General features: G+C 40.4%; 1 protein-coding gene, 1 long non-coding RNA gene and 2 pseudogenes across 2 annotated transcripts in view; all 4 read right to left on the reverse strand.

Annotated features, from left to right (window-relative positions):
• Positions 1-5,231, reverse strand: part of LOC108705623 — a 20,582-nt pseudogene extending 15,351 nt beyond the window's left edge.
• Positions 5,232-12,935: 7,704 nt separating this feature from the next.
• On the reverse strand, positions 12,936-45,695 carry LOC121395461 (ankyrin repeat domain-containing protein 11-like). Its single transcript, XM_041569025.1, has 33 exons — positions 45,521-45,695; positions 45,151-45,255; positions 44,956-45,036; positions 44,740-44,811; positions 44,550-44,615; positions 44,336-44,407; positions 43,841-43,912; positions 43,193-43,243; positions 42,388-42,435; positions 41,879-41,938; positions 41,611-41,667; positions 41,427-41,504; positions 41,243-41,320; positions 41,089-41,136; positions 40,330-40,470; positions 39,753-39,809; positions 39,365-39,410; positions 20,843-20,894; positions 19,877-19,943; positions 19,663-19,734; positions 19,168-19,239; positions 18,521-18,571; positions 17,718-17,765; positions 17,209-17,268; positions 16,941-16,997; positions 16,757-16,834; positions 16,573-16,650; positions 16,419-16,466; positions 15,659-15,799; positions 15,082-15,138; positions 14,682-14,738; positions 14,102-14,149; positions 12,936-13,820 (listed from the first exon to the last, which is right to left on the reverse strand). Exons 1-33 carry the CDS (start codon positions 45,564-45,566, stop codon positions 13,753-13,755), a joined length of 2,232 nt encoding a protein of 743 aa, XP_041424959.1. The 5' UTR covers positions 45,567-45,695; the 3' UTR covers positions 12,936-13,752.
• A 21,360-nt stretch (positions 45,696-67,055) lies between these two features.
• LOC121395383 overlaps positions 67,056-72,089 on the reverse strand; it is a 21,058-nt pseudogene continuing 16,024 nt past the window's right edge.
• Positions 70,566-72,089, reverse strand: part of LOC121395385 — a 1,560-nt gene continuing 36 nt past the window's right edge. Inside the window, exons 1-2 of the long non-coding RNA XR_005962448.1 lie at positions 71,772-72,089; positions 70,566-70,615 (exon numbers count right to left, since the gene is read on the reverse strand). The exon at positions 71,772-72,089 is cut by the window's right edge and continues 36 nt beyond it. This is a non-coding gene — a long non-coding RNA (uncharacterized LOC121395385). The remainder of the gene's footprint in view (positions 70,616-71,771) is intronic.

The following is a 72,089-nucleotide window of genomic DNA, read 5'->3' on the forward strand; positions in this document are numbered from 1 at the left end:
TTTTTTTTAAATAAATATTTAGAAACCTCACTACTTCCTGCACTGAGTTAAATGTCAAAATATAACAAGACTGTTGCCTTTCTGGTAAATCAAGCCACGAGGTTACCAGGATGTTCACTTCTCAAGACAAACAAAACAATGATATTGTTTCATTTCTTTTCAGGGTAATGTCACCTCCCAGTGAACGCAAGGAACACATCCCACTGCACAAATACCCATGTGTATCAGCTTTACACTTGAAAATTAGCCCACCCAGAGCAAGCAAGAAATTTAAGAACTTATATTTACGTTTATTATGTTTACAGGCAGACACCACTGCACAACAAAAATATACAACCACTCCCATATGAACACAAGATGCCCAGAGGAACCAGGTGCAGGTCTGTATTATGGGCAGGTCTAGTTCAGCAACATGAAGCATGCCAACAACAGTCATCTCTGAATAGAATTAAAGCACTTAGGCCAGAGAGGTATAATTATGGTAAAAGAGTTTACTGAAAACAAATTGGGACATTGTGAGACAATTTGCAATTGGTTTTCATTTTTTATTATTTATTGCTTTTTGAGTTATTTAGCTTTTTACTCATCAGATCTCCAGTTTACAATTTCAGTAATCTGGTTACTAGGTTCTGATTTACCTTAGCAACCATGCATTGATTTGAATAACAGACTGGAATATGAATAGGAGAGGGTCTGAATAGAAAGATGAGTAATATAAAGTAGCAATAACAATACATTTGTAGCCTTACAGAGCATTTGATTTTAGATGGGGTCAGTAACCACTATTTGAAAACTGTAAAGAGTCAGAAGAAAGGCAAATAATTAAAAACTTGTAAAAAAGAAAAAAGGTGGCCAATTGAAAAATTGCTTAGATTTAACCATTCAATAACATATAAAAGTAAACATAAAGGTGAACCACCCCTTTAACATGCTCACCTGTTTTCTACCAGTAGGTTAAAAGCAACCTGTAGCAAAAACATTGGGTGTCCTAATTTGTGGCCTGTACCTGTAGAACTGAAGCATGCACCCTGTAATGGCCATTCCGCCGGGGAATTGGAAAGACATTCTTCCAATCAGATTCATTTTGTCCCCGGTGTCCGGATGAAAAGCAGAATCATAAAGCTTCTTGGCATAATGCAGTTGTTCCTGGTGGCACAGAACCTGCTCTGAGAAAAAGAGATGTATGATTATCCCCAGCATACTACACACAGAGACTGCACCTAATTAGCACCTATGATAAATTACAGGATGCTACGAAAAGCGCAAGGTTGGTCATGCGGGGTCAGTATGTACTGCTCTTAATATGTTATTCAAATATAATTTGGACTTTTTAATTGATTATGAGTCAATGGACATATATCTTAGATAAATGGCTATTACATACAGAGACTGGATCTCAAAGGGGGAAAAAAAGTGTAAATCACTGAGGGGGGGGCTAGGCAAATGGCCATACATTATAAGATATTTCCCCAATATGCCCACCAAAGGCAGGGCGATATCAGGCTAATACGACTGCTCGGCCTTAGGGCCAAATAATCAGATTACAATGAAGGGAATAGGTGCCGAGAGGACAAGGTCCGCATCAACTAGCCGTCTAAAGGACCTGAATCAGCAGCTTAAATCTGCCTGGTTACAGCCACCTTTTACAAGCACCACAATTACGGGGGGTTGTCAAACATTTGTGCCCCCCATTGATTTACACTTTCTCCTTTAAAGGGGTTGTTTACCATCCATCACTTTTTTCAGTTCAGTTGGTTTCAGATAATTTCCAGAAATAAAGACTTTTTCCAATTACTTAATTTTCTATGTGTGACTGTCTTTCTAATATTGAAGTGTAAAGTTTCATTTTTCACCTTCCAAAGCAGCTATGGGGGGGGGGTCGCCGACCCTGTAAACTGTTCTCAGTTGATACATTTTTTACCACTTACCTGCAGGAATCCACAAGCTGTTTTGCTCTATCCAATTCCTGTCCTGGGATCTGTAATGTTAAAGAAGTGCTTCAACCTCCCCACAAATGTACTTTGGTCCCATCGGGGAGCATCGATGTTGAATTTAGCGATCTCCGTTGCCATAGTGGTCCTTTCCTTTACCTGAAATACAAACATTCTGCAATCTTATCCAATTCTAAAACAATATTAATGAAGTGTTTGTTTCCGGCTGAAAAAGTAACTGTAGAAGAAGCAGACCCTGCTTAGTGTAGAGTCCTGCGCGGAACCAATTTCTAAAACCCGGACCCAACACCACAACCCAAACCCGGATATTTACCCACTTTGATCCACTACCCGACCCACAACTGCCTTATCCGGAACCCTCGACCACCATCAAACAGGAAGTGATGCTGCTGCAAACCGGAAGTGACGTCATCGAAAGTGGGCGGGACAGAAACAAGTTTTGTAAAACTTTCAAAGGAGTAAAATATAGACAATATTACATAAAAAAATTAAGATAAGAAATTTAGATGAGACCTGCAACTCCGCAGACCCGCGGGTATCCCCGCACCTGAAAATCCTCCCCTCATACACAACACAGTGCATGCTCACAGGGAAAGTCACCAATGTGATAACATACTGTTCCCAAATGCCTAAACAATGATGAAAGAATTGAAAAGAATTGTGTAAAACTGGCAAAGGCACATTGATGACTGATTGTCTGCCAATGCTGTGAGCAGCTAAACACATTCCCATTTAGTATTGCTGCCCACACACAGGAAAATTGGTGTGTATAGGGATGGATGACTAATTGGATTAGCCTGATTTGTGCCAAAACAGATCTATGTGTATATGGCCAGCTTCAGATCAACATCCAATCACACACAACTGACCTAGCCAGGCTTCTGCCCATGTTGCAATAGATGACCTTCACCCAAAAATATGCGGAGGGGAGCTCTACCTGTTCCGATATGGGGCTTCCTACTGAATAACCATTGAATCCAAGGGGGAGCAATTCAGCTTTATTCAGTACATTAATTAGTAGTATTTGCAGACACTGAGCCTCATTATCCAGCGCAGGATTCTCCATTATCAGGGCAGTTAATTGGAAACAGCAGAATAATGCATTGGGGCAAAATATTCTATGGCTAGATACTTATGAGCAAGCTCACGTCACAGGTCATTATAAGTGAAGAGCTGCAGTGCTATTATACAATGGATTCTTTTTGTTCCAACTTGCAGACCCAGTAAACCACACAAAGACCAATGGTCTCTAAAAACAATATACAGACACACGCAGATCCAAACATGCTGTCCTTGCACGATGACATGTAGATCTGAACACACATTCACTCTTAAACATATACAGACACCTGCAGGCCTCACCAGCTACGAGGAAGGAAAAAATATACTGGACTGAGAAAAAGGGGACCTAAAGGCTTTCAAATAATTTGTATTTTTTTCAGTACATCATTTTGATTAATTTTATTTAAAGCAGGCATGTCCAAAGTGCAGGCCGTTTTCAAATTTACACCGACCCTCAGCCTCCATCATGAAATTAATAATAATGAGGCCCCCCAGCACAGTGAGATCAGGAATCCCATAGCAGTAATATTAAGGCACATTAGTGAAATGATCTGCCACTTGTCTATACTGCTGCCTGTGTGCTGAAGGTGTTAGCAATAGACACACACTGGCACGCGCTGTTTCCGCATACTTCTTTAGAGCTGAAGGTGTCAATAGACGTACTGACGTGCTTTTTTAAAAACGCCGCAAAAACGCCACGTCTGGCCTTGCCCTACAAATGCTAAAGAGAAAAAGCATTATGAAAAATAAAATTTCTTAAAAAAGGAAAATAACCCTCAGGGCACAGATGCCAATCGCTTGTTTTGCCCTTCTTGAATAACAAGTTATACATGTTAAGATTGTAACTTACAGAAAGTGCTTAATAGAAAGAGTTAAAGGGAGGCACATTGTAAAACAAGTGGAAAGCATCCGGCTGAACAATAATGATCAGCACAGCAATAAAACGCAAATATATATTTGTATTTCAATAATAATACATACTTAGAAGTCAGTCAGCTAGCAAGTAACCAGCACCATTGTATTTGCTCAAGTCACATGGCCACACAAAGGTAAGTGCCCCCTTGCCCTCTATACTGGTAACTATCACTTCATGTCAACTTTAATAAAAAACAGAAAAAAAGGCAAAAGGAAAACAGGATGAAGTGACTGCAGAGTAGGACAGACTTGTCTTTGGAAAAACTACAACTTCCTACATCCACTATTGGGAAAGGGCACTCAGAGTTGCAGCTGTAGCACAACAAGGTTCACAAGGGGTTGCCCACTGCTACTGTACAGGAATGTGACAGCCACCTGCCCACCATATCTCACTCTTATTGTTTCCTTTACTCACCGGGGACTCTACGCTGCCAGAGGCGCTGCTGGGAACGACCTGTGACAGCAAAAGAGTCATCTTGCCGCTGTGTTCCCTTCCTCCTCTCAGCACCCAGTCCCTTCCCTTGTGCCTCTCCGACAGGAACACGGCTCCTGTACCAGGCACACAGGCAAGCTCCAACAAGCCCACCTATCTTGAAGGGAGAACGACCAGGCCACGCCTACCGGGAGCAGTCATTGGCCTTTTCTTTTAAAAGTTCACAAAGAGCCTATAGCTGATAGGCTGCTGCCGGCATTGGAAGTCGCCGATGATTGGTTATAAGTGCGTCGGAATCTGACAGCCATGTTGAGAGAGGCTGCGTAAACTGTGGCCTCTTTTCATAAACAAGTTGGGTTTCGACAGCGCGGGGTTGGTTTCTGATTACAATTCGCTTGCGACAGGGGACACCAAGTGAGACAAGGCCTTTTTATTATAAACAGAAGCTTTCTCTTGTTCTTCTCCAGTCAAGGAGACAATGGACTGTAATAAAACAATGTCCCCAGTAGTATGAGGCCTTTGCACGGATACAGCAGGGTTGCCAGGTTTATATTTCAAAACCAGCCAAAGACTATAAAAAACTAGCCAAAAAGTAGCCAAAAGCCACTTTAAAAGTAGCCCAATTCATACACTGCCAATTCCATTTCCCGTACCTTATACAGGTAACACATTCACAGAGACTGGCAGTTGAAACCACAGCAGGGCTTCTGGGAGGTAGTTGTGTTAGTGGGGTTTCTTAGTCAAGCAAATTTCTCCAGCAGCAATAATTAATCCAGCACTGACAAATGGGAGCCGGCATCACTCGAACTGTGATGTCACCTTAATTTGCATTAAAAAATTGGCCGGTTTTAAAAGTCCAAACCCGCAGCAAATTCCAAAACTGCCCAAATCCGTACCTTGGCGGGTATGGACTTTTCAAACCTGCCAATTAGCTTTAAAAAATAGCCCAATTCGGCCATGAACCCGCTAATCTGGCAACCCTGATGATGGCAAAGAGCAGTCAATTTGATATATTATAACAGAGGTGGAAAGTTTAAAGCATAACATACATTTAATATCTATCAGGGAAACAACAATGGATGGAGTCGGTCCTGAATTTGCTAGGAGGGGAGAGAGAAATGATAAAATGCATTTCAATGTCTGCCAGGAGTTACAGAGGTCCTTAAAGTTATAGTTATTACGCCTAGTTATTCCACTTCATGAAAGCCAATACAAATGTGAACTTAACGGTTACATTTCACTGCGCTGGCTGGTAAGAATAATGTGACAGAATAAAGAGAAGGCTGCTATATTTCCCCCTATCCCATTAACAGAATTTCTGTGCTTTTTTACTAATACCACAACCTAAACCTTTCCAGCTGTGCCATGAAGAGCAGCCTAGCACAATGCAGAGAGCTGCTTCCCAAGCACGTACTAAAGAGACGTGAGGCAGTGCAACACAAGAGGCGGCAGGAGCAGTTAGTGTAGCCAGAGAAAGGTGCTAGTATTACTTACAGACTCCACTAGCCTACACTGAGCGGAATTTCAGGCATCTATGTAATGCGACCTCCTGTTCTGTTCCACACAGTCCAGCCAGGTATGCCTCGGGGAGGGGGCGTGCTGTAAAGCTGGCCATAGACGCAAAGATCCGATCGTACGAATTGTGGATTCGTACGATTTTCGGACCATGTGTGGAGAGTCCCGACATTTTTCGTCCGTCGGAGATCGGTCGTTTGGTCGATCGGACAGGTTAGATATCGGCTGCCGATAATATCTCTGCGTGTATTGCCGATCGTACGATTTTCAGTGGGAGACTGTCACTAGTGTTGTCAGACATAAGTATCGTACAATTACATTGGGTGATCTGTTCTTATTTGATCGGAATGGTAAAGACTTTGATCTGAATGCTTAGTGGAGGGTCGGGAGATGGGAAAGTCCGATCGTACATTGATTCGTACGATCGGATATTTGCGTCTATGGCCAGCTTAAGGCAGCAGAGCAGCAGTCTCTCTCATTTCTGTAGTCTAGTCTCTGCAAAATTGGGCAGGTTTTGAAAGTCCAAACCCGCAGCACCTATCAAAACTAGCCCAAAACTAGCCATTGGCGGGTTTGGACTTTTAAAACCTTTTAAAACCAGCCACTACATTTTAAAAATAGCCCAATTTGGCGGTAAACCTGCCAACCCGGCAACCCTGCAGCACTAGAGACTTGCGTCCCGCCCCTTTTACTTTGCATCTCATTGGCCCGCAGCAGCCGGAGGAGGAGCTTGTCACTGGGCTGCATTAATAAGTAATAAAGAGATGACTGTCCGTACAGTGCAGGGGTGTCCAAACTTTTTGCAACGAGGGCCACATTTGGTGAGGTGAAAATGTGTGGGGGCCGACCATTCTAATTGTTCCATTATCTGGGGGCACAAAAGAATGGGAGGCCCCAAAATGGACAGGGCAACTCTAATGTACAATAGTTTCATCTTATACTTGAGGGGATAATAATTATTTACCACACAAATCAGCCCTGACAAGCTTCCTGCATGTGCACCAGAACGAGTACATAACACTGTCCCTAACCATAATGCTCAGATGCCAATGCCCCTAACGCAAAGCAGATGGTAGATGCTTTACCACTCCCAGCAGTGTGTGTGTATATGTATGTCCAGGCTACTTGCCTGGGACTGGCAACCTTCCCCCCTTTCTCCTCCACTCCTCTGTAGCTCACTCTAACAGCCAGAGAGAGAAGACAGAACTTGTGGAGGAGTGTGCTGTGTGAGCGCAGAAGAAGTCTCCTGCACAGACTGACTCTCACTGACGTTTACCTCGTAGTCATGGTGGGGCAGCAAACTGCAGCAGGCAGTCTCTCTCTCAGAGTCTCCTGAGACGTCCACACGCTGTCTCCCCAGCCCCAGTCTCCACAGAGGGCAGGCACAGTCTGACTCCAGCCAGCCAGAGTAAAGCCGAGGGGAAAGGGGCGTGCTGGGCAGCACAGCTCTAGTGACGTCCACACTCTCACACACCCAGTCTCCACACAGGCCAGCCAATCGAAGCGGGGGGCGGGGCGTGCCGGCACAGCAGCAGCAGTCTCTTCCTCTCCAGGGAGCTGCACTGCAATCAATTTTTAGGAATTTGATGCGGGCCAATTTAAAATGACACCCCTGCTGGTACAGTGAGTGTGTGAATGAGCTGCACTTAATAAGGGTTTGGGCACAGCCAGACTCGCATCTCCCTGGTAACCCCTCTCTGTCGGTACCGACATGGCCACCCCCCTCTCAGACTCCGAAGCAGATCAGAGTGAGGGGCATAGCCTACCTCACCTTAGTGATAGACCGGAACGTGTCCACCCCGAGGGACTATTATTTCGCCCTAGCGCACACGGTCTGTGATCACTACGAGAAGGACCCATAAATCAGGGGTCAGGCACCATTTAACTTACTCGCAGTATCCACAATACCTGCCCTCCATCCCTGGCATCTAAATCGTATATGTCGGAGGCGTGGCGCGGCTAGCATGACGTGACGTCACGCCCTCCTCTCAAGTTCCAGCCCTCTGCTCTGAATCTGATTCCCAACCCAAGTCTCCTCCTCTCCGCCCCTTTTAAGAACGTGTATGTGTATCCTATTCCTGCGGCTGCTGGCTGGCTGGCGGCGTCACGTGCAGCAGTGCGTGCTACTATTTGGGGCCGGGCATTGGGCGGTTTTTCCAAGTCCAAACCCGCGGCACCTATTAAAACTAGCCCAAAACTAGCCATTGGCGGGTTTGGACTTGGAAAAACCGCCACCACGCTTAAAAAAACGCCCAATTTGGCGGGAAACCACGCAGGTTAAAGTTTCTGTCCTACAGCTGCAGCCAATGCAATGACTGTCAGTCAGCGTGAGTGAGGCCAAAACAGCAGGTTAGGCTGCACCAGGTCCCTGGGCGTAGACGGCTTGTTTTCTTGTAGAAATCAGCTGACTTGGTTTAAAGGGACAGGATGTGGGAAGTCTTGTGCTCTCAGGAGTTTGTGTTGCTTTATGTAAGATTTCTCTTGATAAACTCTGTTGTCTCCGCTTCCAGCTTTGGTTTCAAGACTTGGAGAATATAGAGAGAATATATAGATTATAATAAAATATTTTATTAGATACTATCTTCATGCCATACATCATGGATGTTCAATCAGGTGCCCTCCAGCTCTTGTTTACCTGACACTCAAGGATCAAGCATTCTGGGAGTTGAGGTTATTTAATGATCAGCAGGTTTCATGTTCAATATCCCTGAATTATTTAACCCCCCCCCCAACCCTTAGCTATGACTCTCTCTCTGCTCTTTCTGATTTTTCCATCGGTCTCCCTCCCCCGATTTTTTCATCTGTGTCTCTCTCTGCTTTCTCCGATTTTTTTCATCTGTCTGTCTCTCCCTCCCCCAATTTCTCCATCTGCGTCTCTTTCTGCTTTCTCCGGTTTTTCCATCTGTCTCTCTCTCTGCTTGCTCTGATTTTTCCATCTCCATCTCTCTCTCTCTCTCTCTCCCTCCCCCAATTTCTCCATCTGTGTCTCTCTGCTTTCTCCGATTTTTTTCATCTGTCTCTCCCTCCCCCAATTTTCCATCTGTGTCTCTCTCTGCTTTCTCTGATTTTTCCATCTCCATCTTGATTTCTCTCTCCCTCCCCAATTTTTAAATCAGTCTCTCTGTCTCCCTCCCCCGATTTTTTTCATCAGTGTCTCTCTCTGCTTTCTCCGATTTTTTCCATCTGTGTTTCTCTCTGCTTTCTCCAACTTTTTACATCTCCATCTGTCTCTGTCTCCCTTCCCCGATTTTTCCTATCTGATCCCTATTGTAAGCAGCAGTCCTGTCCTGCTTTATGGCAGCTGAGATTCTAGCTATCTGTATAACAGAACATTCTGTCCCAGTGGCTGCACAGATCCTATCTGATCCCTATTGTAAGCAGCAGTCCTGTCCTGCTTTATGGCAGCTGAGATTATGGCAGATGCTCACCTTGCCTCATGGCCATGGGCGTAACTACAGAGGAAGCAGACCCTGTGGCTGCAGGGGGGCCCAGAGGTATAGGGGGCCCCATGAGGTCAATCTCAACATATACTGGTAAAACAGGGCAACCTTTGGATATGTTGGGGGCCCTAAAATTAATTTGCTGTGGGGCCCAGTAATAACTAGTTATGCCATTGCTCATGGCAGGAACGGCCCTGCCTTTATATAGAGTTGCCCTGTGGTTTTCCTCCTAAAGCTGCCACCCTAGACCCTCAATCCTGCCTTGTCACATAACATAAGACTATTGGAGAGATCCTCAGATGTAGAATTTGGTGTGTAGAATGCTTTGGCCTTGTATCTGGCAGGGTTTCTAAGACATTGGGCATAAAGCAACGGCCTTACTTGCCTTCAGGCCTGGATTTGTGGTGCGGCCACAAAGACATGGGCCTACGGCAGCAAGATTTAAGGGGCAGCATGCAGCCCAGTTGGAATCTAAGAAGCACTAGGGATGCACAGGGTCAGACTGGGGGGCCCGGGGCCCACCAGGACTGCTGTCCAGGGGCCCCCCTAGTGTGACGCACAGGCTCGCTCAAATCTAATTATATAGAGAGGGGTTCTGGCCCTGACGGGGGCCCATGAGGGTCGGGACCCCCCTGGTTCCGACACTGGGGATGCATATTCCTGTACACATAATCCCCAGTACTCCGGCGCATCTGCACAGTCACATGCAATTTATTGAAAAATATTTTGACATGCATCAAGTTTGACGTGCGTCAAATTTTTTTTGTCGCAGCAGATTTTTCACTGGCAAATTTTTGCCGCAGTTTCACAAATTAGTTTGCGGTTGGTGAAACTTGGAAATTTGCCTTGAATCCATGCCTGACATATTTATTCACCCATCACTAGTCAGCAGTAGTCAGTCTCCAAACAATCCTTCCTTCTTTTGGCCGTACCTTAATCACCTTAAATGTGTATTCCTGGGATGAGTTAATAGGGCAAAGTAAAAAATAGTTGCACCACTGGCATGTAAACAACTAAGCAATGCTCATTGTTACTGCTTAAATATAAAATATACAGATATCCTAAACTCAAATCCCAGTAATGACTTCATTTTGCCCCAGTAATTCATCCCAGGAATAACACAACAGTTAATAGTGCTGCTCCAGCAGAATTCTGCACTGGAATCCCTTTTTCAAAAGAGCAAATGGATTTTTTTATATTTAATTTTGAAATCTTACATAGGGCTAGACATGTCTCCCAGGTGTCCCCAGTCATGTGACTTGTGCTCTGATAAACTTCAGTCACTCTTTACTGCTGTACTGCAAGTTGGAGTGATATCCCCCCCCCAGCAGCCATTCAACAGAACAATGGGAAGGTAACGAGATAGCAGCTCCATAAGATAACAGCTGCCCGGTAGATATAAGAACAGCAGTGGGGGATGTGTACTGTAGTTTACCATGTGCTAAATTGGGAAAGTGCCTCACAAGGAAACTTCGGGCGACTTCGGAAAATGAAGCAATCCGAATGCCTTCCCCCAGGCGTTTTTCATTCTAGCAGGTGGAAGGCAGCAGAAGGCAGTTCAGGGAGATTAGTCACCACCAAAGAAGAGGAGATTTGTCGCCGGACGACTAACCCCCCCAAATCTGCCTGTGTGTCCTGACCCTAAATCCATTTGCCTCTTCTCTCTGCGGTACTGTGGTATGAAGAGGTGAACAATGTAGAGTCTGAGTCTCAGTGTGATCAAAGCTGTGATTTACAGGTGTGAACAAAACAGGGATTTATAGCCTGAATCTGAGGTGGAACAATTCAGGGGCCAGTTAATCTCAGTACCAGCACAATGTAAATTCTACACAACGTACAGACACAGCAGCCAGACTTTAATGGGGGCCATACCAGGGGTCAGTTGGATAGCATTGTTCTAAGTGCATCTGACCTTGGTTGCCAAAGACAGCTCATTTGCATTTGAAACAACAAGGGTTTAATGGCAGAGACACACTCTCAGAATCGGGGGGAGATTTAGTCACACAGCACTTGGATCGCTTCGTTTTTCGAAGTCGCCAAAAGTTTCCACGGAAAACAAAGTGCTCCGAGTGCTATCCCACTGGCAATTTACAAAGCCGACGGGAAGGCAGGGGAAAGCAGTTCGGGGAGATTAGTTGACCAAAGAAGAGGAGATTTGACGCTGGGCGATTAATCTCCCCAAATCTGAGCGTGTGTCTCTGCCCTAATAATGTAAAAAGGTTCACACCTAGGACATTTGTTGTAGGAAAGGGTAGAGAATAGTGATGGGCGAATCTGTCTTGATTCGCTTTGCCGCAAAATTCACAAAACGGCGTAAAAAATGCAAAACAGTGAAAAATTTGCCAAAAGCATTTGATGTAAATGGGCGTCAAAATAATTTTGATGCAGAACAATTTTGACCCGAGCTACAATTTTTATACGCATGACTATGTTGTCCAAATGCATTAAAGGGGTTGTTCACCTTTGAGATAACAGTTAGTATGATGTAGAGAGTGATATTCTGAGACAATTTGCAATTGGTTTTCATTTTTTATTATTTGCAGTTTTAGAGTTATTTAGCTTTTTATTCAGAAGCTCTCCAGTTTGCAGTTTCAGCAATCTGGTTGCTAGGGTCCTTATTCCCCTAGCAACCATGCACTGATTTGAGTATGAGACTATTGTATAAATAGGAGAGACCTGAATAGAAAGACGAGTTAAAAAGTAGCAACAACAATACACTTGTAGCCTTACAGAACATTTGTTTTTAGATGGAGTCAATGATCCCTATTTGAAAGCTGGAAAGAGTCAGACTAAGAAAGCAAATAATTAAAAAAATATAAACAAAATAATGAAGACCAATTGAAAAGTTGTCCATTGGCCATTCTATAACATTCTTATGGTTATGGAGTGCTAATTCCTGTGTTCTTTACAAATGGGATCTGTAGCCTAATGGGTTAGGTATTGGTTTTTGAAACAGGGTCATGACTTCAAGACCTATAGCTAACTTTATGCAAAATGATTTACATACCCTAAAATTTCAAATTCAATATTATATGTCATTAAACATAAATATTAAACACTAAAGACTGTTTTATAGCATATAATATTGAATTTGAAATTTTAGGGAATGTTTCAAAAACCAATACCTAAACCATTAGGCTACAGAGCACAATGTAAGGCAATGTAGGAATTAGCACTCCATAACCATCTCAGAGTTGAACACAACCTAAGTGACAAAACGATTTTGCAAATCATCCAGACTGTGGCACACAATAGTAACAGAAGTTGGAGGAATGTTTCGCCAAGTTTCCCAGACCGAAATCAATACATTTATGTGATTCACTTTTCTGCATACGAAGCCAATGTCAAGTTCTTCCTATTAAGGGCTAAGTGTACCATGCGCCACCTGGTGTTCATTTTCAGTAATGCAGTTGAATGAAATTTTTTTTGTTCGTCAAGGCAACGTGAGGAACTGCATATAGCGCACATAGCGCGTGTTTCCCATTTAGTTACAGCGCGCCAGACACACAAACCAGGCTGACTCTATCTGTATAGTACAGCTTCTTCTCTATGGTCAGTGAGCCCTAATGAACATTGTCTGTCACTTCAAACCTATTCTCCTTCATGACTTTTAGGAATTTTCTTCCCGACCCTAAGATGTTTATATCTCCTATATCAATGAAATAATGATCTACTGACATTCACACTAAAGTTCCCACTACCTCTGCAGTCACACTCCCGTCTCTTACACCTACAGCCACTACTCAACTAAAAAGAACAGTTTCAATAAACAAAAACATTTTATTAATGGGTTCTTAAAATGGACAAAATCGTCCTCTGCTCTTAGGCCGGCTCCATTTTTGATGATAAGATTTTTCAGGCCCTGCAACATTTTATTAATGCGTTTTTAAGTGGATGAAATCGTCTTCTGCTCTTAGGCCGGCAAAATTTTTGCTGTTAAGATCTTTCAGGCCCTGCAACATTTTATCAATGCTTTCTTAATATGGATGAAAACTTCTTCTGCTCTTAGGCCGGCAACAATTTTTCCTGGTAAGATCTTTCAGGCCCTGCAACATTTTATCAATGCGTTCTTAATATGGATGAAAAATTCTTCTGCTCTTAGGCCGGCAACATTTTTGCTGTTAAGATCTTTCAGGCCATGCAACATTTTAATGCGTTCTTAATATGGACGAAATCGTCTTCTGCTCTTAGGCCGGCTCCATTTTTGCTGTTAAGATCTTTCAGGCCCTGTAACATTTTATTAATGCGTTCTTAATATGGATGAAATCGTCTTCTGCTCTTAGGCCGGCAACATTTTTCCTGGTAAGATCTTTCAGGCCCTGCAACATTTTATCAATGCGTTCATAATATGGACGAAAACTTCTTCTGCTCTTATGCCGGCTCCATTTTTGCAGGTAAGATCTTTTAGGCCCTGCAACTTTTTATCAATGAATTCTTAATATGGACGAAATCGTGTTCTGCCCTTAGGCTGGCTCCATTTTTGCTGGTAACATCTTTCAGGCCCTGCAACATAAAGTACATTGCTTATAGTAAATACAGACAACTTCAGGCATAATATTTATTAACTAAATGGTTGCTTCACATCTCCCCATACTTCTTGTCTTCTTTTCACCCTCCCTTTATACCTCCACATAACAGTTCACAAACCCATATGTATTATAAGGAATAATGTTCCTCTTCTCCAAAAATATGATATAATATGGTAATATGATATATTGACATAAATATACTATATATTATTACAGAACCCTTTGGTGCCTTTGAATATCATAGAGGACACTTACTCATTTCTATTCTGACTTGAAAAGTTGGCTTGTTCCAAGTAAAGAATCCTAAAATGAAAAATAACAGTTAGGGCATAATACACATTCTAATAACTAGTCTGTTTTATTTTCATATAATTCAGAAGAGGCATGAATATGTTGTTAAAAAATTTTGTCATGCGACTTACTAAAATTTGCGTACAGGTATGAGACCTATTATCCAGAATGCTTGGGACCCAGGGTGTTCCAGATAATGGATCTTTCTATAATTTAGACCTTCATACCTTAAGTCTACTAGAAAATCATGTATTACATTAACATTAATTAAACCCAATAGGCTGGGTTTGCTTCCAATAAGGATTAATTATATCTTCATTTGGATCAAGTACAAGTTACTGTTTTATTATTACAGAGAAAAAGGAAATCATTTTAAAAAATTTGTATAAAATGGAGTCTATGGGAGATGGCTTTCCTGTAATTTGGAGCTTTCTAAGTAACAGGTTTTCAGATAACAGATCTGTATTATAAAAAATAATGAGGATCTTAATTGTCATTTTGGGGTTCTATTCCTTTAAAATAGATATAGACAAAAACATTGTACCATTGTTTACGCATGCTTGCTTGTCTTTCTTCCATCTGCCAGTGTGATTTCGAGGGGCTGAGAAAGAAAGAAATTATAGTTTCAGTAAAAATCCCAAAATAATGATAAAATGGGAATAAAGTTTATAACCATTCCATTGATCTAAACAAGGGTGTTGCCCTACTGTGTTAGATATAATCTGGTATTGTGTAAAGTAGATGCAATCATTAACATGGGGCTACATTTTCTGCCCTCTAGATTGCACTAAATATCTGCTATCCACATATAAAATTCAAGATATCAGGGGTTCCTAATATCATACTAATTTAAGTTTCACAGACCTACATATAGAACATTCATGGTAACTACTTCCTCTGCTTCACATTAACCCTTAAAACACAAAAAATGTAAAATGTCTCACCATGGTTCCAAGAATGTTGCCTCTCTCTCTTCCACTTTGGGGGGAAATCTTCAAAGGCTAAAAATCACAAGATAGTAATGTATTGTGAATACATGTTATTTCTGCATATAGCTTGATTTATGCACGTTGTGTCCAAGAACATTATAGTATCAACTGGTACAGGCATGGGAATTCTTGGGACCTGGGGTTTTGTGGATATATTATTATATAGCATGTTTTTCCATTCACCCTGCAGAGCTTACATTCCCATTACTCAATTAATAGTATATCCTCTCTAGGGCTTTATCAAGTTTATCTACCCCCTGTATTATTGGCTTGAACCTCATGCAAACACAGGGACAGCATATAATCCCTGTACAGAGAGTAGTAGTCAGTAGTTACATAGTCAGAGTCAAGACAAGGATTACAGCGCTGCAAGTCAACAATTCCAATCCCAATACCACCAGTTCCAACAGTTATGTGTATAGGACGGGGTCATAGAGCATTAACGTCCATAATATTGAAACGTCAAGCTTTCAAATGTTTTTAGATTCTTGAAAGAAAGTGAACTGTGAATTATTAACAGCCAACAACTTACTTATTTTTCTCCTTTTAGCCATCTCGCCTCTTTCATCCATTTTCTTTGGCATGCCGCCTCTTTCATTCATATTTTTAGGCCTTTTGCCTCTTTCGTCCTTTGTTTTAGGCATGCCGTCTCTTTCTTCTATATTGATGTTGTCTAGAAGACAAAGAAGATAAAAATATATATATATATGTGTATTTAGAGAAATACAATGACCTATCTAAGATGAGCAATAGAGTAAAGCTTGAACTGCCACACACTCTAGGGTCACTATTATAAAAAGCTAATTTACATGAGTGTAATCATGCTTGGGCGCAAAACCCCAAAAAACAAATGATAACATACAGACTACCTGCAGAAGATTTTAGGGATCAAACGCAGAACCCTCATATTTAGTAATAGCAATCAATGTGGTGCTATGTAGCAGTCAGTGTCATTGTTAACAGAATATCTTCTATAATATGATGTATTTTACAACTATGATGTCATTTACTATACAGAATGCAGTGTGCAAATAAAAATGCCACAATCGGCCACTTTTTTGCGATTTGCACACTGTGTTCTGCCTCAACGGAATGGCCACAGGCCTCAACACTCTGGTAAATATGGGGAGGGCACTTCTTTGCAGGACTGGATATACTTGTAACTACAGAATGATACTTGTATAAATCTATTAATCCCCAACTTTGTTACGTGGCAAGAGAAGGCCCTGACCTTAAAGTCAAGCTTAAAACAATCTAAATAGTAAAAATGTAAAGACTAACGAAAAGCCTACCCATTTTTCTTTTTCTGTTCACAGGCCCATAGTCTGCTTTGGTGGTATCTAGTAGGAAAATATAGACATAATTAATTTAAAGAGCTCAATACACTTGGCATACAATATAAATATCAATATGTACATGGCAGGGTATAATAATGGTATAACTTACTAGCAGTTGGGCGACGTGACTCATCTTTTTTCCACCTTGGGGTGATATTGACAGGCCCATTGTCTGCTTTGGTGGTATCTAGTAGGAAAATATAGATATAATTAATTTAAAGAGCTCAGTACACTTGGCATACAATATAAATATCAATATGTACATGGAAGGGTATAATAATGGTATAACTTACTAGCAGTTGGGCGACGTGACTCATCTTTTTTCCACCTTGGGGTGACATTGACAGGCCCATTGTCTGCTTTGGTGGTATCTAGTAGGAAAATATAGATATAATTAATTTTATGAGCTCAATGTACTTGGCATATAATATAAATATCATTATGTACATGGAAGGGTATAATAATGGTATAACTTACCAGCAGTTGGGGGCTCTAACTCTCCTTCTTTCAAAGTTGGCATGACATTTTGTTTGACTGGATAAAAAGAAATATTTTTCATAAAAATCATAGGATAATGATAAAATTGGAATTATAGTTGTAAAGATAAGCATCTAACAGGGTATAGTGTCAATGGTATAGGCACATGGGCAGTGAATTTGAATGCAATTCCCATTACAGCTCACTGGGGTACCACAAGCCTACACTGACATTGTCCCTATAGACAGATCAATGAAATTCCACTTACCAAAAACAAAAGTTGGGCGCCGCAACTTGGGCTTCCACAGTCGAGTGGTGTTCTGCAAGACTGGGAAAACATATTTATTATAAAGATCATATTATAATGATAAACGAGAGAAATATTATTTTATATAAACACAACGTAATTTGTATTTCTTTCACCCTCATTCAGATTATCTGGCCAGGATCCCAGGACAACCAATCAGATCACTAGCAGCCAGTTGAAAAAGGATTGGTTGCTATGGGTTAATGCCAGGGTGCAAATGTGCCCAATATTAATTAATGACAAACATAGGGCCAAAAGCACTTGATGGAAGGGCAGCCTGGTGGCGCTTTAAGATGATATTTAGGGTATCTATCTGCTGTTTTTTTTAATTGGTAAAAGTGCAGATTATGGGATAATTAGGACTAATTGGACACTTCTGGATATTCTTGATATTCTTGTTATAAGGGAAAGGGGATGTGAAACTAAAAATTTCAAAACCCACATTTACATTTGAAAAAAATAAATCTTACTGATTGTTTTCTTTTCAACAGCCCCTTTGTCTTCTGATTTAGTGGAATCTAGAATGGAGAAATGTACAGAGATACTTTAACCTTTATAAGCTCAGCACATAAAATACAAAGAGGGTTATGAGATATAAGTATGAGATATTAGAAGCAAATATTACTCTAGTTCTTATCACCTATAGCAACCAATAAACAGGTTGAATTTACTTGTCACACGTTTACCAGAAAACATCTCCTTGGATGCTGTTGTTTACTGCACTTGTGCAAGCTTTGTGTCTTTTATTATATATGGGGGGGAATATAGATACATTTATATGAATATAAGGCCAATGATTTGAGAGGAAACTTCTTCCTGACCTTTCTCCACCTAATGTCCCAGACCCACTAGAGTCAGTTTAATTGTTGGCTTGAAGGGATGATTTTAAGGGACAAAGTTGAAAACAAGGAACAGGTTATATGAAATGACGAGATAATGAAAAAAGGGAATAAATGTTATTTATGTATTCGAATTCACTAAGCACTGTAATCTCATTCCATTTGAGTTTTCCAGTGCCCCACATTGGCTGGGGCAAGCGCATAAACAGTACAGAACTCTAAAATCACTAAAGTGCACAAGTGTCCCTACTAGAAGTCACACCAGGGACACCTGGGAAGAAGAAGAAGATGGTGGCCTAGCACTTAGTGAACATTAACTAAAGCTGATGTGCCAGCCAGGGGTAATAGGTAGGTGACTAAATTCACAGAAGTACTTAACAACTTGGCACCTCCCAGTAATAGTAATTATGAAAGTATTAATAGCCAACGCTTACCAGTGCTGCTTTTTGTTTGAAGGACATCTACTTTCTCCATATCGATGTTATCTAGAAGGTAGAAATGTATAAAAAGTCAATGCTGTTTAGAAGCTGAACACACATGACAAAAACTACCATCATACAATAAATACATACAGAATCAATAGTGTATATATAGAGAACCATGGGCAAGGGGGGAAATGTAAACCCTATACTACAGACAGGGCGGTGCAAAACTTAGGGGTATATTTATCAAAGAGTGAAGTTAATAGTGAAGTTCCACCACTAGAGTGAAATTCCGCCACTTCCCATTCATTTCTATCGGGTTTTTAAAGGCGTATTAATCAAAGGGTGAAATTTCACTTTCACCCATTGATAAATACGCCTTTCAATATCCCATAGAAATGAATGGAGAGCTGGGGAATTTCACTCTGGTGGCGGAACTTCACTCTTTGATAAATTTACCCCTTTGACACAACCCCATATGCATAGGCCCCAATACATGTAACTATTTCAATAAATGGCATTTGAATAGTCCAAAAGTACAAATGAACCCACAGAACTCTTTCCTCATCAACTGGATCGTATGCTAAAGGATTAGACGAGCAAAGCACAATACATTAAATTATGTTTGGCTTTTTCTTATTTTTAATAAAGATTCATACCTGTCTCAACTTCCTGCTCTTTTTCTTGAATCAGATCTTTAACAGATCCCGAGCTCCTAACTAAGGCTGGGTCTAAAAAAGAAAAAGTGAAAGAAAGGGTAAGTTCTCCTTATGTCTAACTATACCATTGTATAAAACATTTATATATACTTGTACAGGTATGGGACCTTATCCAGAACGCTCCGGACCTGGGGTGTTCCAGATAACGGATCTTTCTGTAATTCTGAACTTCATATATAAAGTCTACTAGAAAATCATGTGAACATTACATAAACCCAATAGGCTGGTTTTGCTTCCAATAAGGATTAATTATATCTCAGTTTGTATTAAGTGCAAGCTACAGATTTATTGTTACAGAGTAAAATGAAATCATTGTTAAAAATATGGATTATTTGGAAAAAATGGAGTCTGTGGGAGATGGACTTTCAATAATTTTTATCTTTCTGGATAACGGATCCTATACCTGTATATGTATAAATGTAGATATAATTATACCTGTTTTCTCATCATTCTCCTCCTCTTTCACTTTTAAATCTAGGAGATCCATTTCTGGTCTCTTGTCCTTTGCTGATAAAAAAAAGAGAGAAGGAAGGGTTGGTTTTCCTTTGATCTGACACCATATCAGCCACAGAGCCAAAAATAGTATTGAAACTGAAGCCATACAAATCTATACAAAGCTCTTTTCAGCAAATAATATTATGATTTCTACCTGATGATTCTCTTTCTGCCTTCTCTCCATCCCGAGACCTCCAAGACTTTATCAATGGGGCCTTGATCTGTCAAGGAAAAGTTGAATAAAAGATTTTTAGTTGAATAAAAGTATGTTTATCTAAATTATTGGGGAAAAACTCTGGTTAAGAGATCCCATAATTGTATCTATAAATATAGATATAATTATACCTGAGTTTTTATCATTCTCCCTCTTCTTGCACCTTCGAATTTGGGACATCAACTTTTGGTCTCCAGTCCTTTGCTGATAAAAAAGGAGAAGGAAGTGTTAGCTTTCATTAGGTCTAACAGCATATCAGCCACAAAAGAAAAGGAAAAAATCTTGAATATGAAGCCATACAAGTCTATACAAAGCACTTTTCAGCAAATAATATTATGATTTCTACTGATGGTTCTATTCCTTTTGCCTCCTCTCCATTCTGAAGGTCCATCAGAGACCCCAAACCTCATCACTGGGGCTTGATCTGTTAAGGAAAAGTTGAATAAAATTTTTTTAGTTGAATGAAAGTATGTTTATCTAAATTATGGGGGATAAGAGATCCCATACTTGTATATATAAATATAGATATAGTTATACTAATGTATCTATTGTCCCTCTCTTCCAACCTCTGATGGTTCTTCTACCTCCTCTATGTCCCTAAGTCATCAGAGACCCCCAAGATCTCATCACTGGGGCCTGGTCTGTCAAGGAGAATAGAGATACGGTTAGTCTTATCTGCCTTATAGTTAAAAAGAAGAGTCCTCAACTGTACTTAAAGATACTTCTCTGTAATAAAGAGCATACTAATACACAGGTTAGCCAAATGTTGCAAACTAGGGTTGAAACCCTAAACTGGATGCTGGGTTTGGTGCATCCCTACTTCGAGAAGCCAATTTTTCTAAGACATTTTAATGATGTCATTGTATTATTCCAAAAATACCTTAAGTAACTAATAAAGTCCATTACTAAATCTTTAAAATCCACAGTCTCCTCCTCAAGATTATACTCCATTCTCTTTCTAACATAGAAAAATAAAAGAAAGAATTTTTATTTGACAGTTATTAAATTCATACTTGTACTACACCATTATCTTAATTTATGTACAGGTATGGCACCTGTTATCCAGAATCACGGGAACTTCCCCATAAGGGTAAATATTAAATAAACCCAGTAGGTTTGTTTTGCCTCCAATAATGATTAATTGTATGTTCGTTGGGATCAAGTACAAGTTACTGTTTTATTATTAAAGGTATGGGACCTGTTATCTAGAATGCTTGGGACCTGAGGTTTTTTGGATAACAGATCTTTCTGTAATTTGGATCTTCACAACTTAAGTCTATTAAGAAAATCACGTACACATTAAATAAACCCAATAGTCTGGTTTTGCTTCCAATAAGGATTAATTATATCTCAGTTGGGATCAAGTACAAGCTACATTTTTATTACAGAGAAAAAGGAAATCATTTTTAAAATATTTGGAGTCTAATGGGAAATAGCCTTTCCTTAATTTGGAAACTTTCTGGATAATGAGTTTCTGGATACTGTACTGAGAAAAAGGAAATCATTTTTTAAATTAGGGAATTATTTGATTAAAATGTAGTCTATGGGAGGTGAGCTTCCTTTAATTTGAATCTTTCTGGATAACAGGTTTCAGGATAATGGATCCTATATCCTGTACAATAAATAGGTTTATATATTGAACATACATTGAATTACATACATAGCAACCAATAACTGATACAAGAGGTGGGGGCCCTGCCAAAAGAGTTTACAATCTAGAAGGTGAAGGTGTTAAGACACAAGGTGTGGGAATAAAATCAAAAGTAAGTGAGATGTACCATGGAGTATTGCATATTTTAGATGAATGCCCAGCCATGTCTTTGGGGTCCTTTTGTCTTCAGACCCCATGTCTTAGGCTTGCATGGCCTGTCCGTGCAACATCTTGAGCTTCACAAGTTGCCAGACTTTTGGATAGAGGATCAAGTGGTTCTCCCGTTTTAACATTGGGATTGGCTGTTCAGCACCTCCCAACTAAACAGGGGCGCAACTACAGAGGAAGCAGACTCCATGGCTGCAGGGAACCCAGGAGGTAAATGGTCCCATGAGTCCCTAATTCATATATAATTTCAATAAAAACTAGTAAAACAGTTTGGGGACCTGAAAAATAATGTAATGTGGGGCCCAGTAATATCTAGTTTAACCTCTGCAACTAAAGATCTTTTACTAAACTCGATCTCAATGTGACACCGTTGTGCTCAGGGCAGAAAATAGCTCAAATGCCTCATTCCCCTGTCATTGCCTCCCCCAGAGTTTTATGGCAAACATATTGCCTCAGGAAGCTCAGTTAGTGATGGTGAAAATCTTGAGCCATAGGCCTTAAATGGGTTGTTCAGCTTTTAGTATGATGTTGAGCTTGCTATTCTGAGTTCATTTGCAATTGGTTTTAATTTTTATTAGTTATTGGTGTTTGGGTTATTTTGCTTTTATTCAGTTGCTCTCTTCAGCAATCTGGTTGCTAGGTTCCAAATTACCCTAGCAACTATGCATTGATTTGAATAAGAGACCGAAATTTGAATAGGAGATGCCCTGAATAGAAAGATGAGCAATAAAAAGGAGGAATAACAATACATTTGTAGCCTTACAGAGCATTTGTTTTAGATGAGGTCCATGACCCCCACTAAAGGTTATGGTAAAGGTGAACTTCCCCTTTAAAAACATACTGGTATTTGCTACTTTAATGGGGCAGAAAAAGCAATGATTACATACATTACTAATGTACAATAATTCTATATGCTGAGCAGCCAAAATGAAACATGATCATGGGTAGGAAGCTGGAGGTTAAATTGTATGTTTTATGTTTGGTGCAGCTAAATACATGCCCACCCCTAAACCTCATTGGTTATGTTCCCACCCGGGTATAAATGTACATGTCTATTGACTTGTTTGTTTTGTGTTTTGTGTGTGAGTGTCCTATATCCCATGCTGCTATCAACTGACACTCTCACTCAGGCCCATTGCTAAAGGCAGTTGGTTTAGCCGGTAGTAACTGTAAGAAGGGCAGCACATCTCTATACAGACTGTATCTAGGGATCTGTTCTAATAAGAAGCACATCTATATTAAAGGTTTGTCTAGAACTCAGGCTGAATAACTCCCTTTCCCTCCAGTAAAGCCTGATGTCCTTATAAAAAGCCTGCTTGGCATACAGAGCAATAGGACAGGGCATTGCCTTTTTTCTTTCATAGTTCACAATTGTAACACATGAAAGTCCTTATTTCTCATGAAATCCACTGCTGAAGTGCAATAATAATGATATATCTAGCAGGGAGCACTAAGTGATAGTGATAGCGTGCCATGGCTACTTACAAATTGAAACAAAATTCTGATACTAATACTCAGACACTGAACCATGGAATAAGGGCTAAATATAGCGGTACCTTGTCATACTATAGGATATAATATTGTACATAAACTTACCTGAAATCTCTCCGAAAAACAAATCTCTCTCTCTCCAAAAACAAATCTCTCTCCAAAAAAAAATATATATCTCTTTCCAAAAAACAAATCTCTCTCTCTCTCTCCAAAAAACAAAACAAATCTCTCTCTCTCCAAAAAACAAAAACAAATCTCTCTCTCTCCACACAACAATCTCTCTCTCTCCACACAACAAATCTCTCTCTCTCCACACAACAAATCTCTCTCTCTCCACACAACAAATCTCTCTCTCTCCAAACAACAAATCTCTCTCTCTCCACACAACAAATCTCTCTCTTCTCCAAAATAGCTCTTAATGGAAATGAGCCTTACACAGCACAAGATGTTATTCTTATTATGATGTCATCGGTCATCAGCCAATAGCAACAGAGCAGATGACTCACAAAGGTGTTATCCTTATTGTGATGTCATCTGTCTTCAGAGAATAGCAACGGAACATTTTTATTTAAAATTTTAAGAAATGGTGGAATCCTATACATAGGCCCACAGTGCTGTGTTATTGGAGGGGTTGTATTTTATATATACTTTTGGCTAAATAGGAGGTAAAGTAAATTTGGAATTTATATACAAGTATGGGACCTTTAATCCAGAATACTCAGGACTTGAGGTTTTCTGGATAATAGATCTTTCCATAATTAGGATCTTAATACCTTGTCTACTTAAAAATAATTTACACATTAAATAAACCCAATGGGCTGGTTTTGCTTCCAATAAGGATTCATTTTCCAAATAATAGATCTCCCTGTATTTTGGATCTTCATACCTTAAGGGACAGATTTATCAAAGGTCGAGGTGAATTTTCGAATGAAAAAAATGTGAATTTCGAGCTATTTTTTGTGTACTTCGACTAGGGAATAGACCAAATTCGATTCAAATTTGAAAAAATTAAAAAATCCGAATATCGAAATTTATCATGTACTGTCATGTACTGTCTTTTTAAAGATTCTACGTCGACCATTCGCCATCTAAAATGTTATTATGCCAGGTTCATCCTCATTAAAGAGGTGGTTCACTTTAGAGTTACCTTTTAGTATTCTCTAGAATATGTAAATCTAAGTAACTTTTCAATTGGCCTTGATTTTTTCTTTTTTATAGCTTTTTAATTATTTGCCTTCTTCTTCAGATTCTTTCCAGCTTTCAACGGGGGTCACTGACCCCATCTAAAAACAAATGCTCTGTAAGGCTACACATTTATTGTTATTGCTACTTTTTGTTATTCGTAGTTTTATCCAGGCCCTCTCCTATACTGTACATATTCCAGTCTCTTATTCAAATCAATTCATCGTTGCTAGGGCAAACTAGGCCCTAGCAACCAGACTGCTGAAATTGCAAGTTAGAAAGAAGGTCTAGAATTGCTGAAGAAAAAGGTCTCAGAATATCGCTCTCTACGTCATACTAAACATTAATTTAATGGTGAACAGAACAACCCCTTTCAAGTTATTTGGGGGAAGAGAGTAAATGATGCTGGTTGGCAGGCGAGGCCTCAGTGCTTATATACATATATATATATAGGTGAGGCCACTATGGGTGTCAGGCAAGGTGAAATATACTTGCTAGGTTTGACATATTCAGTGTAAGAGACAAATGTCCATTACAGTCCAGAAAAAGACAGAAAGGCAGTTTCAGACTAAAGCAGATGGGATGGATACATATTAACATATTCCTTCATGTAAATAAACTAGACACACCCAGCAGCTCAGATTTCTGGTAGAGCGTGAAGCCCACCCTAATATCTTGTGTACTCCAAGGTAGGCCCTGATCTCCTCCCAAAATAATGAGCCAGATATAGCTGCTAATAAACTAAACAGGAGAGATTGGGGAGTACATTTTTACTATAGGGATTTCACTTCACCAAGTCACTAGAATTGAATATACAGGTATGAAATCCATTCTCTGGAAACCCATTATCCAGAAAGCTCCAAATTACGAAAAGGCTCCCATAGACTCCATTTTATCCAAATAATCCACTTTTTCTCTGTAATAATAATAGTAACCTGGTGTATTCCGCAAAACAGATCTTTCCGTAATTTGGCTCTTCATACCTTAAGTCTACTAGAAAATCATGAAAACATTTAATAAACCCAATGGGCTGGTTTTTGCTTCCAATAAGGATTAATTATATCTTAGTTTGGATCACGTACAAGGTACTGTTTTATTTATTACAGAGAAAGAGGAAATCATTTTAAAAAAAATTGGATTAATTTGATAACATGGAGTCTATGTGGGACATTCACTAAGATGTGTAATTGCGCCAGCGTCCGCTTCGCCGCACTTCGCCAGGCGTATTTTCGCCAGCGCTACGCAAATTCACTAAAATCCGAAGTTGCGCTCAGGGGTAGCGTAAGGTTGCAAAGTTGCGCTAGCGTTAATTCGCCAAGCAAAGCGAAGTTACGCTAGCGATGGTTAATTTGCATACGGCGCCAAATTCAAGTTACAATGGAGGTATATGTAGCAGCACTACACAAGCCTGGGAAAACTTCAAAACAGCAAATAAAATGTTTATTTTGCCCTACACATGTGCCCACTGTATAGTTAAGTTGCCATGAGTTAGGAAATGTACGGGGAAGGAGGGTAGCCCCAAAAAAATTTTTCGATCTTTTTCAGCCCATCACCCATAAAAAATGATAAAACGCCAGCGTTTTTGGCACTTAGAAAATTTTTAAACTTTTTTTGAAGCAATCCCTATCTACTCTATTGCACTTCGCCTGGTCTGAGGTGGCGAAGGAAGTCTGGCGTAAAAGGTAGCGTTCAGAACAATGCGTGCGTTAGTGAATTTGCGTAGTTACGTCCGTTGCGCAAATTCGCCAGGAGTAAGGGTGTGAAGTAACACTAGCGAATTTACGCCAGCGTCCGTTAGTGAATCGGCGAATTAACGAAAATGCCCAACGCTGGCAAATTCACGCTAGCGTTAGGCGCTTTGGCGTTTAGTGAATTTGCCCTTATGGGAGACAGCCTTTCCGTATTTTAAAGCTTTCTGGATAACTGGTTTCCGGAAAATGGATCGCATAACTGTATGGCTGATTGAAACTTTTCAATTGGTCTTCATTATTTATTTTAATTATTTACCTTCATCTTCTGATTCTTTCCAGCTTTCAAATGGGGGGGGTCAAATGTATTGTTATTGCTACTTTTTATTACTCATCTTTCTATTCAGACCCTCTCCTATTCATATTCCAGTCTCTCACTGGATCCTGCATGGAAGACCGTCTCCTCCGGTTCCAGCTCTGCCTCCTGGACAATTTGCAGTTGCCCCCCCAGGTTAGTGCCACCCCCACACACTTATTATACTAATTTGCACTTACATTCACACTTACACACAGACAATTTTGGGGGATCAGGGGGGTCACATACATTTACAGCACTCACGCCTGCAAACGCACACAACAGGCAATTTGGCTATTGTACACACATACTATTGTGTCTCTTTTTTTTTCTATCGCATTTCTCCTTTTTTTGGCTGAAAAAATAGTTTTATTGCCATTGCAAATAGCGTGTTCACTAATTGCACCGTACAATACCTTTTGTATGTTATTTCGGTGATTATATTGCAATTTCGGTGATTTCGGTGCGTTTTTAGCCATTTTAATTAATTTTCAGCTTGCGCAGGTGTTGCTCACTTATTTCTGTCCGTAAAACCTATTTGGCCATGCTAAAATATTCAAACTGTGATTCTGACTGCTGATTACACTAGGGGGCAGATTTACTAAGGGTCGAATTTCGAAGTTAAAAAAACTTCGAAATTCGACCCTCAAATTGAAATCCCTCGACTTCGAATATTGAAGTAGAGGGATATTTACCGTATTCAATCCATCAAATAGAAACGATTAAATCGTTCGAATTGAACGATTCGAACGATTTTAGCGATAGATCGAAGGATTTTTATTCGATCAAAAAAACTTAGAAAAGTGCTCTGGAAGGTCCCCATAGGCTAACATTGCACTTCGGTTGCTTTAATTTGGCGAATTATGAAGTCGAAGTTTTTTTAAAGAGACAGTACTTCGATTATAGAATGGTCGAATAGTCAAACTATTTTTACTTCAAATCATTCGAATCAAAGTCAAATGGTCGAATATAGCCTATTCGATGGTCGAAGTACCCAAAAATTTACTTTGAAATTTTGAACTTTTTGAAATTCGAACCATCGCTCGAGCTTAGTAAATCTGCCCCTAGGTGTGAAAAAAAAGCATTGTTTTTTATGGTTTTGTTGGATTTTAGTGATTTTATTACATTTCGCTCTGTTCTTTGTTACTTCATTTGCCAATGGAATTTTGTCTGCTATATATCCATTTGGGGGTTTCTGTGTGCGACATAGTTGGTTTATTTGTGCATATCAGGCATCAAGTTGTTCAGTAGACCCCTGGCATTCATATTTAGGATTTCTTTTGCTTGCATGGTACGAAATGTGGGGTATATAATTGGCTATAATTTGGGGAAATCTCCGACTCAGTAGTTTGGAGCAGAAAGGCATGGGTACCCATTTTAGATTCAGTAGAATGGGGGGGGGTAAACATATATTTCTGTGTTTTTACCCCATAATAAATGCAATCAATGTGTTGGGAGGTGTGGGGTGCAGGAGGTCTCAACACAGAGGAGTTTGCGGTTGGGGGTCCCAGGTGATGTTGTTGGGAGCCCCTGAGGCTGCAGGCCAACCCCCCCCCCCCATCCAACACTGGTGCCCAACCTTTACTAAGGAATAAAAATGAGTGTATGGATTGTGTCACATGGAAAATTGGGCTTACCACAATTTTTAAACCATTAGATGGGGGTGACCCACACCGAGTGTCCAACTACCTTATCTCTGGTACAGGTCTCTTATCCTAGCCTTTGGTTCTCTATATTAACCACCCTAGGATGAAGGGTACTTCATGTGCATGTACCTGCTAAAGCCTTGGAGGAGGAGGAGGTACTTAAAGGAGTAGTCAACCCCTTCGGCGCTAAACCCTCCCCCCTCCCCTGTGTTGTCCCCCCTCCCTCCTCGCCCCTGGCCTCCTCCCCCGGGCAAATGCCCCTAACTTGCTACTTACCCCTCGGCGCAGGTCCTGTCCATGGAGTTCACAGGCGCCATCTTCTCCCGTGCAGTCTCTTTCTGGATTGCCCAGCGTTTGGCAGCGCATGCGCAGTAGGAGTATTCAGCTCTACTGCGCATGCGCCGAAAGTCACAAAAAAGGTTTCCGATTTCTTTTTTCGGAAACTTTGTGACTTTCGGACATGCGCAGTAGAGCTGAACCGGCAAATGCTCCCTACTGCGCATGCGCCGCCAAACGCTGGCAATCCAGAAAGAAGACGCACGGGAGAAGATGGCGCCTGTGAACTCCATGGACAGGATTTGTGCCGAGGGGTTTAGTTCTCCTTTAATGGGAATAAACCTGTGGATCATAAACAAAGATCTCTGGTGTAGTGTGATAAAGAGTAGATCCGCTATTCATCTATAATCATTAGGTTCTTTGATGGATGCCGTCTCTTTGTATCCTCTGTGTGATTCTGAGTGTGGTTCTGAATATGTACTGACTATTGGGACTCTATCCTCTAAGACTATTGGGACTCTAAATAAATAATAGCTAAATTGCTGTATTTTGTATTGTAAACTTACTGTACCAACTAATTATCTAATTATATATATTACACACACACACATTGGTACAAGAAGGCTCTTTGTCATGGGGGGGCTGTACATATAAAATGACAAATTACAATTCATACTTGAAAAAATCTGAGACACAAGTATATTTTTGAATATTTAATCTTTCAAAGTTTCCAGGAAGTGATATCCATGGGAGTACCACTGATATAAAGCTCAAAGCTGGATGGATGGTGTCCCGTAGAGGTATTTCTAAGAGTTACTGACACATTACTGCCCTTTATACATTTACACATGATGTAAGATATGACATTCAGAAACAATCCCCAGGTCTCCCTCCCCTCATTCTCCTGGTCTCAGTTTCTCATACAGCAAGCAGGGCCATTTCTCGACCGTCGGGATCCGTACCATTTCCTATGACTTTTTTGGCCCATTTTTGGAGACGACTATACAATGGGAAGCCCTTGTTCTCCTGATAAAGGTACACTCCAGTGATCTCCTGCCACTCAGGGCTTGTCTGGGCCTCGTCCACTGGGTACTGGCTGACTACTTTCCTTTCATCTTTGTCCAAAGCCACAAAACCAAAAAACTCTTTAACATTATTGGCAGCAAGGACTTTCGCATGGACCTCAGCAGCAGGGTCGGACTGGCCTTGCCGGGGTTACCGGGAAAAATCCCGGTGGGCCCCAGCCTTGGTGGGCCCCTAGCTAGGCCATTCGTTTAGTTAATATTTGACTGCATAAAAAGATGATTCGATTTGGCACATATGCAGGCAGTGGGCGGTGTGGGCCCACTAAAATGAAATCACAATGGTTACCGGTAAGTGATTGGTAAGTGTGGGCCCACCGCCGCCTGTTGCCCGCTAGTTACTTCCGCTTCTGCCCATAGCTGCTGAGGCCCTTCTCTGCTCTGCTGCTAGGGACTGTCCGCCCTGCGCCTGCCACGTAATTCTACGTTTCAGGCAGCAGGCAGCCAACCACGTCCCTCCTCCGTTCTATGGTGCGGTCTGGGTGCAGGGGCCAGACAGCTCGCACAATCAGAATCAGGCCCTCAGGATGTTTTTTCGCATCAGTTAAGCAGTTGCTGGCAGCTGCAGAAAATGGGTGCTGTGGGCTTCTGAATATAGTGCAGCTGAGTTGGAGCCGCAGCGAGGAGAACCGGATAGAAATGTAGCATGAGAAAAATCTCTTCTAAAGCAATCAGTAGCCGCTACAGTCCTCTCCCAGCGGCAGCCCTTTCAACCTACAGTCTCTCCAGCTCCAGGGATGCCTCTGCTTCCCATACAACACCTGATGGGGCAGAGGTTATGTTAGCTACCCGAGCCTTGCGATTTCCACGGAAAAAGCTCCGGACCGGGCAGATTTACAGCTTGCTTTGCCTCCCACTCTCAAAACAGCTTCGTTTTCTTCTTCACACTTCAGTCCTCTTGAGCAACAAGACATGCTCAGCAGTCAAGGCAATGGGAAGGAATTCCAGCTATTTGTACATTGCAGTTCATAGCAAAGTTACTGCTAGGTGGGCAGCTGTATGAGTGGAGTTACCCTAGTGGCACATGACAGGTAAGGGAAAGCTAAGTAACCCTGTCTCTACAATACTGGCCCACTCATTCAGTTATTTAAACATTCATTCAGCAGAGAAAGTCCTAGAATTCTCTAGTGATAAATGTTAAATAACTGAATGAGTGGGCCAGTAGCCCAGGTTCATCGCTAAATAACAAGTCATTAATTGCAGTTAGGTAGTTCTGCTCAATAAGAAAGTCTGAGAATCTCATGAATGGTTTCAGCCAACCCCCCCCCCCAACAAAACCTTATTCACTGTGTTACAGAATTTAGCATTTGTTTTGGGTGAAAATAACAGAGCTCCTTAGTTGTAGTAATTCACATAATTTTAGCACATCATCTAACTAACTACCTAACTAACTTGAGGACATTACTGGCTACACTGAAGCCTCCAATTGTGACTCCCAGTTGCATCAGCAAGTGTACTGACTTTGGTCTAACTAAAATAAAATAAAAAAATAAAAATGTGTATAAAAGTTTGTGTCAGTGTTACTATGGTGGGTTTTTTTTTTAACCTCTTAGGGGTAGTACACATTTAAGATAACTTTACTATGTATAGAATGGACAATTTCTTAGCATTGTTTCAACTGGGTCTTTTTTATATTTTGTATAGTTTTCAAATTACTAATCCTACATTTAGCCCAATTGGACAAGCTTAAATGAAGCAAAAATTAATGAAGTTGAATTGAATCCTTTATAAAAAAAAAAGCATGTTACAGGGACAAGAATTATGTTATGCTTTTGTATTTATAACTAATAATTTTAATTTAATATTGTCACGGCCATTCCAGTTTTTTAATATAAAAAATGCTAAATTTTGATAATTTTGTGGGTGCTATTGGAGGGCCCCAAAAGTGGGACAGGGCAACTCTTAATGACAATTAGTTTCTCTTTACTTGAGGAGTTAATAATTATTTACCACACAAATCAGCCCCTGACAAGTTCCTGCATGATGCCACCCAGAACGGTACATAACACTGTCCCTAACCATTAAATGCTTAGATGCCAATGCCCCTACGCAAAGCAGATGTAGATGCTTTACCCTGCCCAGCAGTGTGTGTGTATTGTAGTCCCAGCTACTCTGCCTGGGACTGGAACCTTCCCCCCTTTCTCCTCCACTCCTCTGTAGCCTCACTCTACAGCCAGAGAGAGGAAGACAGAATTTGGAGGAAGTTGTGCTGATGTGAGCGCAGAAGAAGTCTCCTGCACAGACTGACTCTCACTGGACGTTTACCTCGTATCATGTGGGCAGCACTGGCAGCAGGCGTCTCTCTCTGCAGAGTCTCCTGAGACGTCCAACGCTGTTCTCCCCAGCCCCAAGTCTCCACCAGAGGGCTAGGCCAGTCTGACTCAGCCAAGCCAGAGGAAAAGCCGAGGGGAAAGGGGCTGCTGGGCAGCACAGCTCTAGTGACGGTCCACACTCTCACACCCAGTCTCCACACAGGCCAGCCAATCGAGCGGGGGGCGGGGCGTGCCGGCACAGCAAGCAGCAGTCTCTTCCCTCTCCAGGGAGCTGCACCTGCAATCATTTTTAGAATTGATGCGGGCCATTTAAAATGACACCCCTTGCATGTTTTACAGTGAGTGTGTGAATGAGGCTGCAACTTAATAAGGGTTTGGGCACAGCCAGATCGCATCTCCCTGGTAAAACCCCTCTCTGTCGGTACCGACATGGCCACCCCCCTCTCAGACTTCCGAAGCAGATCGAGTCAGGCATAGCCTACTCACCTAGTGATAGACCGGAACGTGGTCCACCGAGGACTATTATTTCGCACCTAGCGCACACGGTCTGTGATCCACTACGAGAAGGACCCATAAATCAGGGGTCAGGCCACCATTTAACTTACTCGCAGTATCCACAATACCTGCCTCCTCCCTGGCATCTAAATCGTATATGTCGGAGGCGTGGCGCGGCTAGGCATGACGTGACGTCACGCCCTCCTCTCAAGTTCCAGCCCTCTGCTCTGAATCTGATTGCCAACCCAAGTCGTTTCCTCCTCTCCGCCCCTTTTAAGAACGTGTTGTGTTCCTATTCCTGGGCTTGGGCTGGCTGGCGGCCTACGTCCACGTGCAGCAATGCGTGCTACTATTTGGGGCGGGCATTGGGGGTTTTTTCCACAGTCGCAACGCGCGGCACCTATTAAAACTAGCCCAAAACTAGCCATCTGGCGGGTTTGGCTTGGAAAACCCCCCACCACGCTTAAAAAAACGCCAATTTGGCGTGGGAAACAAGCGCAGGTTAAAGTTTCTGTCCTACAGCTGCAGCCAATGCAATGACTGTCAGTCAGCGCTGAGTGAGGCCAAACAGCAGGTTAGCTGCAACAGGCCTGGGCCGTAGACGGCTTGTTTTCTGTTGTAGAAATCAGCTGACTTGGTCTTAAAGGACAGAGTGGGAAGTCTTGTGCTCTCGGCAGTTTGTGTTGCTTATGTAAGGATTTCTCGTGATAAACTCTGTTGTCTCCGCTTCAGCTTTGGTTCAAGACTTGGAGAAGGATAGAGGCGATATATAGATTATAATAAAATTTTTATTAGATACTACTTCATGCTATACATCATGGATGTTTCCCAATCAGGTGCCCTCCGCCTCTTGTTTTACCTGACACTCAAGATCAAGCATTCTGAGTTAGGTCTAATTTAATGATTCAGCAGATAATGTGAAGATTGTTTCATGTTCAATATTCCCTGAATTTATTTAACCCCCCCCCCCAACCCTTAAGCTATGACCTCTCTGGCTCTTTCTGATTTTTCCATCGGGTCTCCCTCCCCCGATTTTGTTCATTCTGTGTCTTCTCTCTCTTTTCTCGATTTTTTTCATCTGGTCTGTCTCTCCCTCCCCCAATTTCTCACATCTGCGTTCTTTCTGCTTTTCTCCGGTTTTATCCATCGTCTCTCTCTTGCTTGCTTCTGTTTTTCCATCTCCATCTCTCTCTCTCTCTCTCTACCCTCCCAATGTCTCCATCTGTGTCTCTCTGCTTTCTCCATTTTTTTCATCTGTTCTCTCCCTCCCCCAATTTTCCATCTGCTTTTGTCTTTCTCTGCTTTCTCTGATTTTTCCATCTCCATCTTGATTTCTCCTCTCCCTCCCCAATTTTAAATCAGTCTCTCTGTCTCCCTCCCCGAGTTTATTCAATCAGTGTCTCTCGGCTGCTTTCTCCGATTTTTTTCCATCTGTTTCTCTCGGCTGTCTCCAACTTTTTTACATCTCCATCTGTCTCTGGTCTCCCTTCCCGATTTTTTCCTATCCTGATCCCTATTAAGCAGCAGTCCTGTCCTTCTTGTATGGCACTGAGATTCTAGCTATCGTGTATACAGATACATTCTGTCCCAGTGGTCGGCCACATATCCTATCTGATCCCTATTGATAAACAGCGTCCTTCCTGCTTTATGGCAGCTGAGATCTATGGCAGATTGCTCACCTTGCCTCATGGCCCATGGGCGTAAGCTACAGAGGAAGCAGGACCCTGTGGCCTGCAGGGCGGCCAGAGGTATAGGGGGCCCATGAGGTCAATTCAAATATACTGGTAAAACAGGGCAACCTTTGGATATGTGGGGCCTAAAATTAACTTTGCTGTGGCCCAGTAATAACTAGTTATTCCATTGCTCATGGCAGGGAAACGGCCCTGCCTTTATATAGAGTTTGACCTGTGGGTTTTTCCTCCTAAAGCTGCCACCCTAGACCCATCAATCCTGCCTTGTCACATAACATAAGACTATTGGAGAGGATCCTCAGACTGTAGGAATTGTGTTGTAGAAATGCTTGCCTTGTATCTGGCAGGGTTTTCTAAGACAGTTGGGCAATAAAGAACGGCCTTACTTGCCTTCAAGGCCTGGATTTGTGTTGCGGCCCAAAGAAACATGGGCCTACGGCGCAAGATTTAAGGGGCAGCATGGCAGCCCAGTTGGAATCTAGAAGCAACTTAGAATGCAACAGGAGTCAGATGGGGGGCCCGGGGCCCACCTAGGGACTGCTGTCCGGGGCCCCCCTAGTGTGACGCCACAGGCGTCGCTCAAATCTAATTAATATAGAGAGGGTTCTGGCCCTGACGGTGGGGCCCATGCAGGGGCGGGGACCCCCTTAGGTTCGACACTGGGATGCATATTTCCTGTACACATAATCCCCAGTACTCTCGGCGCATCTGCACAGTTCACATGCAATTTATATGAAAAAAATATTTTTACATGCATCAAGTTTGACGTGCGTCAAATTTTTTTCTTGCGCAGCAGATTTTTCACTGGCAAATTTTATTGCCGCAGTTCTACAACTTAGTTTGCGGTTGGTGAAATTGGAAATATTGCCTGAATCCATGCCGGGACATATTGATTCACCATCATAGTCAGCAGTAGTCAGTCTCCAAACAATCCTTCCTTCTTTTGGCCGTTACCCTTAATCACCTTAAATGAGGTATTCCTGGGGATGAGTTAATAGGGCAAAATGTAAAAATTAGTGCACAACTGGCATGTAAACAACTAAGCAATCTTAATTTGTACTGCTTAAATATAAAATATACAGTATTCCTAAACTCAAATCCCAGTAATGACTTTCATTTTGCCCCAGTATTATCCCAGGAAATAACCACAACAGTTAATAGTGCTTTGCTCCAGCAGAATTCTTGCATGGAATCCCTTTTTCAAAAGAGCAAATGGATTTTTTTATATTTAATTTTGAAATCTTACATAGGGCTTAGACATGTCTCCCAGGTGTCCCCGTCATAAAGTGCAGTTAAAGCCTGTGACTTGTGCTCTTGATAAACTTCCAGTTCACTCTTTACTGGCTGTACCTGCAAGTTGGAGTGATATCCCCCCCCCAGCAGCCATTCAACAGAACATATGGGAAGGTAACGAGATAGCCGCTCCATAAGGGATACAGCTGGCTCGGTAGATATAAAGAACAGCAGTGGGGGATGTGTTTACTGGGTAGTTTACGCATTGTGCTAAAATTGGGAAGTGCCTCACAAGGAAACTTCTGGGCGACTTCGGAAATGAAAAGCAATACCGAATGCCTATCCCCCAGCGTTTTTCATTCTAGCAGGTGGGAGCAGCAGAGGCAGTTCAGGGAGATTACGTCACCACCCAGAAAGGAGATTTGTTCGTGTCCGACGACTAACCCCCCCAATCTGCCTTGTGTCCTGACCCTAAATCAATTTCCTCTTCTCTCTGCGGTACTGTGGTTGAAGGAGGTGAACGAATGTAGAGTCTGAGTCTCCAGTGTGATCAAAGCTGTGATTTACAGGTGTGAACAAAACAGGGATCTTATAGCCGATCGGAGGTGGAAATTCAGGGCCAGTAATCTCAGTACAGCACAATGTAAATTGCTACACAACGTACGACACAGCAGCCGACTTTAATGGGGCCATACCAGGGGTCAGTTGGATAGCATTGTCTAAGTGCACTGACCTTGTTCCAAAGACAGCCTCATTTGCATTGAAACAACAAGGTTTAATGCAGAGACACGACTCTCAGAATCGGGGGGAGATTTGTCACACAGCACTTGCGATCGCTTCGTTTTTCGAGTCGCCAAAAGTTTCCACGGAAAACAAAGTGCTCCGGTGCTATCCCAACTGGGGCAGGATTTACAAAGGCCGATGGGGAAGGCCCAGGGAAAGCAGTTCGGGGGGATTAAGTTGACCACAAGAGTAGGAGATTTGACGCTGCGGCGATTATCTCCCCAAATCTGAGCGTGTGTTCTCTGCCCTAATATGTAAAAGGTTCACACCTAGACATTTGTTGTAGGAAGGGTAAGAGAATAGTGTATGGCGAATCTGTCTTGATTCGCTTTGCCGCAAAATTCACAAAACGGCGTAAAAAATGCAAAACAGTGAAAATTTGCAAAAGCATTTATGTAAATGGGCGTCAAAATAATTTTTGTGCAGAAAACAATTTTGACCCGAGCTACAATGTTTTATACGCATGACTATGTTGTCCAAATGCCATTAAAGGGTTGTTCACCTTATGAGATAACAGTGATGATGTAGAGAGGATATTGTCTGAGACATTTGCAATTGGTTTTCATTTTTTTATTTTGCAGTTTTAAGTTATTTAGCTTTTTGATTCAGAAGCTCTCCAGTTTGCAGTTTCAGGCAATCTGGTTGCGGGTGGAGGGTCCTTATTCCCCTAGCAACCATGCACTGATTTGAGTATGAGACTATTGTATAAATAGGAGAGACCTGAATAGAAAGACGAGTTAAAAAGTAGCAACAACAATACACTTGTAGCCTTACAGAACATTTGTTTTAGATGGAGTCAATGATCCCTATTTGAAAGCTGGAAAGAGTCAGACTAAGAAAGCAAATAATTAAAAAATATAAACAAAATAATGAAGACCAATTGAAAGTTGTCCATTGGCCATTCTATAACATTCTTATGGTTATGGAGTGCTAATTCCTGTGTTCTTTACAAATGGGATCTGTAGCCTAATGGGTTAGGTATTGGTTTTTGAAACAGGGTCATGACTTCAAGACCTATAGCTAACTTTATGCAAAATGATTTACATACCCTAAAATTTCAAATTCAATATTATATGTCATTAAACATAAATATTAAACACTAAAGACTGTTTTATAGCATATAATATTGAATTTGAAATTTTAGGGAATGTTTCAAAAACCAATACCTAAACCATTAGGCTACAGAGCACAATGTAAGGCAATGTAGGAATTAGCACTCCATAACCATCTCAGAGTTGAACACAACCTAAGTGACAAAACGATTTTGCAAATCATCCAGACTGTGGCACACAATAGTAACAGAAGTTGGAGAATGTTTCGCCAAGTTTCCCAGACCGAAATCAATACATTTATGTGATTCCACTTTTCTGCATACGAAGCCATGTCAGTTCTTCCTATTAAGGGCTAAGTGTACCATGCGCCACCTGGTGTTCATTTTCAGTAATGCAGTTGAATGAAATTTTTTTTGTTCGTCAAGGCAACGTGAGGAACTGCATAATAGCGCACATAGCGCGTGTTTCCCATTTAGTTACAGCGCGCCAGACACACAAACCAGGCTGACTCTATCTGTATAGTACAGCTTCTTCTCTATGGTCAGTGAGCCCTAATGAACATTGTCTGTCACTTCAAACCTATTCTCCTTCATGACTTTTAGGAATTTTCTTCCCGACCCTAAGATGTTTTATATCTCCTATATCAATGAAATAATGATCTACTGACACTTCACACTAAAGTTCCCACTACCTCTGCAGTCACACTCCCGTCTCTTACACCTACAGCCACTACTCAACTAAAAAGAACAGTTTCAATAAACAAAAACATTTTATTAATGGGTTCTTAAAATGGACAAAATCGTCCTCTGCTCTTAGGCCGGCTCCATTTTTGATGATAAGATTTTTCAGGCCCTGCAACATTTTATTAATGCGTTTTTAAAGTGGATGAAATCGTCTTCTGCTCTTAGGCCGGCAAAATTTTTGCTGTTAAGATCTTTCAGGCCCTGCAACATTTTATCAATGCTTTCTTAATATGGATGAAAACTTCTTCTGCTCTTAGGCCGGCAACAATTTTTCCTGGTAAGATCTTTCAGGCCCTGCAACATTTTATCAATGCGTTCTTAATATGGATGAAAAATTCTTCTGCTCTTAGGCCGGCAACATTTTTGCTGTTAAGATCTTTCAGGCCATGCAACATTTTAATGCGTTCTTAATATGGACGAAATCGTCTTCTGCTCTTAGGCCGGCTCCATTTTTGCTGTTAAGATCTTTCAGGCCCTGTAACATTTTATTAATGCGTTCTTAATATGGATGAAATCGTCTTCTGCTCTTAGGCCGGCAACATTTTTCCTGGTAAGATCTTTCAGGCCCTGCAACATTTTATCAATGCGTTCATAATATGGACGAAAACTTCTTCTGCTCTTATGCCGGCTCCATTTTTGCAGGTAAGATCTTTTAGGCCCTGCAACTTTTATCAATGAATTCTTAATATGGACGAAATCGTGTTCTGCCTTAGGCTGGCTCCATTTTTGCTGGTAACATCTTTCAGGCCCTGCAACATAAAGTACATTGCTTATAGTAAATACAGACAACTTCAGGCATAATATTTATTAACTAAATGGTTGCTTCACATCTCCCATACTTCTTGTCTTCTTTTCACCCTCCCTTTATACCTCCACATAACAGTTCACAAACCCATATGTATTATAAGGAATAATGTTCCTCTTCTCCAAAAATATGATATAATATGGTAATATGATATATTGACATAAATATACTATATATTATTACAGAACCCTTTGGTGCCTTTGAATATCATAGAGGACACTTACTCATTTCTATTCTGACTTGAAAAGTTGGCTTGTTCCAAGTAAAGAATCCTAAAATGAAAAATAACAGTTAGGGCATAATACACATTCTAATAACTAGTCTGTTTTATTTCATATAATTCAGAAGAGGCATGAATATGTTGTTAAAAAATTTTGTCATGCGACTTACTAAAATTTGCGTACAGGTATGAGACCTATTATCCAGAATGCTTGGGACCCCAGGGTGTTCCAGATAATGGATCTTTCTATAATTTAGACCTTCATACCTTAAGTCTACTAGAAAATCATGTATTACATTAACATTAATTAAACCCAATAGGCTGGGTTTGCTTCCAATAAGGATTAATTATATCTTCATTTGGATCAAGTACAAGTTACTGTTTTATTATTACAGAGAAAAAGGAAATCATTTTAAAAAATTTGTATAAAATGGAGTCTATGGGAGATGGCTTTCCTGTAATTTGGAGCTTTCTAAGTAACAGGTTTTCAGATAACAGATCTGTATTATAAAAAATAATGAGGATCTTAATTGTCATTTTGGGGTTCTATTCCTTTAAAATAGATATAGACAAAAACATTGTACCATTGTTTACGCATGCTTGCTTGTCTTTCTTCCATCTGCCAGTGTGATTTCGAGGGCTGAGAAAGAAAGAAATTATAGTTTCAGTAAAAATCCCAAATAATGATAAAATGGGAATAAAGTTTATAACCATTCCATTGATCTAAACAAGGGTGTTGCCCTACTGTGTTAGATATAATCTGGTATTGTGTAAAGTAGATGCAATCATTAACATGGGGCTACATTTTCTGCCCTCTAGATTGCACTAAATATCTGCTATCCACATATAAAATTCAAGATATCAGGGGTTCCTAATATCATACTAATTTAAGTTTCACAGACCTACATATAGAACATTCATGGTAACTACTTCCTCTGCTTCACATTAACCCTTAAAACACAAAAAATGTAAAATGTCTCACCATGGTTCCAAGAATGTTGCCTCTCTCTCTTCCACTTTGGGGGGAAATCTTCAAAGGCTAAAAATCACAAGATAGTAATGTATTGTGAATACATGTTATTTCTGCATATAGCTTGATTTATGCACGTTGTGTCCAAGAACATTATAGTATCAACTGGTACAGGCATGGGAATTCTTGGGACCTGGGGTTTTGTGGATATATTATTATATAGCATGTTTTTCCATTCACCCTGCAGAGCTTACATTCCCATTACTCAATTAATAGTATATCCTCTCTAGGGCTTTATCAAGTTTATCTACCCCCTGTATTATTGGCTTGAACCTCATGCAAACACAGGGACAGCATATAATCCCTGTACAGAGAGTAGTAGTCAGTAGTTACATAGTCAGAGTCAAGACAAGGATTACAGCGCTGCAAGTCAACAATTCCAATCCCAATACCACCAGTTCCAACAGTTATGTGTATAGGACGGGGTCATAGAGCATTAACGTCCATAATATTGAAACGTCAAGCTTTCAAATGTTTTTAGATTCTTGAAAGAAAGTGAACTGTGAATTATTAACAGCCAACAACTTACTTATTTTTCTCCTTTTAGCCATCTCGCCTCTTTCATCCATTTTCTTTGGCATGCCGCCTCTTTCATTCATATTTTTAGGCCTTTTGCCTCTTTCGTCCTTTGTTTTAGGCATGCCGTCTCTTTCTTCTATATTGATGTTGTCTAGAAGACAAAGAAGATAAAATATATATATATATGTGTATTTAGAGAAATACAATGACCTATCTAAGATGAGCAATAGAGTAAAGCTTGAACTGCCACACACTCTAGGGTCACTATTATAAAAAGCTAATTTACATGAGTGTAATCATGCTTGGGCGCAAACCCCAAAAAACAAATGATAACATACAGACTACCTGCAGAAGATTTTAGGGATCAAACGCAGAACCCTCATATTTAGTAATAGCAATCAATGTGGTGCTATGTAGCAGTCAGTGTCATTGTTAACAGAATATCTTCTATAATATGATGTATTTTACAACTATGATGTCATTTACTATACAGAATGCAGTGTGCAAATAAAAATGCCACAATCGGCCACTTTTTTGCGATTTGCACACTGTGTTCTGCCTCAACGGAATGGCCACAGGCCTCAACACTCTGGTAAATATGGGGAGGGCACTTCTTTGCAGGACTGGATATACTTGTAACTACAGAATGATACTTGTATAAATCTATTAATCCCCAACTTTGTTACGTGGCAAGAGAAGGCCCTGACCTTAAAGTCAAGCTTAAAACAATCTAAATAGTAAAAAATGTAAAGACTAACGAAAAGCCTACCCATTTTTCTTTTTCTGTTCACAGGCCCATAGTCTGCTTTGGTGGTATCTAGTAGGAAAATATAGACATAATTAATTTAAAGAGCTCAATACACTTGGCATACAATATAAATATCAATATGTACATGGCAGGGTATAATAATGGTATAACTTACTAGCAGTTGGGCGACGTGACTCATCTTTTTTCCACCTTGGGGTGATATTGACAGGCCCATTGTCTGCTTTGGTGGTATCTAGTAGGAAAATATAGATATAATTAATTTAAAGAGCTCAGTACACTTGGCATACAATATAAATATCAATATGTACATGGAAGGGTATAATAATGGTATAACTTACTAGCAGTTGGGCGACGTGACTCATCTTTTTTCCACCTTGGGGTGACATTGACAGGCCCATTGTCTGCTTTGGTGGTATCTAGTAGGAAAATATAGATATAATTAATTTTATGAGCTCAATGTACTTGGCATATAATATAAATATCATTATGTACATGGAAGGGTATAATAATGGTATAACTTACCAGCAGTTGGGGGCTCTAACTCTCCTTCTTTCAAAGTTGGCATGACATTTTGTTTGACTGGATAAAAAGAAATATTTTTCATAAAAATCATAGGATAATGATAAAATTGGAATTATAGTTGTAAAGATAAGCATCTAACAGGGTATAGTGTCAATGGTATAGGCACATGGGCAGTGAATTTGAATGCAATTCCCATTACAGCTCACTGGGGTACCACAAGCCTACACTGACATTGTCCCTATAGACAGATCAATGAAATTCCACTTACCAAAAACAAAAGTTGGGCGCCGCAACTTGGGCTTCCACAGTCGAGTGGTGTTCTGCAAGACTGGGAAAACATATTTATTATAAAGATCATATTATAATGATAAACGAGAGAAATATTATTTTATATAAACACAACGTAATTTGTATTTCTTTCACCCTCATTCAGATTATCTGGCCAGGATCCCAGGACAACCAATCAGATCACTAGCAGCCAGTTGAAAAAGGATTGGTTGCTATGGGTTAATGCCAGGGTGCAAATGTGCCCAATATTAATTAATGACAAACATAGGGCCAAAAGCACTTGATGGAAGGGCAGCCTGGTGGCGCTTTAAGATGATATTTAGGGTATCTATCTGCTGTTTTTTTTAATTGGTAAAAGTGCAGATTATGGGATAATTAGGACTAATTGGACACTTCTGGATATTCTTGATATTCTTGTTATAAGGGAAAGGGGATGTGAAACTAAAAATTTCAAAACCCACATTTACATTTGAAAAAAATAAATCTTACTGATTGTTTTCTTTTCAACAGCCCCTTTGTCTTCTGATTTAGTGGAATCTAGAATGGAGAAATGTACAGAGATACTTTAACCTTTATAAGCTCAGCACATAAAATACAAAGAGGGTTATGAGATATAAGTATGAGATATTAGAAGCAAATATTACTCTAGTTCTTATCACCTATAGCAACCAATAAACAGGTTGAATTTACTTGTCACACGTTTACCAGAAAACATCTCCTTGGATGCTGTTGTTTACTGCACTTGTGCAAGCTTTGTGTCTTTTATTATATATGGGGGGGAATATAGATACATTTATATGAATATAAGGCCAATGATTTGAGAGGAAACTTCTTCCTGACCTTTCTCCACCTAATGTCCCAGACCCACTAGAGTCAGTTTAATTGTTGGCTTGAAGGGATGATTTTAAGGGACAAAGTTGAAAACAAGGAACAGGTTATATGAAAATGACGAGATAATGAAAAAAAGGGAATAAATGTTATTTATGTATTCGAATTCACTAAGCACTGTAATCTCATTCCATTTGAGTTTTCCAGTGCCCCACATTGGCTGGGGCAAGCGCATAAACAGTACAGAACTCTAAAATCACTAAAGTGCACAAGTGTCCCTACTAGAAGTCACACCAGGGACACCTGGGAAGAAGAAGAAGATGGTGGCCTAGCACTTAGTGAACATTAACTAAAGCTGATGTGCCAGCCAGGGGTAATAGGTAGGTGACTAAATTCACAGAAGTACTTAACAACTTGGCACCTCCCAGTAATAGTAATTATGAAAGTATTAATAGCCAACGCTTACCAGTGCTGCTTTTTGTTTGAAGGACATCTACTTTCTCCATATCGATGTTATCTAGAAGGTAGAAATGTATAAAAAGTCAATGCTGTTTAGAAGCTGAACACACATGACAAAAACTACCATCATACAATAAATACATACAGAATCAATAGTGTATATATAGAGAACCATGGGCAAGGGGGGGAAATGTAAACCCTATACTACAGACAGGGCGGTGCAAAACTTAGGGGTATATTTATCAAAGAGTGAAGTTAATAGTGAAGTTCCACCACTAGAGTGAAATTCCGCCACTTCCCATTCATTTCTATCGGGTTTTTAAAGGCGTATTAATCAAAGGGTGAAATTTCACTTTCACCCATTGATAAATACGCCTTTCAATATCCCATAGAAATGAATGGAGAGCTGGGGAATTTCACTCTGGTGGCGGAACTTCACTCTTTGATAAATTTACCCCTTTGACACAACCCCATATGCATAGGCCCCAATACATGTAACTATTTCAATAAATGGCATTTGAATAGTCCAAAAGTACAAATGAACCCACAGAACTCTTTCCTCATCAACTGGATCGTATGCTAAAGGATTAGACGAGCAAAGCACAATACATTAAATTATGTTTGGCTTTTTCTTATTTTTAATAAAGATTCATACCTGTCTCAACTTCCTGCTCTTTTTCTTGAATCAGATCTTTAACAGATCCCGAGCTCCTAACTAAGGCTGGGTCTAAAAAAGAAAAAGTGAAAGAAAGGGTAAGTTCTCCTTATGTCTAACTATACCATTGTATAAAACATTTATATATACTTGTACAGGTATGGGACCTTATCCAGAACGCTCCGGACCTGGGGTGTTCCAGATAACGGATCTTTCTGTAATTCTGAACTTCATATATAAAGTCTACTAGAAAATCATGTGAACATTACATAAACCCAATAGGCTGGTTTTGCTTCCAATAAGGATTAATTATATCTCAGTTTGTATTAAGTGCAAGCTACAGATTTATTGTTACAGAGTAAAATGAAATCATTGTTAAAAATATGGATTATTTGGAAAAAATGGAGTCTGTGGGAGATGGACTTTCAATAATTTTTATCTTTCTGGATAACGGATCCTATACCTGTATATGTATAAATGTAGATATAATTATACCTGTTTTCTCATCATTCTCCTCCTCTTTCACTTTTAAATCTAGGAGATCCATTTCTGGTCTCTTGTCCTTTGCTGATAAAAAAAAGAGAGAAGGAAGGGTTGGTTTTCCTTTGATCTGACACCATATCAGCCACAGAGCCAAAAATAGTATTGAAACTGAAGCCATACAAATCTATACAAAGCTCTTTTCAGCAAATAATATTATGATTTCTACCTGATGATTCTCTTTCTGCCTTCTCTCCATCCCGAGACCTCCAAGACTTTATCAATGGGGCTTGATCTGTCAAGGAAAAGTTGAATAAAAGATTTTTAGTTGAATAAAAGTATGTTTATCTAAATTATTGGGGAAAAACTCTGGTTAAGAGATCCCATAATTGTATCTATAAATATAGATATAATTATACCTGAGTTTTTATCATTCTCCTCTTCTTGCACCTTCGAATTTGGGACATCAACTTTTGGTCTCCAGTCCTTTGCTGATAAAAAAAGGAGAAGGAAGTGTTAGCTTTCATTAGGTCTAACAGCATATCAGCCACAAAAGAAAAAGGAAAAAATCTTGAATATGAAGCCATACAAGTCTATACAAAGCACTTTTCAGCAAATAATATTATGATTTCTACCTGATGGTTCTATTCCTTTTGCCTCCTCTCCATTCTGAAGGTCCATCAGAGACCCCCAAGACCTCATCACTGGGGCTTGATCTGTTAAGGAAAAGTTGAATAAAAATTTTTTTAGTTGAATGAAAGTATGTTTATCTAAATTATGGGGGATAAGAGATCCCATACTTGTATATATAAATATAGATATAGTTATACCTAATGTATCATTGTCCCTCTCTTCCACCTCTGATGGTTCTTCTACCTCCTCTATGTCCCTAAGGTCCATCAGAGACCCCCAAGATCTCATCACTGGGGCCTGGTCTGTCAAGGAGAAATAGAGATACGGTTAGTCTTATCTGCCTTATAGTTAAAAAGAAGAGTCCTCAAACTGTACTTAAAGATACTTCTCTGTATAAAGAGCATACTAATACACAGGTTAGCCAAATGTTGCAAACTAGGGTTGAACCCTAAACTGGATGCTGGGTTTGGTGCATCCCTACTTCGAGAAGCCAATTTTTCTAAGACATTTTAATGATGTCATTGTATTATTCCAAAAATACCTTAAGTAACTAATAAAGTCCATTACCTAAATCTTTAAAATCCACAGTCTCCTCCTCAAGATTATACTCCATTCTCTTTCTAACATAGAAAAATAAAAGAAAGAATTTTTATTTGACAGTTATTAAATTCATACTTGTACTACACCATTATCTTATTTATGTACAGGTATGGCACCTGTTATCCAGAATGCACGGGAACTTCCCCATAAGGGTAAATATTAAATAAACCCAGTAGGTTTGTTTTGCCTCCAATAATGATTAATTGTATGTTCGTTGGGATCAAGTACAAGTTACTGTTTTATTATTAAAGGTATGGGACCTGTTATCTAGAATGCTTGGGACCTGAGGTTTTTTGGATAACAGATCTTTCTGTAATTTGGATCTTCACAACTTAAGTCTATTAGAAAATCACGTACACATTAAATAAACCCAATAGTCTGGTTTTGCTTCCAATAAGGATTAATTATATCTCAGTTGGGATCAAGTACAAGCTACATTTTTATTACAGAGAAAAAGGAAATCATTTTTAAATATTTGGAGTCTATGGGAAATAGCCTTTCCTTAATTTGGAACTTTCTGGATAATGAGTTTCTGGATACTGTACTGAGAAAAAGGAAATCATTTTTTAAATTAGGGAATTATTTGATTAAAATGTAGTCTATGGGAGGTGAGCTTCCTTTAATTTGAATCTTTCTGGATAACAGGTTTCAGGATAATGGATCCTATACCTGTACAATAAATAGGTTTATATATTGAACATACATTGAATTACATACATAGCAACCAATAACTGATACAAGAGGTGGGGGCCCTGCCAAAAGAGTTTACAATCTAGAAGGTGAAGGTGTTAAGACACAAGGTGTGGGAATAAAATCAAAAGTAAGTGAGATGTACCATGGAGTATTGCATATTTTAGATGAATGCCCAGCCATGTCTTTGGGGTCCTTTTGTCTTCAGACCCCATGTCTTAGGCTTGCATGGCCTGTCGTGCAACATCTTGAGCTTCACAAGTTGCCAGACTTTTGGATAGAGGATCAAGTGGTTCTCCGTTTTAACATTGGGATTGGCTGTTCAGCACCTCCCAACTAAACAGGGGCGCAACTACAGAGGAAGCAGACTCCATGGCTGCAGGGAACCCAGGAGGTAAATGGTCCCATGAGTCCCTAATTCATATATAATTTCAATAAAAACTAGTAAAACAGTTTGGGGACCTGAAAAATAATGTATGTGGGGCCCAGTAATATCTAGTTTAACCTCTGCAACTAAAGATCTTTTACTAAACTCGATCTCAATGTGACACCGTTGTGCTCAGGCAGAAAATAGCTCAAATGCCTCATTCCCTGTCATTGCCTCCCCCAGAGTTTTATGGCAAACATATTGCCTCAGGAAGCTCAGTTAGTGATGGTGAAAATCTTGAGCCATAGGCCTTAAATGGGTTGTTCAGCTTTTAGTATGATGTTGAGCTTGCTATTCTGAGTTCATTTGCAATTGGTTTTAATTTTTTATTAGTTATTGGTGTTTGGGTTATTTTGCTTTTTATTCAGTTGCTCTCTTCAGCAATCTGGTTGCTAGGTTCCAAATTACCCTAGCAACTATGCATTGATTTGAATAAGAGACCGAAATTTGAATAGGAGATGCCCTGAATAGAAAGATGAGCAATAAAAAGGAGGAATAACAATACATTTGTAGCCTTACAGAGCATTTGTTTTAGATGAGGTCCATGACCCCCACTAAAGGTTATGGTAAAGGTGAACTTCCCCTTTAAAAACATACTGGTATTTGCTACTTTAATGGGGCAGAAAAGCAATGATTACATACATTACTAATGTACAATAATTCTATATGCTGAGCAGCCAAAATGAACATGATCATGGGTAGGAAGCTGGAGGTTAATTGTATGTTTTATGTTTGGTGCAGCTAAATACATGCCCACCCCTAAACCTCATTGGTTATGTTCCCACCCGGGTATAAATGTACATGTCTATTGACTTGTTTGTTTTGTGTTTTGTGTGTGAGTGTCTATATCCATGCTGCTATCAACTGACACTCTCACTCAGGCCCATTGCTAAAGGCAGTTGGTTTAGCCGGTAGTAACTGTAAGAAGGGCAGCACATCTCTATACAGACTGTAATCTAGGGATCTGTTCTAATAAGAAGCACATCTATATTAAAGGTTTGTCTAGAACTCAGGCTGAATAACTCCCTTTCCCTCCAGTAAAGCCTGATGTCCTTATAAAAAGCCTGCTTGGCATACAGAGCAATAGGACAGGGCATTGCCTTTTTTCTTTCATAGTTCACAATTGTAACACATGAAAGTCCTTATTTCTCATGAAATCCACTGCTGAAGTGCAATAATAATGATATATTTAGCAGGGAGCACTAAGTGATAGTGATAGAGTGCCATGGCTACTTACAAATTGAAACAAAATTCTGATACTAATACTCAGACACTGAACCATGGAATAAGGGCTAAATATAGCGGTAGCTTGTCATACTATAGGATATAATATTGTACATAAACTTACCTGAAATCTCTCCGAAAAACAAATCTCTCTCTCTCCAAAAACAAATCTCTCTCCAAAAAAAATATATATCTCTTTCCAAAAAACAAATCTCTCTCTCTCTCTCCAAAAAACAAAAACAAATCTCTCTCTCTCCAAAAAACAAAAACAAATCTCTCTCTCTCCACACAACAAATCTCTCTCTCTCCACACAACAAATCTCTCACTCTCCACACAACAAATCTCTCTCTCTCCACACAACAAATCTCTCTCTCTCCAAACAACAAATCTCTCTCTCTCCACACAACAAATCTCTCTCTCTCCAAAATAGCTCTTAATGGAAATGAGCCTTACACAGCACAAGATGTTATTCTTATTATGATGTCATCGGTCATCAGCCAATAGCAACAGAGCAGATGACTCACAAAGGTGTTATCCTTATTGTGATGTCATCTGTCTTCAGAGAATAGCAACGGAACATTTTTATTTAAAATTTTAAGAAATGGTGGAATCCTATACATAGGCCCACAGTGCTGTGTTATTGGAGGGGTTGTATTTTATATATACTTTTGGCTAAATAGGAGGTAAAGTAAATTTGGAATTTATATACAAGTATGGGACCTTTAATCCGGAATACTCAGGACTTGAGGTTTTCTGGATAATAGATCTTTCCATAATTAGGATCTTAATACCTTGTCTACTTAAAAATAATTTACACATTAAATAAACCCAATGGGCTGGTTTTGCTTCCAATAAGGATTCATTTTCCAAATAATAGATCTCCCTGTATTTTGGATCTTCATACCTTAAGGGACAGATTTATCAAAGGTCGAGGTGAATTTTCGAATGAAAAAAAAGTGAATTTCGAGCTATTTTTTGTGTACTTCGACTAGGGAATAGACCAAATTCGATTCAAATTTGAAAAAAATTAAAAAATCCGAATATCGAAATTTATCATGTACTGTCATGTACTGTCTTTTTAAAGATTCTACGTCGACCATTCGCCATCTAAAATGTTATTATGCCAGGTTCATCCTCATTAAAGAGGTGGTTCACTGTAGAGTTACCTTTTAGTATTCTCTAGAATATGTAAATCTAAGTAACTTTTCAATTGGCCTTGATTTTTTCTTTTTTATAGCTTTTTAATTATTTGCCTTCTTCTTCAGATTCTTTCCAGCTTTCAACGGGGGTCACTGACCCCATCTAAAAACAAATGCTCTGTAAGGCTACACATTTATTGTTATTGCTACTTTTTGTTATTCGTAGTTTTATCCAGGCCCTCTCCTATACTGTACATATTCCAGTCTCTTATTCAAATCAATTCATCGTTGCTAGGGCAAACTAGGCCCTAGCAACCAGACTGCTGAAATTGCAAGTTAGAAAGAAGGTCTCAGAATTGCTGAAGAAAAAGGTCTCAGAATATCGCTCTCTACGTCATACTAAACATTAATTTAATGGTGAACAGAACAACCCCTTTCAAGTTATTTGGGGGAAGAGAGTAAAAGATGCTGGTTGGCAGGCGAGGCCTCAGTGCTTATATACATATATATATATAGGTGAGGCCACTATGGGTGTCAGGCAAGGTGAAATATACTTGCTAGATTTGACATATTCAGTGTAAGAGACAAATGTCCATTACAGTCCAGAAAAAAGACAGAAAGGCAGTTTCAGACTAAAGCAGATGGGATGGATACATATTAACATATTCCTTCATGTAAATAAACTAGACACACCCAGCAGCTCAGATTTCTGGTAGAGCGTGAAGCCCACCCTAATATCTTGTGTACTCCAAGGTAGGCCCTGATCTCCTCCCAAAATAATGAGCCAGATATAGCTGCTAATAAACTAAACAGGAGAGATTGGGGAGTACATTTTTACTATAGGGATTTCACTTCACCAAGTCACTAGAATTGAATATACAGGTATGAAATCCATTCTCTGGAAACCCATTATCCAGAAAGCTCCAAATTACGAAAAGGCTCCCATAGACTCCATTTTATCCAAATAATCCACTTTTTCTCTGTAATAATAATAGTAACCTGGTGTATTCCGCAAAACAGATCTTTCCGTAATTTGGCTCTTCATACCTTAAGTCTACTAGAAAATCATGAAAACATTTAATAAACCCAATGGGCTGGTTTTGCTTCCAATAAGGATTAATTATATCTTAGTTTGGATCACGTACAAGGTACTGTTTTATTATTACAGAGAAAGAGGAAATCATTTAAAAAAAATTGGATTAATTTGATAACATGGAGTCTATGTGGGACATTCACTAAGATGTGTAATTGCGCCAGCGTCCGCTTCGCCGCACTTCGCCAGGCGTATTTTCGCCAGCGCTACGCAAATTCACTAAAATCCGAAGTTGCGCTCAGGGGTAGCGTAAGGTTGCAAAGTTGCGCTAGCGTTAATTCGCCAAGCAAAGCGAAGTTACGCTAGCGATGGTTAATTTGCATACGGCGCCAAATTCAAGTTACAATGGAGGTATATGTAGCAGCACTACACAAGCCTGGGAAAACTTCAAAACAGCAAATAAAATGTTTATTTTGCCCTACACATGTGCCCACTGTATAGTTAAGTTGCCATGAGTTAAGAAATGTACGGGGAAGGAGGGTAGCCCCAAAAAATTTTTCGATCTTTTTCAGCCCATCACCCATAAAAAATGATAAAACGCCAGCGTTTTTTGGCACTTAGAAAATTTTTAAACTTTTTTTGAAGCAATCCCTATCTACTCTATTGCACTTCGCCTGGTCTGAGGTGGCGAAGGAAGTCTGTCGTAAAAGGTAGCATTCAGAACAATGCGTGCGTTAGTGAATTTGCGTAGTTACGTCCGTTGTGCAAATTCGCCAGGAGTAAGGGTGTGAAGTAACACTAGCGAATTTACGCCAGCGTCCGTTAGTGAATCGGCGAATTAACGAAAATGCCCAACGCTGGCAAATTCACGCTAGCGTTAGGCGCTTTGGCGTTTAGTGAATTTGCCCTTATGGGAGACAGCCTTTCCGTATTTTAAAGCTTTCTGGATAACTGGTTTCCGGAAAATGGATCGCATAACTGTATGGCTGATTGAAACTTTTCAATTGGTCTTCATTATTTATTTTAATTATTTACCTTCATCTTCTGATTCTTTCCAGCTTTCAAATGGGGGGGGTCAAATGTATTGTTATTGCTACTTTTTATTACTCATCTTTCTATTCAGACCCTCTCCTATTCATATTCCAGTCTCTCACTGGATCCTGCATGGAAGACCGTCTCCTCCGGTTCCAGCTCTGCCTCCTGGACAATTTGCAGTTGCCCCCCCAGGTTAGTGCCACCCCCACACACTTATTATACTAATTTGCACTTACATTCACACTTACACACAGACAATTTTGGGGGATCAGGGGGGTCACATACATTTACAGCACTCACGCCTGCAAACGCACACAACAGGCAATTTGGCTATTGTACACACATACTATTGTGTCTCTTTTTTTTTCTATCGCATTTTCTCCTTTTTTGGCTGAAAAAATAGTTTTATTGCCATTGCAAATAGCGTGTTCACTAATTGCACCGTACAATACCTTTTGTATGTTATTTCGGTGATTATATTGCAATTTCAGTGATTTCGGTGCGTTTTTAGCCATTTTAATTAATTTTCAGCTTGCGCAGGTGTTGCTCACTTATTTCTGTCCGTAAAACCTATTTGGCCATGCTAAAATATTCAAACTGTGATTCTGACTGCTGATTACACTAGGGGCAGATTTACTAAGGGTCGAATTTCGAAGTTAAAAAAACTTCGAAATTCGACCCTCAAATTGAAATCCCTCGACTTCGAATATTGAAGTAGAGGGATATTTACCGTATTCAATCCATCAAATAGAAACGATTAAATCGTTCGAATTGAACGATTCGAACGATTTTTAGCGATAGATCGAAGGATTTTTATTCGATCAAAAAAAACTTAGAAAAGTGCTCTGGAAGGTCCCCATAGGCTAACATTGCACTTCGGTTGCTTTAATTTGGCGAATTATGAAGTCGAAGTTTTTTTAAAGAGACAGTACTTCGATTATAGAATGGTCGAATAGTCAAACTATTTTTACTTCAAATCATTCGAATCAAAGTCAAATGGTCGAATATAGCCTATTCGATGGTCGAAGTACCCAAAAATTTACTTTGAAATTTGAACTTTTTGAAATTCGAACCATCGCTCGAGCTTAGTAAATCTGCCCCTAGGTGTGAAAAAAAAGCATTGTTTTTTATGGTTTTGTTGGATTTTAGTGATTTTATTACATTTCGCTCTGTTCTTTGTTACTTCATTTTGCCAATGGAATTTTGTCTGCTATATATCCATTTGGGGGTTTCTGTGTGCGACATAGTTTGGTTTATTTGTGCATATCAGGCATCAAGTTGTTCAGTAGACCCCTGGCATTCATATTTAGGATTTCTTTTGCTTGCATGGTACGAAATGTGGGGTATATAATTGGCTATAATTTGGGGAAAATCTTCCGACTCAGTAGTTTGGAGCAGAAAGGCATGGGTACCCATTTTAGATTCAGTAGAATGGGGGGGGGTAAACATATATTTCTGTGTTTTTACCCCATAATAAATGCAATCAATGTGTTGGGAGGTGTGGGGTGCAGGAGGTCTCAACACAGAGGAGTTTGCGGTTGGGGGTCCCAGGTGATGTTGTTGGGAGCCCCTGAGGCTGCAGGCCAACCCCCCCCCCCCCATCCAACACTGGTGCCCAACCTTTACTAAGGAATAAAAATGAGTGTATGGATTGTGTCACATGGAAAATTGGGCTTACCACAAATTTTTAAACCATTAGATGGGGGTGACCCACACCGAGTGTCCAACTACCTTATCTCTGGTACAGGTCTCTTATCCTAGCCTTTGGTTCTCTATATTAACCACCCTAGGATGAAGGGTACTTCATGTGCATGTACCTGCTAAAGCCTTGGAGGAGGAGGAGGTACTTAAAGGAGTAGTCAACCCCTTCGGCGCTAAAACCCTCCCCCCTCCCCTGTGTTGTCCCCCCTCCCTCCTCGCCCCTGGCCTACCTCCCCCCCCGGGCAAATGCCCCTAACTTGCTACTTACCCCTCGGCGCAGGTCCTGTCCATGGAGTTCACAGGCGCCATCTTCTCCCGTGCAGTCTTCTTTCTGGATTGCCCAGCGTTTGGCAGCGCATGCGCAGTAGGAGTATTCAGCTCTACTGCGCATGCGCCGAAAGTCACAAAAGGTTTCCGATTTCTTTTTTCGGAAACTTTGTGACTTTCGGGACATGCGCAGTAGAGCTGAACCGGCAAATGCTCCTACTGCGCATGCGCCGCCAAACGCTGGGCAATCCAGAAAGAAGACGCACGGGAGAAGATGGCGCCTGTGAACTCCATGGACAGGATTTGTGCCGAGGGGTTTAGTTCTCCTTTAATGGGAATAAACCTGTGGATCATAAACAAAGATCTCTGGTGTAGTGTGATTAAAGAGTAGATCCGCTATTCATCTATAATCATTAGGTTCTTTGATGGAATGCCGTCTCTTTGTATCCTCTGTGTGATTCTGAGTGTGGTTCTGAATATGTACTGACTATTGGGACTCTATCCTCTAAGACTATTGGGACTCTAAATAAAATAATAGCTAAATTGCTGTATTTTGTATTGTAAACTTACTGTACCAACTAATTATCTAATTATATATATTTACACACACACACATTGGTACAAGAAGGCTCTTTGTCATGGGGGGGCTGTACATATAAAATGACAAATTACAATTCATACTTGAAAAATCTGAGACACAAGTATATTTTTGAATATTTAATCTTTCAAAAGTTTCCAGGAAGTGATATCCATGGGAGGTACCACTGATATAAAGCTCAAAGCTGGATGGATGGTGTCCCGTAGAGGTATTTCTAAGAGTTACTGACACATTACTGCCCCTTTATACATTAACACATGATGTAAGATATGACATTCAGAAACAATCCCCAGGTCTCCCTCCCCTCATTCTCCTGGTCTCAGTTTCTCATACAGCAAGCAGGGCCATTTCTCGACCGTCGGGATCCGTACCATTTCCTATGACTTTTTTGGCCCATTTTTGGAGACGACTATACAATGGGAAGCCCTTGTTCTCCTGATAAAGGTACACTCCAGTGATCTCCTGCCACTCAGGGCTTGTCTGGGCCTCGTCCACTGGGTACTGGCTGACTACTTCCTTTTCATCTTTGTCCAAAGCCACAAAACCAAAAAACTCTTTAACATTATTGGCAGCAAGGACTTTCGCATGGACCTCAGCAGCAGGGTCGGACTGGCCTGCCGGGGTACCGGGAAAAATCCCGGTGGGCCCCAGCCTTGGTGGGCCCCTAGCTAGGCCATTCGTTTAGTTAATATTTGACTGCATAAAAAGATGATTCGATTTTGGCACATATGCAGGCAGTGGGCGGTGTGGGCCCCACTAAAATGAAATCACAATGGTTACCGGTAAGTGATTGGTAAGTGTGGGCCCACCGCCGCCTGTTGCCCGCTTCAGTTACTTCCGCTTCTGCCCATAGCTGCTGAGGCCCTTCTCTGCTCTGCTGCTAGGGACTGTCCGCCCTGCGCCTGCACGTAAATTCTACGTTTCAGGCAGCAGGCAGCCAACCACGTCCCTCCTCCGTTCTATTAGGTGCGGTCTGGGTGCAGGGGCCAGACAGCTCGCACAATCAGAATCAGGCCCTCAGGATGTTTTTCGCATCAGTTAAGCAGTTGCTGGCAGCTGCAGAAAATGGGTGCTGTGGGCTTCTGAATATAGTGCAGCTGAGTGGAGCCGCAGCGAGGAGAACCGGATAGAAATGTAGCATGAGAAAAATCTCTTCTAAAGCAAATCAGTAGCCGCTACAGGTCCTCTCCCCAGCGGCAGCCCTTTCACCTACAGTCTCTCCAGCTCCAGGGATGCCTCTGCTTCCCATACAACACCTGATGGGGCAGAGGTTATGTAGCTACCCGAGCCTTGCGATTTCCACGGAAAGCTCCGGACCGGGCAGATTTACAGCTTGCTTTGCCTCCCACTCTCAAACAGCTTCGTTTTCTTCTTCACACTTCAGTCCTCTTGGAGCAACAAGACATGCTCAGCAGTCAAGGCAATGGGAAGGAATTCCAGCTATTTGTACATTGCAGTTCATAGCAAAGTTACTGCTAGGTGGGCAGCTGTATGAGTGGAGTTACCTAGTGGCACATGACAGGTAAGGGAAAGCTAAGTAACCCTGTCTCTACAAAATACTGGCCCACTCATTCAGTTATTTAAACATTCATCAGCAGAGAAAGTCCTAGAATTCTCTAGTGATAAATGTTTAAATAACTGAATGAGTGGGCCAGTAGCCCAGGTTCATCGCTAAATAACAAGTCATTAATTGCAGTTAGGTAGTTCTGCTCAATAAGAAAGTCTGAGAATCTCATGAATGTTTCAGCCAACCCCCCCCCCCCCACAAAACCTTATTCACTGTGTTACAGAATTTAGCATTTGTTTTGGGTGAAAATAACAGAGCTCCTTAGTTGTAGTAATTCACATATTTTAGCACATCATCTAACTAACTAACCTAACTAACTTGAGGACATTACTGGCTACACTGAAGCCTCCAATTGTGACTCCCAGTTGCATCAGCAGGTGTACTGACTTTGGTCTAACTAAAATAAAATAAAAAATAAAAATGTGTATAAAAGTTTGTGTCAGTGTTACTATGGTGGGTTTTTTTTTAACCTCTTAGGGGGTAGTACACATTTAAGATAACTTTTACTATGTTATAGAATGGACAATTCTTAGCATTGTTTCAACTGGTCTTTTTTATATTTTGTATAGTTTTCAAATTACTAACCTACATTTAGCCCAATTGACAAGCTTAATAAGCAAAAATTAATGAAGTTGAATTGCAATCCTTTATAAAAAAAAAAGCATGTTACAGGGAACAAGAATTATGTTATGCTTTTGTATTTATAACTAATATTTTAATTTAATATTGTCACGGCCATTCCAGTTTTTTTTATATAAAAATGCTAATTTTGATATTTGTGGGTGCTATTTTTTCCCGTTGGGGTGGGCCCTTGAGATGAGGTTTCCTGGTGGGCCCCAGGCACCCCAGTCCGACACTGCTCAGCAGTACGATTGAACAGATCTTTTTCAGCATAACGGTAATGTTTCCAATAAGCCTCTTGATGGTAGCTTAAAGGGGAACAGCAATGATGCAAGCAATTGAGCAGAAAGGCAATTACAGCAATCAGTATCCAACCAAGGAACTAAAATTGAAAGAAAAGAGGTAAAGTTTAAGTTCAAACACAAAAACATGTATCACATCACAATGTAGAGTATTGGTGCTCATTTGTGTTACTGCATAAATGTCTGTACTACATGGAAAAGAGATCCCATACCTGTGTATATTTTAGAAGCATGTTTGCATTGTAAAATTATCATTAATTGCATTATAATTTGTTGGTAAAACCACTTACTTTTTCATGCTTGACAAAGGGGGTTACCCCGAAACGTTGCATTGCACTCAGCTTCAATAAATAATTGAAATTTTCACGCAGACCTGAGTGCCGTGAGGTTTTTCTACACTATTGCATTGGGAGGTTGCCGAGCCTTCACCCACATGCACCAGGCATATCTATATCCATTGGAAAGGAGGGAGTGCGAATCCACACTACACTGTTTGGACTTACTTTTTTATGGGGCAAATTAATTAAGCCACGACTTTTTCAGGTCAGGCTTTTTGAAGCCTGCAGGGAAAAAAAGCTCAAAAAAGCAAGAATTGTGACAATTCTGAATCCAAAAATACTCCAGCTAAAACCTGTCGAAATCATGTAAAAGCCAATGGTAGATGTCTCTTTTACAACTGGAAAATCTTTCTTTAATATGTGGTTTTAAAGCTTTTCGGGTATTTTTGGCACAGGCTTTTCTGCAACAATACGAAAAAGTCAGTTTTTGCGACTTTTCTGCGACTTTTCCTGTTCATGCTTTTTAAGATTGGGTTTTTTAATAAATGTCATGACATTCATGGTTTTAGAGAAAGTGAGTTTAGTCGTGGTTTCAAAAACCTCAAAAAAACACTAAAATTCTACCTTTAATAAATAGGCCTCCAAGTATATGGCTGCTGACCCAACAAGCTGGAAGTCTACTGGCAGGGAGATTTGGCTGTCCCCCTCCTACTCTGCTTCTGGCAGGGACCTTAGGATATTCCCACCCCTCATTTGAAACACAGACAGGGACCAGAGAACATCTATAGGGAGCTCTAATAAAGGGGCTAAGATAATATTAATTTTTAGCACCATGTAAAAGCAACGCCATATAATACTCATAATTGCTTACAAAATTAGGTTTTTTTAATTTATCCTAAATGTCTGCTTTAAGTGAGAGAGGATAACCATAAACACAGCAATATTAAAGCTTGTACTGTAATGTTGATTAAATACATTTATTTATAAGTGAGAATAACTTCAGAGTTTGCACCTGGGCACCCTGTTCCAACAGAATTCGATTTATCACCAAATAATGAACATAATTTTGCTTTGTGCAGTGAACACTTTCTCACGCATGAAGAGACTAAAGGATTTAAATATACAGAGTCGCTTGCAGGTTACAATCTGGTGTTAACTACAAAGGGTGTGGGTGTTTTTCTATTCAACCCGAGTTTTGGTGCAAAAGACCTTGAAACACAGCGGGGCATATTTAGCAAAGGTACCACAATTTGCCATTAGGGAATACTCAACTCTGACCTCTATCTACGTGTATAGATTTTAGGACCATATTAATACAAAAAAATGTTGCCATATTTTCACCCTTTGATAAATATTCCCCTAAATATCATATATTAGTTTTATGTCAAAGAAGGGAAAATGGGCAACTTTGTTTTGGAATGAGAAGTTACAGGTTTAATGAAGTTGGGAGAAATCAACAAAATGTACAGTTTTACTACAAGTACTAGTAGTTCAAAAAACGAAACCATATACAGGTATGGGATCCGTTATCTGGAAGCCTGTCATCCAGAAAGCTCTGAATTACGGGAAGGTTGTCTCCCATAGACTCCATTTTATCCAAATAATTCAAAAATGTTTTTCCTTTTTCTCTGTAATAATAAAACAGTTCCTTATACTTGATCCCAAAAGAGATATAAGGAATTCTTATTGTAAGGAAAACCAGCCTATTAGATTTATTTAACACTTAAATGATTTTCTAGTAGACTTAAGGTATGAAGATCCAAATTATGGAAAGATCCAGTATCGGGAAAACCCCAGGTCCCGAGCATTCTGGATAACAGGTAAGGTTGCCACCTTTTTTCCGGGTCTAATCCGGCCGGATTTCTTAATTTGGAAAACCGGCAGACAGTTTTAACCCAGGCAACCCTTCAAAAAACCCGGGCTGTCTGAGTCAAAACCGGGCAGGTGGCAACCCAGATTACAGGTCCCATGCCTGTATCCCACAGTCACTTGTCAGTTCTGTATAAATGAAGGAAAGCAAACTGTGTGCTCCTTCTTGGTATCTTACTACCATAGTCAACAGACACTATTTCAAACTTGCCCCCCAGCGAGCTTACATCTCCAGTGCTTAGAACTGTGTAGGGGCTAGACTGGCTCCTCTAGATTGGGCAGTCCAGATCTTTTACTATAAAAGAGCCACATTTCTGACCCCACTCAGAACTGCCATCAGAAATTGCAGGACCCCATACGACAAAATTTCCTGGGCCCCCTGGGCTGCACCCACCGCAAGCCCCACCTACAGGTCCGCCCCCCACCACACAGTAAAAAAACAAAAAAAATATTGGTGGCTAGGGTTCCCACATGTTAATAAAAAATAAAAAGATATTGGTGGTCTGGGCCCCCCAAAAAAAAAAACATTTGTGGCCAGGGCCCCCCCATTAAAAAATAGTGGTGGCTAGGACCCCACATTAGAAAAAAAAAATGGTGGCCAGCCCCCCCTCCACATTATAAGAAAATTGGTGGCCAGGGCCCCTTAAACGTCCATGCCATCCCAAAGTCAGCAGCTCTGAGAAAGATTGGGGGCCCGGCTAATCAAGTAAGTGGTGTGGCCGGGCCCCCTTACCCTCGGGCCCCCTACAACTCTCCCCCCTGTCCCCCCCTGATGGCTGCCCTGACCCCACTGGTTCATCATAGGCAAGACCTGGGCCCAAAATAACATTAACTATTAGGGTCAGGCCACACTGGGCGTTTTGGGGAGATTTGGTCGCCTGGCGACTAATCACCTCATTTTCACTTCGGCGACTTCGGAAAATGAATCGCGGCATGTGATTAGCACCGGCGTTTTTTCATTTTAGCCGGTGCAGAGTCAGGGAAGGCGTTTGGGGAGATTGGTCGCCGCAAAGACGAGGCGATTAGTCGCAAGGCGACCAAATCTCCCCAAAACGCCCAGTGTGGCCTGACCCTAATAGTTAATGTTAATTTGGGCCCAGGTCTTGCCTATGATGAACTAGTGGGGGTCAGAAATGTGGCTCTTTTATTGTAAAAGATCTCGACTGCCCAATCTTATGTTGCCTCTATAGATAAGGTTATAAAGCACAGTCAGTAGCAATAAGGCACTTTGTGGGCTTAGAAACACTTATTGAGATGCCCGGTCATGTTCAATGGAAGGAAAGAAGAACAAGGCTGAGTAATCATAAGGACTCATATAATAATGGTGGGGCAGGGGGAACCGTGAAAAAAAAAGGAGCAAACCAGCATGAATTTTGCACTTTGCAACCTGCCTCATTATCAGCACGTGTGTGCTTCCCCCATGAATACATTGCTGCACCACTGTATTTACGAGGGGCTAGTGGAGGAATGTAGATGTCCCCTACCCCATCCCCTAAAGTTAAAAAAACCCTAACCCCCCACTCTACACAGGACCCCCCCCAGCCTAAGTGTTACCCCGGGCAAATGCCCCTAACGTTTTACTTACCCCTCGGTGCATTCAGGCATCGGCGCCATCTTCTTCTCTTTGGAATGAGACAGGCATGTTGGCGCATGCACAGTTGGCAGCAATTTTGTCTCGTGACAACTGCGCATGCACCGAAACTCCGAAAATTGCAGAAGCGCCGGTCTGCACCAATCTGCATCGAGGGGTAAGTAAAACGTTAGGGGCATTTGCCCAGAGTAACACTGGGGAGAGGAGGGAGGGGGTCTATGTAGGGTAGGGGTTTTTAACTTTAGGGTTGAATACTGCTTTAAGGGTAGGACTACACAGGCTTTTCCGGTTGTGATCCAACATGCTGCACAAAAATGCAGGCGTTAAGTCGGATGCAACGGAAGTAAGGTAAGATATACAAATGCCGGAGGTGCAGCAGCTTTGATCCGACGCGTCTGTCGGATGCAGATGCTACGCGCTGTGTCTGTATCCGACAGTCATGTTGCGTCAGATCAATGCTGCGGCACCATCCGACATTTGTATATCTTACCTTACTTCCGTTGCATCCGACTTGGCCTACAATTGTGGGTGCAGGGTGCAATGAAACCCTGAGCTAATAGCCTGCCTTGCACCCTTGAACTGGATTGTTAACCCCACATCTCTCTGGAGCCCTGTAACCCAAACCAGACAGTATGATATTTGCTTTTATTATTCGTTCTTAGTTTTCCATGTGGGAGAATAGGGACAAGCCCTTATTTTGCCTAATTACCAATTACCTTCCACAGTCGAACCAATGATTGATGTGCAAGATGTGCACTTTCCAGCCCACCCTCACCTAGCACCCCCCAAGAAATAAACTATTTACAACCCTATAAAGGTTCTGCTCAAACTAGTGTCCAGTTTTGTCGAAAATCTTCAAAATGTGGAAATGTTACAATACAAAGGTTACATCTGTGTCTCAACTCCAGGCCTTGGTGGCTGCTCAAAGGTCACATTGCAGGGATTTTCCTTAACTCGAGCACAGGTCAGTTAATCAGCAGTGTCTGCTCACTATGACTGTATATAATATATATATATATACTTATATATAATGGTATGAGAATGGTATACAAAGTATCATTCCCAGCTAAATAACTAGTGAACTTAGTATCTTGCCTTGTTCCAATATGGCTCCTGGTTTTAGTTTTCATTTTTTATAGGTTTTTCAATTATTTAGCTTTCTGTGCAGCAGTTCTCTAGTTTGGAATTTCAGCAGCTATCTGGTTGCTAGGGTCTTGTTTACCCGGCAGTGGTTTGAGCAAGAGACTGGAACATAAATAGGAGAGGGTCTGAATAGAAAGATAAGGAATAAAAATAAGAATAACAAAAACATTGTAAGCTCACAGAGCAATAGTTTTTTTTTGCTGATGGGGTCATTTGAAAGCTGTTGTAAAGGAAGACAAATAATTAATGAACTATTAAAAAAAATGAAGACAAAGTTGCTAGAAATGGGGCATTCTAAGGGCAGGACTACACGGCCGATTACGCTGCGATCCGCCGCGCTGTGCAAAATCGCAGGCGTCACGTCGGATGCAACGGAAATAAGGTAAGTAATTCAATTGTCGCATCGTGTTGCTGCATCGATGCGACGCGACACGACTGTCGAATGCAGACGCTGCACAAGCATCCGACAGTCGCGCCTCATCAACAATGCGACACGACCCGACACTGCCATTTCTTACCTTGTTTCCGTCGCATCCGACGTGACGCCTGCGATTTTGTCCAGCGCATTGTGGTGGAATCGGTCGTGTAGTACTGCCCTATAACATACAGGTATGGGAGCTGTTATCCATAATGCTCGGGACCTGGTGTTTTCTGGATAATGGATTGCTCCGTAATTTGGATCTTCAGGTCTTAATTCTACTAGAAAGCCATTTAGAGAAGAACTCCACAGGCGATTTAGGCGCGATCCAACGCGCAGCACAAAAACACAGACGTCAAGTGGGATGCGACGGAAATAAGGTAAGAGATGGAAAAGCGCGCGTCTGCATCTGACAGTCGCATCTGGCGAACGCTGCGACACCATCTGACGTTCCTGTTGCTTACCTTATTTCCGTTGCATCCGACTTGACGCCTGCGTTTTTGTGCAGCGCGTCTGATCGTGCCGAAATCGCCCGTGGAGTTCCTCCCTTAAACATTAAATAAACCCAATAGGCTGGTTTTGCTTCCAATAAGGATTAATTATATCTTAGTTTGGATCAAGTACAAGCTACTGTTTTATCATTACAGAGAAAAAGAAAATCAGTTTTTAAAATTTGGATTATTCTGATAAAAAAATCGGGCTGGAGGAGGTCAGGTAGCGCACAGATTCAGGCCGGGCCCACAGGGTTTTTTTTCTAGTGTCCCACCGGCCCAGTCCCACCCTGGCCATCTCCCATAGACTCCATTATAATCAAATCATTTAATTTTCAAAATGTATTTTTTTCTGTAATAATAAAACAGTACCTTGTATTTAATCCCAGCTAATAATAATAATGAACCCTCATTAGAGACAAAACAATCCTATTGGGCTCATTAACTACTGAAATCATTCTTAAAGGGATACCGTCATGGGAAAATTTTAATAGTTAATAGTGCTGCTCCTGTAATCCGTTTCACAAAAGAGCAAACTGATTTTTTTATATTTAATTTTGAAATCTGGCATGGGGCTAGACATATCGTCAGTTTCTCAGCTGCCCCCAGTCATGTGACTTGTGCTCTGATAAACTTCAGTCACTCTTTACTGCTATACCCCCAGCAGCCCATCAGCAGAACAATTTGACGGTAACCAGATAGCAGCTCCCTAACACAAGATAACAGCTGTCTGGTAGATTTAAGAACAGCACTCAATAGTAAAATCCAGGTCCCACTGCAACACATTCAGTTACATTGAGTAGGAAAACAATAGCCTACCAGAAAGCAGTTCCATCCTAAAGTGAATCCCTTAAGGTATTCATAATACAAATTATGGCAAGATCCCTTATCCGGAAAACCCCAGGTCCCAAACATTCTGGATAACAGGTCCCATAACTGTATTTTCATTTTATACGTGTATTGTATGTCGATTCATCCCCTTGGTATGTTTTGTGGAGCCTACACCATTTCCAGGCTTTCAAGGAAGGCGTCTCCTCTTCGTTCCTCCCATAAATACAAATATCTCCAGACACCAGTTTCTTTTGGTTCTTTATACAAACAGTAAATATAAGCGTATACTGAATAGACCGAAATACAGATTTTCAGGGCACCAACAATGATGTTGTCCCCTATAGAATGCGGCCACCAGCTGCCATAGTATAGAAAATATGATACATCAAAGAAGAAGTAAAGGTTAAAGGGGTGGTTCACCTTTAAGTTAACTTTCAGTATGTTATAGAATGGCCAATTCTAAGTAACTTTTCACTTGATTTTTTTTTTTGCTATAGTTTATTAATTATTTGCTTTTTCTTCTGACTTCCAGCTTTCACACGGGGGTCACTGACCCCATCTAAAAACAAATGCTCTGTAAGGCTACAAATGTATTGTTATAGTTACTTTTTATTAGGGATGCAACAAATCCAGGCTTCGGTTCGGGATTCGGCCTTTTTCAGCAGGATTCGGCCGAATCCTTCTGCCAGGCCGAACCGAAGCTGAGCTCTAATTTGCATATGCAAATTAGGGACGGGGAGGAAAATCACGTGACTTTGTCAGAAAACAAGGAAGTAAAACATTTTTCCCCTTCCCACCCCTAATTTGCATATGCAAATTAGGGTTCGGATTCGGTTCGGTATTCGGCCGAATCTTTCACGAAGGATTCGGGGGTTCGGCTGAATCCAAAATAGTGGATTCGGTGCATCCCTACTTTTTATATTTTTCACTTTTCTATTCAGGCCTCTCTGCTTTTCATATTCCAGTCTCTGATTTAAATCAGTGCACGGTTGCTAGGATAATTTGGACTATATATAATATATATGTATTTATACGTTACATGTATGTGTATACAGAGAAAAATATCAATCAGACATTGTTGCTCAAGAAACAGCCAAAAAATGGAATAATGATGTACATGCATGTGATATGTTTTAATCATTTTTGTAAACATCGATAAATAGATCTTAGATTTCCCCAATAAAATTTGTAATTTACCTATTTCTAATCTTCCATTTACTGTCTTCAGTAGATAGCAGACCGTTTATTATGGATTGCAGCAGAATCTTCAGATGAAGATAAGAATACAAGATATTTATAATTTAGGAGATTTTGGATTTGAAAACTAAAAGGGAAGTGCCATCTAGTGGTCAAATAGAATTTCCGCTGCTCTGTCATTATCAATGCAAGACATGTGACTTCTACTCATATGTGGGCACATTTGTTGAAAAAAATAAACATTTTCTTAACAACATTTTATTCTTTAGTAAAGGATAAATAATTGGAAGAAAGCAAGTATATTGTCCCTTTAAAAATAACTAAGTAGGAACTATACAGGGCACTTCAACTAGTAGTAGTGATGTGCGGGCCGGCCCAATACCCGCAGTTTACCGCCAGGTGCATCCCTAAAAAGCTTCCACTTATTTATCTGAATGGCATAATTCTTTTATTATAATCTGCTCCTAAAACATGTGGTATAGTTGCTAACGGGCCTGCTGCATAGTAACTATTGGACAGCACTGCCCCGTATGGCTTATCTGCACAGTCTGGGTCTGTATAAAGGTATAAAGGTTCAATGGCAGATTTAGGATCACAAAAATGCAAACAAGACTGAGCCATTTAGAAAAGTGCCTGCTCCTGTCTATCCCTGTGCCAATATGCTGATTTATTCCTGTTTTACAATATGATGCAGGGTGCAGTGTAAGGGAGCCCTGTGTCTGTAGCTGCCCCAACATGAACCAGTTAAACTGGTCACAAGTGGTGTTTTTGACCTCACTTGCTAATGCCCATATCAGTGCCACGACAACTTGCATATAACATACTGCACATATTTTGAACCTGTATTGCTAAAAGTAAACTGCTTTGCAGGGTTATTACACTGCAATGCTGGGAAAGGACTACACCTAGATTTTGCACTTGCAGAGCCAGATTAACAAATGAACCCATCTGTGCTTAGCTTTAGCTCATTGAAATCCATTGAATGTCGGATACATAGTGAATAAAGTACCCCCTCTTGTAAAATATAAGGATATTATAAGTTACCGAGGAGTTTCATGACCACACATACCGTATGTTTTTATACAGGTCATGGAACTCTGAAGTGACTTCTAATATCCTCATATTTTGCAACAGTCAGTACTTTATTTATTACAGGTATGGGATCAGTTATCCGGATGACGGAAATGCTGTCTCCCATAGACTCCATTTTATCCACATAATCTAAATTTTAAAATATGATTTCCTTTTTCTCTGTAATAATAAAACAATACCTTGTACTTGATTCCAACTAAGATATAATTAATCCTTATTGGAAGCAAAACCAGCCTATTGGGTTTATTTAATGTTGAAATAATTTTCTAGTAGACTTTAGATATGAAGATCCAAATTATGGAAAGATTTGTTATCTGGAAAGCCCAAGGTCCCAAGCATTCTGGATAACAGGTCCCATACCTGTATAATACATAAGTTTCAGTGAGTCGTGTGACAGAAATGACATCACTAAGCTCGGATTATAACCAATGACATCACTAAGCACCATTTATAAGGATATAATGTACAGGATATTCATGGCTCCTGTGTATTAGGATAATGAACCCCATTCTGTAATTTGTAAAGATATTAGAAGTCACGAGGAGTTATGTGACCATATAAAAACACGAGGCTGCAGGCCGATTGCTTTTATACAAGTCACATATAATGTAACACAGAGGTGACATCTGATATCTTTATAAATTTAAGTAGGGGGTACATTATGCATTATAATCTACAGTTTGTGTGCAATGTCTCCCTTCCTGACTTTCCTGTATGTTGTACAAAATGCTACACTTTGTTTTGCGTTTACTTTTGTGTCTGCTAAACTTGTGTTTGTTCCTCCTGTGTGTTCTACGTTGTTGGCCATCTTAAATATATTGCAATATATGGACAGGCAATCCCTGTTTTGTTTCAAGGGTAAGGCGTTTTATAGTAGCTCAAGGCTAATGGTGGGTTGAGTGCAGAGGACTCTTGTATTTGTCAGTATGTATTTGTGGTCACAGTCTCATTGCACCCCCGCCTAATGGTTTTAAAAATTAGTGGTGAGCACAACTTTCCCTTGAGAGATATATATATATATATATATATATATATACACACATACATACACACATACATACACACACACAAACACATTATATATGGTAGTTGCTGTTTACTCAGCTAGTATTGCAGTTTCGGATTTCTATAACAGATGACCATGGAATTGAGAAGTCACAGAGGAATTGCATTGCAGATTCAGTGCTGTGTGTACCCTTAGTAACATTAATTAATATTCATACGTTCAGCGTAAAATATAAGCGTAAATGTAACAAAAGGCACAGCAAACATTTCCTTGCATTAAAAATGTATTTGTAATGGTTTCAGTTCATTTACAGAAAGGTACACTACACAAATTCTCTAAAATGCGAAGTTGCGTCTCTGTATCCGAATTCTGGCGAAGTTTCACTAGCGTAAATACATCAGCGTGAGCATTTCATAGCTATCTTTCGCTAGCGTTCATTTCTGCCTAGAGAAACTTCGTTAGTATTCTTACACTTGGGCCAATTAGAATAGGGTGGGTACATATCTGTCATATATATATTATTTATTAGAGATGTTGGTGCAAATGCTTGAAGTGGCCACTTATTATTACAAATGTCAAAGGAAGCAAAATAAAGACATAAAAGATCCTCTAATGCCCTAGACATGAGCCCACCCTATAACAAATGTGCCATGCCCCTCAAATGGTTGGGAAAGAAATGTTAACACAAAAATTTTTAATAGCTAGGACTTTTGAAGGCAATCCCGCTTTAAAATGTGAAAAAGAACGCCAGTTTTTTATTTTTTAGAACTTTTATGGCTTTTCGGCATACAGGATATGATGTCACTGACATAAGATTGAGGAGGATGTCGCTTCATTTTATCAGTTCGCCAGGTCTAAGCTGGCAAAGGAAACTCTGGTGAAAGGGGTTATGTTCTGTAAAATTTGCAATTAGTGAATTTGCGCTCACCTGAGCAAAAACTTGCCTGGCGATAGGGTGCGAAACTGTGATAACGACGGTCTCTTTCGCTAGTGAATTGTCCTCTACTCCTGTTAGTAAATTGGCGATGTCCCTGGGGATTGGATTTCTGGTGAATATTCGCAAGCATAGACCACTTCACCTTTTAGTAAATCTGCCCCAATTTCTCTTTATCAAACAAAGAGCCACATTTTTGGTTTTGCCTGTCCTGTTTATAGGATGGTTACAATCCCTTGTTAAAGTAAACATAGCGGATTTTGTCTCCATAGTGGCTCACTATAGAGTCTCGAAGTTCTGGTTCAAGGCTGCTTACAGACATGGAGCTGAAAGGAAACAGAGAGGTGCATGTTACATGAAATTATTGGCTACCAGGGAAATAATCTAATTATACAATATTCATTAGAATGACAGATATACGCTGCTTCATATTTCGGTTCACAAGGACATAGCTTCTAATGAATAGAGAATGTGCCATATTGTTTCTTTGGCTCTGGAATTCTTGAGGCGCTGGCACAGGACGGTGTCATCTATTGATGAAAGTGGGGTTTGCTTTATAAAACATTCAGCTTTCTCAAACATTTTAAAAGTTATTTGTAAATGTATTTGCTACTGAAAGCAGTATCTGTCTGGCAGTTTATGTTTTCTGCTTGTTGATTCTGACTCCTAAAACAATGTAGTAGAATAACTAGGCCTAGAGAAGAACCAACACCTGTAACATTGTTTCAAGAATCAGACGCAGAGCAGAAAGGCATTGACAAACACTGCTCCCCGCATTTCACCTTTAGGTTAATTTTAGGTTTACCTACTTTTCTAGTAGACTTAAGGTATGAAGTTCCAAATGACAGAAATATCTGTTATTCGGAGACCCCCAGGTCCAAGCATTCTGGATAACAGATCTTATACGTGTATAGGTAAAATTCAGGGTAGTTTAGCAGTGTATAGAAAGAGAAAGTCCGTACCATCTCTGTGGAAACAACGAGCAGGCAACAGGAACCATAAAGAGCAAGCTGCAAGAGAAAGAGAAGAGATCAGCCATTGCATGTGATGCACGACAAATAAAATAAATAGAAGGAGAGACTAGTCACCCTATGTCATGGTAGAGTTCAGAATGGAGTAGGGATGCACCAAATCCAGGATTTGGTTCGGGATTCAGCCATTCTCCGCAGGATTCCGATTCATCGAATCCTTGTGCATGGCTAAACCGAATCTGATTCATAATTTGCATATGGAAATTAGGTGTGGGGAGGGAAATCATGGGATTTTTTGTCACAAAACAAGGAAGTTTAAATCATTTCCCCCACATTTTCCTTTTGTGCCTCTAATTTGCATATGCAAATTAGGATTTGGATCTGTATTCTGCCAAATCTTAAACAAAGGATTCGGCCGAATCCCAAAAAGTGGATTCAGTGCATGCCTAGAATGGAGTTCCGCAACGTCGATTTATTGTTAAAAAACCCAGTTACTTTTATTAATCCACATTAAAACAGCACGCAGATTGTGTCCCCTAATCAGAAACGCTCGAAACGCATCAGGTGACACATTGCACTCTGTTTTAATGTGGTTTGATAAAAGTAATTGATTTGAAACAATAAATAGATGTTGCTGGAACTCCATTCTGAACTCTTCTATTTGATGTGGCATGAGACCCCAAGGGATTCCAGCACTCGATATCTGTGACCACGGACCGTGCCATTGGAACTCCACAACTGAGCGGTGATTATTTATGTTTACCCTATGACATGGTACTACTTTCCTATCATTTCACCCCCAACAGTGAGCAACTGTGTCAGGGTCCCCAAAATCTCATCAACAGCAATTGGAAGTGATAGGGGATATTTCAGGCATTTTACTATGGGTGGGTGAAATACCCAAAACATCTGTGTATGCGCCATAGGCCTTCAAACCCCTGAAACACTTTCCTTGCTTTCCCCTTTGAATTAGTCTATCCCAATGGTAGCCCCATCCTGCACCCTAAACGAACAGTCACTTTTATATCCACCACTGCTGTCTTCAAGGCTTTAACGCAGACTTTAGACCCCCAACAACCAAAAGGTGGCAACTAATAAATAATACTTTATATATATATCACCAGTGTATCATATGCGTATCTCCAATGTGCCAAAATCCATGTTATGTTGAGAAGAATTTTTATACATTTTCATGCTGGGTGCCAGCGTGAGTCTATACGGGCTTCTTCTCAACATAACATGGATTTTGGCACATTGGAGATACACATATGATACACTGGTGAAGGGAGAGTACACTGTGGTTTCTCTGCTCAGGTGGAGGGTTCACCAGTTGCACAATTCATGTGGACACATCAGGGTAAGTACTTACCTATTTTTTGTAAGGAATATATCCTGGATGATAACGTTCACAGAGTCATTCAAGACACAGTATATATTAATGAAGATATTGATATGTTAACTACACTTTTACTTATTTATATTGTTTGTAAGAAATATGTCCAGGCTGAGAACTTCTACACAAGTCACTTATTCATATATGAATGAAGACACTGATCTTTTTTCACACATTTATTTTGCACTATTTAAAGACACAGAGTGGTGGCTGGTTTAATATGGACATATGCACATCAGAATAAGCGGTTCTACTTTTTTATATACTGTATGTTATTACACACACACAATTACACATATCATTGCACAACCGCACAGAAGTCGGACAATAGTTTATTAACACAAACTCCGGCAACACTTGAAACAAACAGAAGTTCCGGTAAGCACGCTGGGACCATTACCATGGTTACAGGACGCTCTGGCTGCGGAGAAGTAGTGGTGCGCTATGTCTGATGTGCGGTCACAAATGGATACTTTGTACGGGTAAGAAGATACACGGGGTAGCTTCATAGTTGCAGTGCCACTTCTAGACTGGGATCGCGGCATAGAGCCGGTAAAGACAAGGGTGAGAGTAACTGTGAGGGTAGTTACAGTTCTGCAAGATCTACATTTGAACTTGTGACGGCGAGGTGAAAGGGCTGGTGGGCCTTGACATTGGCTAGTTTGTAAGAGGACATTGAGCTAAATAAAGTGTCTGATTTTTGACATTAAATAAAATTTCTACACAACAACGAAAAAGTGAATATATGTAAATTAAGGATGATGTATGGGCCAATGCAAGCGGGTTACGTCACTAAGCGACGGGGATTTGTAATTTTGCGCCTTTTTACTGTGCATATAGAGATGGTTTGCATTTGTATCTGTGACTTTGACAAAGGCTGGGATACAGCCGAAACGTTAATGTTCTACAATAAAATATTTCATATTTTCGTAAGCCCTGGATACTCGCACCCAGGCCAACAAGACATTTGTAAACGTGAGTGCTGCGATTGTGGGGAAAATATATATATGTATATATAGCGATGAATTCCACTGTGTATGCACAGTGGAATAAATAATTATTAATTGGAAATATCGGAGTACATATCTTCTTCATCACATTTTGATATTGTGTGCGTGTGTGTGTGTGTAGGCTTGTATACTGCATATTGTCAAATTGAACACCTCCATTCAAAATGCAACTGCTTCACTTACTTTCATAAAGGGAAAAGACTCCAGCCTTTCCATCAAGATCGGTAAGAGAACTAGACAGAAAGGAACCACAGTTAAGGCAATGTTCAAGGATAATTAATACGTGTAAGGTGCCATTCGGGCTGCATGCAAAAGTGCCCTCCAGTGGTGAAACTGCCAGAATCTATTCTTAGTTTTACCAACCAAATCATGTCTGAAACATGAAAATACCTGTTTTTTTAATAATAATATTTAGCATTCCTTAAATCTATATTTGAATAGTAAGTAATAGCCAGTTAAAGACAAAGAGGAAACATAAGAAAGGAACAGTGGAGTGAATAAACTGGAAAATAGAAAGGAACGAAAAACAAAGACAATAACATCTAACAAACATGCCTGATTGGTCTAAAAAGGCATTCTCTGTTACTAGGGATGCACCAAATCCTGGATTCGGTTTGGGATTCGCCCAAATCCAAGGAATTTTTTATCAGTATTCAACCAAGAGCCTAGGCGAACCAAATCTTAACCCTACAGAACTGAAATTATCCAGGATTCGGTTGGGGATTTGGCCTTTTTCAGCAGGATTCGGATTAGGCCGAATACTTGAACCCGGTCAAACCTAATTCTAATTTGCAGATGTAAATTAGGGGTGGGAAGGGAAATCACGTGACTTTTTCTCACAAAATAAGGAAGTAAAAAAGAATGTTTTCCACTTTTTCCTTTCCTGCACTAATTTGCTTTTGCAGGTCGAATCTTTCACAAAGGATTTGGGGATTCAGCCAAATAGTGAAATAGTTGCATCCCAAGTATCAGGTACTTCCACCTAAGTGCCGGCTATTCAGACACAGAAGGCGGCTTCTGTATTTTCCAGTACCCCTTGATTCGGCACCGAACCCTAAAACGCACCCCTATCTGTAACCACACTTTTACACCCATATACTGTTTCATCATCCCCCAAACCCCCTAAAGAGTTCCCCCCATATATCTCTACCCTTAGGTCTTTATCTTAACACTATCCTAACCCACCTCACTACCATCCTTCATCTCACCTCACAGTTGGGTTCACATAAGGCCCATGATAATCAAAACAAAGCATTTAAAAAGTTCCATCTTTAATAAGCAAAGCAGCCAGCCTGGAACAATGTGATGGATACGTGAGAAGAAGATTTGAGAAAGGGGAGTGTGACAAAGAGGTGCCAGGTGGAAACAGACCCATGTACAGATACTTACTCATCCCAGGGGCGGCCATGGCTATTCTGGAAATTACAACTTGGCTGATTCCCTTGATAGCAGCTTTCTAGATTTACAATGCAAAAGTAGACATTGTATTAGTGAACAATGGATAGAGGAAAGGGGAAGAATGATTTACAGTTCATAATGAGAGCTATTTATGGACAGAAAAGGACACTTGACACATGACTGTGAAATATGAAAAAAGCAAGGCTGATCCTATGCATCAAATTGTGCTCTCAATTCATAGGGGCAAATTTACTAACCTCAGAAAATTCGCCAGCGACGGCTTCGCTCACAGCGCAACACTTCGACAGG

The sequence above is a fragment of the Xenopus laevis genome, chromosome 7L (genome assembly GCF_017654675.1).
Source record: "Xenopus laevis strain J_2021 chromosome 7L, Xenopus_laevis_v10.1, whole genome shotgun sequence".
NCBI classification, from domain to species: Eukaryota; Metazoa; Chordata; class Amphibia; order Anura; family Pipidae; genus Xenopus; species Xenopus laevis.

Bases quoted from the DNA above. Each gene is read 5' to 3' on its own strand.
- LOC121395461 (XM_041569025.1), bottom strand. From the start codon at position 45,566: ATGGAGTATAATCTTGAGGAGGAGACTGTGGATTTTAAAGATTTAG. The intron at 44,408-44,549 runs GTAGAAATCATA...TTTTTTTATCAG, and splicing joins GGCAGAAAGAGAATCATCAG to CAAAGGACAAGAGACCAGAA. The intron at 40,471-41,088 runs GTAGGCTTTTCG...TTTGTCTTCTAG, and splicing joins GAACAGAAAAAGAAAAATGG to ACAACATCAATATAGAAGAA.